Below are 72089 nucleotides of genomic sequence, written 5' to 3' on the forward strand. Positions count from 1 at the left end.
TGCCGTTCGGCACAACAAATGATAAATTGCGTATATATCCGTACCTACGCAAAATTGTTCCCATTGTCTCAGTAGCACACTTCATGCATTTTATAAACACAAAGTTGGTCTTTTCCTCACATGTTTTCACAAAGTGCTTATTGGCTAGATGTGGTAATTTTAAATGGAAATATGGATCATAAAAGTTACTCTGAGCAGCAGCAGTGTTATCTTCCTTTGGAAACACATCATGTGACTGTCGCAAGGCCACCTGAATGTCCTGCCCAGTGCCACCTAAATCCCTGCCAGACAGGTGGTAGTAAGACACCGCAGAAATGTAGAGTGACACCAGTACTAGTGCAGACACCAGCTGCAGCCGCATCCTGAACAGACAGTGTCTCAACCTCATGGTAAACTGCTGAAGGCCTATAGAAAAAGCTTCTTAAATACAATGGCTGGCAAACTACTGATGAATATTTTCTGTCATCCCATCTGAAGGCTTTATGCTGGCTTCCCTGATGGAAACGATCAGCAAAGTATGGCAGAAGTCAGTCAGTAATCAATATAGTGACCAGTGACACTATATATGATCCATTCTGGCTTTTCATTTTCAAGCTCCACGGGAGGATGGCGGGAGAAGTCCGCACAGCGGAAGTGCCCTGTTGTGATGTGTATGAGCTCAGTAACAGCAGGTAAAATCATGTCCGATCAAATCACATAGATGTTCACAAGCTTGTACAACTTCAGCAGAAAGAAAGCCAACCAAATTCACAGTTGCCATGGCTACTGGATCTCTGCATCCGCAGAAACTCAGCTGGAGCCTGGGTAATCTAAAAGCACCATCAGCTGAATGTCCCTAAATATTTATCAGGATGTTTGGTGGCACAGGAGAGGCTTGTATCACCATCAGCCTGGTGGTTTGCCCAGGGGTAAACAGAAGTGGCTAATTTCCTGACACTGATGATCTCATTCACAACCAGAAAGCTGAGGTTCCTTGTGGTGAGGGGGATAACTGTGTTGCTGATAGTCTGTCCAGCACCAGTGGAGCTGTGTGTCCCCTGCAAATCTCAATCCACACATACATTCTGAAGAGTTGCAAATCCAGTAATGCCACTCCTAATCAAGCTTGGCTGTCTCTGACTTACAAAGTCCTGCACTGTTCATTCTTGCCCTCACAAAAAACTGTTACTAAAAATGTAGCTTAACCTAAGTAGCCTGTGGCTATATGGACAATAGAGCTTTAGTCCAAGTCACATGGTCAGCCTGTTTCTCATCTCCTTTTTTTTCAAACACTGACTTGGATTTACATCTTTTACATGTACAAAACAATTACATATGTAGGCTCCTTGCCTAAGCCAGTCTCTATAGTTTCTGGTGATCATACATCTGCCCTGGAATTTGATATTAGGCCTACATGCACCACAGCTGAGCACTTCAACATGAAGATTTAATGAAAACAGCAGTGCGCAGTCATATGTATCTCACTACTTAAAATCATGAAGATCAGCATGTGTAGCAGCCTATATTCATTCATCCACACCATATAAGCCTACTGATTTGCATCACATGTTCGGATATATGCATTTGTCTATTCAGAGATATTAATGGTCTATACTTCACATTCACTCCATTAATAGACACAGGCTTTATGAGTGCATGAATTAAACATTAAAACCAGATGTCCCTGTAACCACATGCTGTCACCTTTACAATTTCTATAGCTGTATCTACCCCCGTGTGCTACATACTGTTGTAAACAAAGTCAGCTGCAGTACAGACAAATCTGACATAAGCTTCTTAGGCATACCTCCTACTGTTAGTTTGAGTAATATGAACAGGCTAATGACATAGGACACCAGGTATTTATGTGCCCAGTCACAGACAGCCACCCACAATCCTGGCCTCAACTCATTTACAATGTACACATGTATTCCACGACAGCACTCAAGCTTAACAGAGCATCTGTGCTAAAGGCCAGCTTGCAGCATCCTTAAACATGATGTATTTTGTGTCGTCCTGTCGACCTTAATTTGTGGGATGGGTGTACAGGTTGATCTTTGTCACTCACTGTCACACTGACACTAATCCTCAGCACAAAATGTAAAGAGACCAATCAGTCTAGTACTATGACAGAATTATGCAAATGGGTTCACGTAGCACGCTTACAGGTTCAGTCACATTTTAGTTGTTGTTGGGCACTGCAAAAGTCTCTGTATAAATAGTGACATAACTTGTCATTGGACTCCCACCATCTCATGTATCACCGCTCTGCTGATGCTGACTTCATGAGCCATATACACTGGCACTAGGTTGCAAATGTCTACAGTGAAACGCATATACCCTCCACATTTTACCACATGTAGGCTTTCAAATGTCCACATATCACCACATGCAGGCCTTCAAATGTCCACATTTTACCACATGAAGGCCTTCAAATGTCCAACTTGTCCCACATGTAGGTCTTCAAATGTCCACATTGTACCACATTTACATGTAAACCTTTCGAATGTCCATACATACAGAGCATGGTCATTTAAAACGTCCAGGATTTGTCCTCAGCAACACCTATACAACACCACATGCAGTGGTATGCACTTATTCCTTACTTAATACTGTCATTCCCGGATAAGCATGTACCCAACACACACAGCTGTCACATAGCATACATGCCTTATCCTAGCCTTCCTTCAAGCACTTCTAGCCTGATTTCCTCCCCTACCACAACAGTGATCTGCCTACACACAGACCCTGACTTCTAGGCCTGGGATCACATTCACTACGTGTGTATAGCTACCACATGTACCATGTCTGAACATGGTCTTGTACTCTGGGGGCTGTCAGCCACCCCAATACCAACTGTCAGCCTTGTGGCAGGGTTGACCTAAATAAGAGTCCTTCCTGCTGGGCTCCTTCAGCCTGTGGACTGGCCCAGCTACTCTACCCCTGCCACCTGCCTCACCCTGGGGAATTCACCCTCCCTCCAGCCTGAGTGTGATCAGTCATGGCTTACATCCAGATGATAAGGAAACAAAGGGGCTATCAAAGCCACTGACTGTCAAATAAGACTGATGTATCAGAGCACCTCCACTAATATCCACATGTCCAAACATGCTGCCCGCATAACAATGCTTTCAGTTTACACAGACCACACTTCACTGGGGCGCCTTATTAACCCATAACGCAGACACAATAAAGCACACAGCTCAAATCTTATTCACCAATGTCCTCATAAAAGGAAATCAATACATGTTTAGGCAGATACAGAACTGTTAGGCTGGTAATACAGCTGTTGTGGACAGCCAGTAAATATCAATACTACCTCTCTCTGAATTATTCATATAAAAGCACTCAATGCAAGAAAAAAAAAACTACCAAAAATCTGAAGAAATATCCAAATAAACAAGCAATGTGAACCAAAACAGTAAAATAAACAACAACAAAATCGATCGATAAAGCAAGGAAGTATAAAAATAAATGTTCCTCTTTTTTGTAAAACAAAAAAATTCACCACAAAAAGACTTATTTTTTTCAGTTTTTCTTCACAAGTATGCCTACAATTAAAGTGCGAGTCATTACATCCCATACAGCCAGTCCTGACTTCACCTCCACAATTACCAGAAGAAAATACTGGAAACCCTTCAGCTGTTGCAGAAAAACATGTACATGTATGTGGGATTCTAGGCTCAATCTGGACACAGAAGATATATATGCTGTAATGTTCATAGCAACCCGCACGGTGTGAACAGCTCATTTAATCATTAAAGAAGAAATATTCATTTGACTGTTGTATAAAGCCATAACCAAGAATTTCCCACTTTGTATACCATGGTGGTCAGTTTAATGGATTGAGGAAACCAAGAACACAGCACCCATGATAAACCACTGACCTTTGGCAATGTTACTATATATCACACTTTCCTGCCCATGACCTACTCATACAGTAAATGATCCAAAACTGATCCCAAAAATCCACTTTTTCAGTAGGAATATCACCGTACTTTCCAAATACTTCAAAACACCTATAATAAATATAGAACTCTCATAATCATGCAGAATGAGCAAGTCATAGTCTCAGAGAAAGTTTGAGCAAATGACTAACTAACGGTCTCTGAACGCTTATAGATGTTTTCATGTATTATTGTTACCAAGGCCCCAAAAACAGCTATTGAGAGAGCCAGAATCCCCAAATTCCATGTCCAAGGCCAGGACTGAACACCCACATCATTCGTCCCAGGAAGAAAAAAATAAATACAATTGAAACCAATTTGAGAAGATCTATTCAATAAACCATTTGCTCAATCTAATTTATTAGTTTGTGCATGTACTTTGAATGTATTGTGGGTAGAATTACAAAGTGTGAATTACAGAGACTATATTTTCTCACCACGGTCAGTCACTGCACTCATAACTGTTGAATTTATCTGGCCTGCTTAAAATGCAAATCACATCTGTTTCTCTTAGGCACACATATATTAAAAAGTAAAGTGTATCCAAACTTCAACAGAAACTGAATGTATACAGTATGAATTTCATACTAATCCTTATTTTTCAGGTCAAACTTAGATAAATTGACGTCATTCCAGCATAACTGCCTTACACAACGTCCTATCAACCTGATTCATTGTCACATAAGGAATATTACTACGTCACATCAGAAAAATTTTACGGAAACTGCCGAAGATTTTGTCTTTCAGGACTCTTCACCTGTAGAGTTAAATAGCGTTATTCAGCATAATTTTTTTTGGACAGTGGTGCTAGCTATAATCATTATCAGTTTAATATTTCATCCTGGCATCTCTTAGGAGTGAAGTACCACTTTAAATATTTTAACCATATATTTTTAATTGCATAAAATGAACGGGTTTTAAGAAAGCTATGAAACTCAAGTTTGTGCACAACATATATGTAGATTCAGATGAAATATTACATAATGTGCTGCTTCACTGAAATACCATTGTCAGAAAGACCAGTGGAGTGATGTAAAAATAAATGACCACTGACTAATGTTCTCCTACTTTGGCCTTCTCAGACAATAACTAGGCACTGGTTATTTTCATTATAAAATAAGTATAGCAATATACAGGCAATTTCAGCTTAATTAATGCTGAAAGATTTACTGTAATTGTGGACAGTTATGATCATTAGTTAATTACAATTCAGTTGTACACCTGACAGAAACACATTCCTCATTAAACATAGCTTGTATACAATAATGTACACAGCAATGCAGCTAGAGTGTAAAATGAGTGGCAAAAGTCACATATGTCAAGTAAATAGCAAACATATACTTTCTAAAAATGATACTGTGCAAGCAAAGACTGAACAAAAACAAAAACAACAAAAAAAAAAAAGCAAGAGAAAAAAAAATTTACTTTTGTCAACACAAACTGTGAAATACATGTTCATGTAACAACAGTTAACAAGAATGAATAACTCATACTGTATCTGACATACTTGTCTGTCAGTGCATTTAATATTCTGATTTATATACTTTTAGGCATACAATCATATATTAAGACAAACTACGAATATGTTTCTCTGGTTTACAAATCAAATAAGTCGCAATTAAAATGGGAAGATATGACAATTTCTCAGTGTTGACATCCACTTGTATTTTTCCTACAGTATTGTATATACAAATGATGATGGGTGTGATATTTCAGGTAATATTACACAGACTTCCCACAGTGTGTGTCTGCAATACTTCTGTGACACGTCAACCAATGAATAATCAAAGCAACCCATGCATGAGAGATTATAAACAAAAGGCAGATATATATATATATATATATATATATATAAAGAAGATGAGTGAAGCTAATAAGTGCTGTATACCTACCTCTGACTGCACTACAGGATAAGCTTGAGGTGATTGACAAGTGTATATATGTCAGCAGTTGTACCTGAACGTTCTGTACAGGGTACATGTACATAATGCGATGTATCCACCTGGAAAGAGTAAAATCACACGTATTGATCAGCAGATTCAATGCTTAATTTTGCCAGACTGCATCTTCAGTTGCACATGAAGCCAGGTATAGGATGCGTGCAATGGTGAGATTCTAGGTGTCTTCTGTTTATACTGATGATTACAAGTGTTTTGATGACAGTTCCGTTCTACTTGAATATCAGTAAAGCTGAATGTCATATTTGTTATTTATAAATGAATCTCTATGTATGTCATCAACATCTGGATACAGGTATAAATGATATGTATGTAATTACATATTCTCAATAAGCATTAAGTTCAGTTTGCACTGGTAATGACAATGCATGTTGAAAGACTGTTATAACCTTTTTTCACAAACAGACATAGGCCTACATGTAAATGTATACCAGTTAAGTAAGTCTGAAGCATTTGTTCACTATTATAAGCCTAGTGTGATTTAAAAATCAAAACAAATACCTGTATGGTCAACATTCTGAAGACACAAAGTTAAAAGAACTCTTGTTTTAATTAAGTATTAAATTAGATCAGTTAAATTAAAGTGTTGATTGTGGCCTTACTCGACGATCTGATACTTAATGAGCCACATGCGGCCCTTCAGCAATCAGATCACAGGTGTGAACTAGCTATCAGATGGTCAAATATTTAACTTAACTACACAGGACTAATTGAGCCTGAACTTCAAATATATTTCCTCTGAAATGCATCCAGGTATTCACCACAAAGTTAATAAACCAGGCAGACAGCACACTGACAAGTTAATCATGGTGGTACAGCAAGTCAACTGTTTAACAAAAAATCCTGCTATATCAGAGGCCACACCAATTTAAACTGTTGATTTATGGGCAGAGTAAATCTTTCTCCATTGTCTGAGGCAGAAATGAAAATAAAGACAAAATTTAAAACAAAAAAATCAAATGCCAAAATTGCCTACTTTGTTGGAAATGTGGAATGTCCCTGGCATCATTTTTTTCCAGTTGAAGACATATTTACATGATCTGAAAGCCTTGAAAAACAGGGAGAATCTTTAAAAATATCAACATTGGACAAAATAAAAGGTAGCTTTCCAAATTTCATTTTTGGATTTTTTAGCATTGGCTCACCTGTAAAATACAAAATAAATTTTGTTGCCTTACTTATGACTTGAAAATTGGCCAAAAAACTATGGATAATTTCTTTGAGGTCAGAGCTGACAATGTTTTCTGGGGTGACGAAAAAAATCAAACCCAGAATGCTGTCACCTAATCAAGATTATGGGTTGGGTTGTACCAGTTATACATATGTATTCTGTTCAGCAATTTTCAAATGACACAGGTTTGATTCTGATTCATTTGGCTGTATGTGGGAAGGTCTCCAGCAACATGCGGACGGTCATGGGTTTCCCCCATGGTTTCCTCCTGCTGAAATGCTGGCCACCATAATATATATGAAATATTCTTGAGTAGGGCGTAGAACACCAAACGGGCCTCCGTGGCCGAGGAGCTTAGCACGCCAGCAATGTGCAATGACCAAGGAGCTTCCCACCAATGCGGTCAATGTGATTGGCATGTTGGCTTCATCTCTGGCCGTACGTGGCAAGGTCTGTCAGCAACCTGCAAATGATCGTGAGTTTACATCGGGCTCTGCCTGGTTTCCTCCTTCAAATAAATAAGTAAATAAAACACCAATCAAATAAATAAATAAATAAAATTCATCCAACTTTTATGGCCATTTAAGGGTGTTTTGTGACGTTCTTTTCATAAAAGCCTTACGTGTTGGCATCTAAAGCATCATTTTAAGGCCTGTGTGTGCTTCTGAAGTTTAATTTTTACATACCAATCTTCAGGTGAAACAATAGTCTTACATAAACTCAACTTTGTTTCCGCTGTGTCTGTGGCGTAAACTACGACTAAGGGGAGACAATCTACAAGTAAATGTGATGATCTATTCAGTTCCATCTCAACAGTTGTAGCCCTTGGAACAGTTGTCATACATTTTCGTCACTAATTCGCGGTAATTACCGGTAGAATGAAACTTAATCACAATTGAACTGCTCACTGCGAATTCACCACGGCTCCATATCAATCAGTTTTTTCTTCTGGTTAAATTTACAATAAACAGACGCAATGGGGATCCATCTGGGATTAAGATAGACGGACTCTTCTCTTAATCCCAGCATCCATAGGTTAGCTTACCAAAATGTTTATTTACCCAAATAAAACCCTATAGAGAAGAAATGTAACCTCTATTACTTAAGCGCCGTCCAATTTGTTCTGTTGTGCACTCAAAGTCTGAACCACACCGATTGGTTAACGTGAAATGCATCTTACACCAACCCCTGCAGCAACGGTGTCGCACACCGGTTAGTCGTGCTCTTTAGGAATGGAGGCGAGGAAGGTATAAATCTGAAGACAGTTTTGGCGCCACACGCTGACATTCAGCTATTCAGAGTCACCAGGCAACACGTGTATCAACAAGCCATATGTTTGCGAAAAGCGAGGCGATTCTTTTATCTTTACCTCATGCTCTCACTTTCATGTTCTTAGTGACACAATCATTGGGTAAGCATATCCACACAGAATCGTTTTTCATTTTATCTGCTTTGTTATTTGACACTCGGTCAACAACGATATCAAAATACAAATGACTCATCACGACGACAGTGTCATTGACGCCACACCGAATTTCCGAAGATTGCAGTCATTATACATGTTGGCAGCCACCACATTCACTTTTGCATGAGGGATAATTAACTGCACTGGTTTGTCCAGACCTGGTGCTATTTTCTCACTTAAAGAGCCTGATCTGAATCCTACTGCAAAGTCAAATGAACCTCAATTCATGTAGGCCTATTCCCCCAAAACACCAATGAAATAAATAGGCCTAACCAGAAATAAAGGGTCCATGGTTTGGATGTGATTTGAATCTGTGCCTCAGTAGAGAATTTCAAATATAATGTAAATTTTGCAAACTATAATTTTGTTCTGACGTTCTTCTATAATTATTATAAACTGGATTACACCCAGTGTGTTCAAGCAACTGTAAAATGTGTAAAATGTGGTCAGATTACAATATTTCACGTAAAGTACTTTAGTATTTTTCAAGTAACAAATCTTACTCGAGTCTGATCAGGTCATCCACTGTTGTTCCTAGTTTTTTGTGAAATTTGATTAATTTTTTATCAGACAAATTTAAGTGATGGCATCAAAAGTAACACTTTAAGGCCTTTTGATGCCAACACTTAAATTATGTAAAGTATCACTTTAAGGCCTTATGTGCTTCTGAAGGTACATTTTTACGTATCAAACTTCAGGTACAGTTATAGAATTGACAAAGTGAAGATTTTGGATATCAGACTTCTGTCATGCTTTTTGTTTTCATATACATTCATAAAATACATGTTAATTATGTACTGCATAGGAAGAGGCTGATGTCTATATTCAGTTGTTGTGAATGGATTTGTGCACTGACACTAGAGAAGTTGAGGTCTTGAGCCATCCAGGAATGGAGGAAACGATTCAGCAATACACAGAAGATGATCCGTATGTCGCCCAACTCCAGGAAGTCTTCAACAGTTGTGATGTGAGTGGGAGTGGCTTCCTGGGGGAAGCAGAACTTCAGGGCCTGTGCTGCAAGCTGCATCTGGAGAATGATTCAGAGTCGCTAATTAGACACCTGCTTCACGGGGATTCACTGGCAAAGGTATGTCAAGGTGACATGCTGGAAGCCTGCCCCGCATGCCAAAAATTCTTTTGGATGATTTACTACAGTCACTGTTTCATGAACATTATTTCTTGGTTTAAAATTTCACATTTTACAACTTGTACCCAGGCTCCAGGATGGCAAAGGATTATTGACTTAAGTCAAAAATTTCAGTCATTAAACTTGATGTGTTCCTTGCCGTCATTTTAACTGAAATGTGTATTACAATAACTTACTCAGGATTTACCTTGCCGAGCAACATTTTGACATTGTTACGTAAGAAATAACAATGATTATGTTAAAGTGATTTGAAATTTTGACTTGTGTTCAATATCGCTTCGTGATCCTTGGGCCCGGTGATCATAGGCTATGTTGATTGTCACAATGGTGATTTATGTTAAAACATATGTTGCCGTGGTGATTAATCGACTAAGCCAATAACTGTTTTCAGTTTGTGCAAGAGGCCCCTGCACATTTCTTATTGGACCTTGTCTTAATACCACTATGTCAATAAACAATCTTTTGTAAGGTTTTTGGCCAAGTTAGTCAGAAATAGGGGCCATAGACATGTGTGGCGATTTTGTCTTATTTTCCAGGAAGATTTGGGTATTACTGTTCATATTAAAATGAAATAAGCCATTGATCAGAATGCTCAGACCATGTGATTTATTTTTTCAAACTTTACTTTATGTTTTAAAATCATTGTTGGGTATAGTTATAAGAAATACACATTGATTTATTTCTTTACAGGTTGACTTCAGAGCATTTAAGGAGAGGATTGTTCAATACTTGTGTGAGACAATGACAGACTGGTGTCCTGTGGTACAAAATGACTCCTTGCAGGAAACAGATTACACTAGTAAATTATTGCTGTTCTTTATTTATTTATTTTTTTGTTTCTTTTTTTTTAGAAGACTTTGTTTGACTTCTGGTTTTAAACTGGTCTACTTAACTTTTAGAAAACATAGTTTTGAAAGTGGATATATTTCAAACACACATATGTCTCATTACCAGTGTTTTCCTCTTTATATTTCAGTGATTATAGTACAAATTGTGATAGAAGATATCGTCAGGTGTGATTCATGTATCTGTATTAAAATCTGAGTTTTCAGGTTTCAGATGTGCAGAGATATGCCAAATTTTCTGTCCAGAGAATAAGTGCAGTCTTGTCAAATTCTACTTTACCTTTCATGCACATTTCCAGCATTTGATTTTTTCACCTTTCGCTGTCCAAAACTGATTTACTTTATGAAGTAGACAGGTTTTCCAACTTTTTGAAATTGCTTCACTGCATTTGTTTGTTACGTCCCAATAGCCATATTGTCGATCAAGGTGCTGCAAAATTGAACCCATAAAATGCCATTCCAACATGGTGATTAAAAAGATTAGTTTGAAATCTATTTGAAAATGTAGATAAAATCATCATCTAGAGCTGATTTGTTAAATCATGGCAAATAAACAGATCTAGTACTGAATCTTTTCACTGAACTTGACTTTTTGTGAAACAAGAGCTCTCTGCGTTATAATAATTCTTTAGATCATTCCCTTTCAGGTATAAATGGTAGAAAACAGTACAAATTAGCCTTACCTAGACACAGAACAACAACCCTTACTGTTGAAAACAGCTGGAAAATCCCTGCAGATAATACAGTAAGTAATTAGTGCATGTGTAGTAATTATCCTTCACCTCATTTTGTTTTAATTTTTTTTTTTTAAGTTGCAATCAGATTGAATATGTTAAATAAGAAAAGCTTAATCATCCCAGCCAAGTCATTGGACTTTTAAGGTTTCAGTTGACTTGTGTTTAGTTTGCTATTTGTCTTCCCTTGTCACATGTACAGCAGATGTTGTGATCAGCTGTGCCGTTCATCTGTCTACCTGTTTGTGTGGTGTGCTGTCCACCTGTGTGTCTGCATTTGTTGGTAGCACAATTCCCCAAGTTACTGCTATAGTGCTTGTGTTTGAAGATAATATAAATATATGGACTTCAAATAAGGCAGGGCTTGTCAACACAATTTTAAACAGATAATTTTCGTGTAACTTCGTAGAACTGGTTGGGATGATACGTGTGTTGTAGATGTGCTTGGATATTGCATGGGTAGCAGTTAATTAGTTGCTTCCATTTGAAGGTCGAATTTGAGAGCTTGTCAACACAACATCTTATAGAGCTTTAAACAACTTTGTGTAAATTATTATGGCAAATGTCTGAGGATGTGTATGGGTTTCATGTGTTTCAATGGATCAGTTGTTTTTAAAGCTACTTTTATGAAATTGCAAGAAGGGATATGTCATTTTCAAGTGACGAATGGTTTAGGTGTATCTGCATACTCAGAAGTTTGCATTTCGCAATTGCTATTATAGCAATGTCTGTTTTCATGATACATAATGAATGCCTGGTTTGCTCAAGTACTCACATAATGCTCATACATGTAGTAAGGTGTAAAGTGCCAATCAAATAAATAGGATACGTGGTGACGTAATAATCTCGATTTTTTAAACTGAATCATCTCAGGTACACACACGTGTACAAATGTTGATAGGTGTAAATGTTTGGATGTATGTATGTAAAACCATTCACTGTGAAATAGCACATGAAGAAATACTGTGTTTAGAATGAAGTTGTTAGCCATGTTTTTTTTCCTTTCACAAATGTCACTAGCCTCTTCCAGTCAGTTAAATAATTAGTCATTGCTAAAAGCTCTCTTACAGGTTCAAGCCAAATAATATTAGTTTGTGGGACTGTTTCGTAACCACACTCACCAGGCGACTGTATAAATAGCTCACATACATGAAGTATTGACTTGTCTTCCCATTTCATCTCATATGACAAGTACATATGCTCAAAGCAGAGTTGGATATCTGTAAAATAAACACTGTACCATTTTAGGGGTGTTCAGATTTTGCTTACGTATAAATTCATGTAACATGTAAGTTGTGAGACCTCCACAAAAAAATCATACAAAAAGTAATTGATTTAGTATTTATCTCGTGGACTCACATGACATACATTTGCAATTACTGGCAAGTACCTGGTTTCAAAAAGTAAATGTGTTTTCATCTGGCTTTCATAAACCTCTTTCTATAAAGGTGGAAATTCTCACTTCAAACACCAGTCGGAGAAGTAAATTAACATACTGGAACTGATCTGTTACAGTTGTCGCATGGCATGGTAGCCTTTTTCTGCAAAGAGATTATCATTAGAATGGATTTATTATATAATAACCTGTTCAGTACATATCACACTAGGTGCTACTGACAGTCGGACACTTTCTGATGTTATAAAAAGAAAACATCTGTGATTGTTTGACTGCTGTCAGTCAAAATAACTGTCAGTCAAAATAAGCAGATCAGTTGCAGCTGATATATCAAGATATGTCAAGATATATGGGGCAGTGATCAGCCCAGTTTTCTTGTGAAGTATACAACTTTGAATAAATTGATGTTTCGTTGCCATGGTTTTCATTGCTCTGACAATAAGTCAACCAAATCACATGTGAATAATTAAAACCGTATTCACAGGATATTTGCAGAATTTAACCAAATTAAATTGTGTGAAAATAGGTAAGTATCTTTAGATTTTTTTCCTATTTTAAATTTGGTGGCTTCAAAAGACTACATGTAGATCAAGCTGTAAATTAAACCACTTAATCATGTTAATGCCTTAATTTGGACTGAACAAGTCAGAAAATACAGTTTATGTGTCAGAAAAATGAATTAAATTTTGAACGCGAATAATCAGTAAGATGATCTTACAAGGGAATATTATTTATTCTTTTTGTTCTTACAGAATCATTTCTCCTTTGGCATAAAACTCCAGATTGTTGAAATAAAACCAACTAATTAGAAAACTGTCAAAATCCTGCATGAATAAGAATGGTATAGAGATAAATGAATATGTAAATGTAAGCCTGGGCATTCATCCTGCTGATATATCTGAGCTCCAATATTGACCCTAGAATTGTGCATGTGTGTCCCTGTATATCCGTGTAGCTATGGTAATAATGTTCTGCAGGGGGCTGTTGATATTGACCCTGTGTGTGAGCGAGCAGTGTGACAGGTGTTGTAGGCACAAGGCTGTGACTCAGTCACTCACATCTATCCTCACATACATACACACACACCACAGTTAGTGGTAGTGCATCTACGGCCCCTGGGTGTGAACAGTCATGCATCCTCCGTGTGTACACACATGTACAGAACTTCAGTCATTTCTGCAGTGGTCTTTTTGATGAGAGACTGATACTAGTTGCCCACCTTCATGTCATGTTCAAGTAAGATATTATTTTGTATTGGCACATAATATTCACACTGCCATGAATGTAGGCATCATAGGTTATCATTGTCTACAGGACTACAATTTTGAGACCTTCGTTTCAGGGAAATTAGTTATGCATTTAAATCCAGTGAAAGACATGATGTTGATACTACTACATAGTTCTTCTGTTAAAGCCATAGGTTTAGTGAAATCAGCTGTATGTGTTTAAATACAGTTAAAGGTAACCAACATATACTACATCTTAGTATCATGGTTTGACTCTCCTGGGTTTAATCCAGGATCCCGAGACCCTGGGATCAAACCTGGGTCGGGTCATACCAAAGACTTTGAAAATGGTTCTTGCTGCTGCCTCGCATGGGACTCAGTACTGAGAGGTTACAGCAAGGAAACATGACTGGTTGGCCTGGTGTCAGTATGTGACTGGGTGGGTGTCATGTTTGGTGTTTTCGACATGATACTTCAGTGGTGGCAGCACTTTGGCAGCATGGACTTGTCCTGCCACAAGAAGACATAGTATATGTACACATTCCTCAAGGTTTGCCAGCAATCCGTGAATTGTCTTGGTTACCCCCTCCCCCCCTCCCTCCCCAGGTTTCCTCCCACCATAATGCTGGCTGCCATTGTGTAAAATATTTTTGAGTACACCAGTCACATAAATAAATGTATTTAAATTCAGTGAAAGATTACCAACATATAATCCATCTTAGTATCATGTACATGCAGGTATACTGCCTTCACTGTACAATCCTTTGGTTAGGTTTTCCTGGAAGACTTTAATGACTCTGGACCATGGATGAGGTATATACATGTAGTGTAATAAAGTACCAAAGTTGCCAATTCTATTACCCTTGATTCCTTTTTATTACATACAACGCACTGCTTGGCTCTATGCCAAGTGCACATTATCTAGGTCGTTAGATACCCCCCATCACGAGACAGAAGTGTTTGACTTCTGGATGGGTCTATTGTACTTCTGTGGGTGGATATAGGTTGTTGTTTACATTGATTAAAGCAGACGACATATTTATTTTCTGTCGGAGCGAATGTTCATTTTAAAAAAGAAAAGTATCATGTTACAGATAATTTAAAGTCCATAATTTAAAGGGACGTTTGAATGCACAGGATGCAGTTTAATTTGTTGGTGACTTGCAGAATTTAACCAAATTAAATTGTGTGAAAATAGGTAAGTATCTTTTCTCACCGAAGCCTACCCTGATAACAGAGATAATAATGGTTTCAAGAAATTATTTTTTTTTTACATACAGACCTGATAATTCTTCCTAAGAGTCAGTCTTTCAGCGGCCTCTCCTAAACGTCCCAGTTGACCACACACCATGGTATGGGAATCAACCAATGGGTCTAAAAAAGATCGGATCCATGATGTCTGATATTTCCCGCGATGCAAAACTTAGCCGCCGGTACACGAATCACTGCGTCTGGGTTATGACAGCCACAGTTCTTGACAGCTGATGCCGGATTTTCTGTTATGGACATTAAGTCTCTGACAGGCCACCGCAATGAATCCAGTGTACGGAGTTATGTCACCAAACGGTCCATTTCAAGACGCCGTGAAATCAGCATTATCCTGCATGCTTCAAGTGTGTTATCAGAAAATGCCAAAAGTGAAAATAATCCCATGTCAGTCACGCCACTCCCCGATGCTGTCGACTATGTTAAACGTAACAGTAGCAATACCATCCAAATGGCAAAATCCCAGTTTTCAGTCACACCTCAAAGTTTTGGAGGGCTGTTCAACAATGCAACAATAAATAACAGCAGAGTTCACATCAACTTCACACCTCTAGACAGAGGTGTTAATAAGCATTAACACATATCTATGATGTTGTTATTGTTTTGTTATTTATCAACATATGTTGATAAATTAATATTGAATTGAAAATGTGAACTGAAGTGTTCCATTACTTCAGCATTCGTTACCCAGTGTTTATGAATTTGATACAGAATACAACACGACCGCAAAGCATTTACACAAGTAAACCAAATAAAATTCAGTATCAAACTATTGTTAACCTAATTTTGTGTGTTTCAGTTATTTTTTTTCATACGTAATTCAAACTTAAATTACGTTTAAACAATTGAGCTCCCCACTTTTGTTGTCGTTTTGCTGATGCCAGAGGTTTCCAGCTCCCTTAGCTTGTAAGACAGAGTTTGGGAAAACTTTTTATCTGCCCGAACTCTCGCTTCCAGCAACGAGCGACCTCCCCGGCTCGCTATCAGTGTGGTCACTGTTTGACATCGTGCCTTTCTCACGGAAGCCTACCCTGATAACAGCGTCTTAGCTGAAATATGAAAGCCACCTTTGCAGATGTATTATTTTATAGTGCTATATTTTATAGTCGGAATTGTTTTCGAGAAACAAACGTATTCTTTTCACTTTTCCATCCTAGTCATGAAGCACGTCCGTAATATTTAGCATCGCATTTTCACACCCCATGTAAAACACATTATGGTTTCGTCGAGAATTAGGTCGCCCCTTTATAACGTTCGGTTGGAAGAAAACAACGCGTCTGGGAAAGTGGAGGCGTTTTCTGCTGTTAATTTATACCCCAATGGCGTTTTTGTTATAATTAGGAAAACATTTTGCTGCTACCAAGGTAATAGAATAGAAATAATGTTCGCGTCAGGGTAGTCTAACGGTAGTTTTACATCAAATCGATGTGGAAGAGTTTATATTTTAGGTCGAAGGCGAAGCTCTTCCACTTCTGTGTCTTCTCTAAACTCTTTTACTTCTGTGTGTTGTACATAAAGTTGATTGCAGACGAGCAGGCCTATTTCTCACTGTGACTGGTGGTTCCTGACTTACAGGTTAGAAGTCAGCACAATGATGGAGATGATGACAGATACGGCCTGACTGACTGTATGAGGTCTAGATCCTGTTGACTATCACAGTGACTTGTGGTTGCTGACCTACGGGTTAGAAGTGAGCACAATGATGGAGATGATGACAGATACGGCCTGACTGACTGTATGAGGTCTAGATCCTGTTGACTCTCACAGTGACTTGTGGTTGCTGACCTACGGGTTAGAAGTGAGCACAATGATGGAGATGATGACAGATACGGCCTGACTGACTGTATGAGGTCTAGATCCTGTTGACTATCACAGTGACTTGTGGATCCTGACTTACAGGTTAGAAGTGAGCACAATGATGGAGATGATGACAGATACGGCCTGACCGACTGTATGAGGTCTAGATCCTGTTGACTCTCACAGTGACTTGTGGTTCCTGACCTACGGGTTAGAAGTGAGCACAATGATGGAGATGATGACAGATACGGCCTGACTGACTGTATGAGCTCTAGATCCTGTTGACTGTCACAGTGACTTGTGGATCCTGACTTACAGGTTAGAAGTGAGCACAATGATGGAGATGATGACAGATACGGCCTGACCGACTGCATGAGCTCTAGATCCTGTTGACTGTCACAGTGACTTGTGGATCCTGACTTACAGGTTAGAAGTGAACACAATGATGGAGATGATGACAGATACGGCCTGACTAACTGCATGAGCTCTAGATCCTGTTGACTGTCACAGTGACTTGCGGTTCCTGACCTACGGGTTAGAAGTGAGCACAATGATGGAGATGATGACAGATACGGCCTGACCGACTGCATGAGCTCTAGATCCTGTTGACTGTCACAGTGACTTGTGGATCCTGACTTACAGGTTAGAAGTGAACACAATGATGGAGATGATGACAGATACGGCCTGACTGACTGCATGAGCTCTAGATCCTGTTTACTGTCACAGTGACTTGTGGATCCTGACTTACAGGTTAGAAGTGAACACAATGATGGAGATGATGACAGATACGGCCTGACTGACTACATGAGCTCTAGATCCTGTTGACTCTCACAGTGACTTGTGGATCCTGACTTACAGGTTAGAAGTGAACACAATGATGGAGATGATGACAGATACGGCCTGACTGACTGCATGAGCTCTAGACCCTGTTGACTGTCACAGTGACTTGTGGATCCTGACTTACAGGTTAGAAGTGAGCACAATGATGGAGATGATGACAGATACGGCCTGACCGACTGCATGAGCTCTAGATCCTGTTGACTGTCACAGTGACTTGTGGTTCCTGACTTACAGGTTAGAAGTGAACACAATGATGGAGATGATGACAAATACGGCCTGACTGACTGTATGAGCTCTAGATCCTGTTGACTGTCACAGTGACTTGTGGTTCCTGACTTACAGGTTAGAAGTGAACACAATGATGGAGATGATGACAGATACGGCCTGACTGACTGTATGAGGTCTAGATCCTGTTGACTCTCACAGTGACTTGTGGTTGCTGACCTACGGGTTAGAAGTGAGCACAATGATGGAGATGATGACAGATACGGCCTGACTGACTGTATGAGCTCTAGGCCCTGTTGATTCTCACAGTGACTTGTGGATCCTGACTTATAGGTTAGAAGTGAACACATGGCTTGATCTGTTGATTTTAAAAGTGACGTGATTTCTGACTTACAGGTTAGAAGTGAACACAATGATGGAGATGATGACAGATACGGCCTGACTGACTGCATGAGCTCTAGATCCTGTTGACTGTCACAGTGACTTGTGGTTCCTGACCTACGGGTTAGAAGTGAACACAATGATGGAGATGATGACAGATACGGCCTGACTGACTGCATGAGCTCTAGACCCTGTTGACTGTCACAGTGACTTGTGGATCCTGACTTACAGGTTAGAAGTGAACACAATGATGGAGATGATGACAGATACGGCCTGACTGACTGCATGAGCTCTAGATCCTGTTGACTGTCACAGTGACTTGTGGATCCTGACTTACAGGTTAGAAGTGAACACAATGATGGAGATGATGACAGATACGGCCTGACTGACTGCATGAGCTCTAGATCCTGTTGACTGTCACAGTGACTTGTGGATCCTGACTTACAGGTTAGAAGTGAGCACAATGATGGAGATGATGACAGATACGGCCTGACTGACTGTATGAGCTCTAGATCCTGTTGACTGTGACAGTGACTTGCGGTTCCTGACCTACAGGTTAGAAGTGAGCACAATGATGGAGATGATGACAGATACGGCCTGACTGACTGTATGAGCTCTAGATCCTGTTGACTCTCACAGTGACTTGTGGTTCCTGACCTACGGGTTAGAAGTGAGCACAATGATGGAGATGATGACAAATACGGCCTGACTGACTGTATGAGCTCTAGACCCTGTTGACTGTCACAGTGGCTTGTGGTTCCTGACTTACAGGTTAGAAGTGAACGCAATGATGGAGTCATGGCTTGATCTGTTGATTTTAAAAGTGACACGTGATTTCTGACTTACAGGTTAGAAGTGAACACATGGCTTGATCTGTTGATTTTAAAAGTGACATGTGATTTCTGATTTACAGGTTAGAAGTGAGCACAGTGAAGACAATGAAGACAGACATGGCCTAACTGACTGTATAGTACAACTTAAGGACCAGGAAACATTTGAAGCTGATGGTAAGTACATGTAAACTAAGACATCCTAGGTTGCCATATGCTTATTAAGTGCATTATTTTCAACAGTTTTTCTGATGTGGGTGATTTATTGATTTGGTCAGAGCTGAGTATAGAGCGTGATCATCAGTACAGGTAAAGGCCATCACTGGGGTGTGATTTATGGCACTGTTATTGTAGGCCTCTTACTATCAAATCTCAAGTCTTCATTTAGACAGCCAGTAAAGAGGTACACCAGTGTCAAGACATCTTTGTTGTAAAAGAAGGTGAAATGATGAGAGATTGACATTCCTGCTTTGGTCTGTTGTGATGTCACATCATCGATTGCTGACGTATAGCTGCCAGTATCGCTGCACTTCCAAAAACTAATTGCGTCATTCCAGCATAATGAGAGCCTTGAGGACGAGCTACGCAGAAGGCCCAAATAACATTAGAAGGCATCGTTTTCTTCTGTGACATTGCAATGTGTATGTGCTTCACATATGTTTTATGACCACACATGCATCAATAATTGTGATGTAATAAAGGAAAGAACAAATGAGTTCACAGCTTTGGACCATCTTAATGCAGATGGGATGGAGTATGTTTAATGGTTCCCCATTGCCAAACTTGACGTCATATGTGCCGGTCACATGTAATAGTATCCATGTCAGGAAAATTTTATGGAAATTGCTAAAGATCTTGTTTTTGAGGACTCTTTAGTTTTTGAGGGCTCTTTAGTTATACGTGTTAAACAGTGTTATTCATCTTAAATCCTTTTGAAGCATTGTGTCACCACTGTTCCATAGGATTTTCATCATATCATTTTAATACTTCTACCCAGTTTAATTGGAGCTGGAGTAAATGGTTTAGTGATTGTTTTGTGTCCACAGGTGAGCTAGAGATCAGGATGGGGGACGTGCCGCACCTTGAACCTGAGGATGAACCTCTGAGGGAGATATGGCGACATCTCAATCTCCACATTGACCAGGATCTCACAATGGCTGATCTCAAATTGATCTGTGATCACATTGGGCTGGACATGCATCAAGAGGTCTGACAACTTCTACTCTAATGGATACAACTATTTCATTAATTGCATTTTAAAACCTAGTACAATACTTTGCCAGTGCTATTGACGTAATGTTCTTTTTTCACAATCCCCCCATAAGTTAAGGTAAATTTCTGCTTCCAGTAAGCCCAATATTCTGTTAAAATTGCAGGCTGTACCTAGTTGCAAATGGGTTGTTGTCTGTTGATTCACCCACACTTAGTATAAATGCCTATAAGCAGTGGATAGCACCGGTGATGTGGCTATTTGCCCAATCTATGAATGTTTGTTGACTACCACTGGTCATGCAGGTGGTTTTGCAGCTGGAACTCCTGTTTTTCTCCACCCATAGAACTGATCACCATTTTATGAATGAAAGACTCTTGAGTATGACACACAACAATCAAATAAATAAATATCTTTTTTAAAATTTTTTTTGTACAACAGAAGTTGTACATTCATAAGAAACTCGTTGCTGTCATGTCACTCCCAACTTTTAAATGCCACTGAAAAAGTTGAAGCGAAACCTTTCTTGTGAATTTCTTTTATGATGATGGTATTGTGTGTTTGCCTGCCTGAAGTTAAAAACCCCAAAAATTGAAATTGAGGTAAAACTAGGGAATAATTTCAGGGGGCTTCCTGTATGTGGTAAACCTGGAATACGTGTGTGCTCAGCACTTCCGCGGGTTAAGTGGAAAACGAAAGATACCATCATTATATTAGTCTTATGTGTTCATTGTTTTTTTCCTGACATTATATTTTCTTTTTCCTTTGTGAGCAGGAGTTGGAGGACTTATTTAGTCGCCTGGATACTGATGGAGATGGGAGAATTGCCTTTGCTGAGGTTCACGAGGGTCTTTTTCAGCACGGTTTATCCAGTGGTCAGACTGATGAAACCTTCTCTCAAGACCCCCCATCTTTACCTCAGTCTAGTTCCCCCAAACGTCTATCCAGCCTCCCAGGAAGACTGTCTGGGCTGGATGACAGCCTTAGGAGCCAGCCCTCCTCACTAAGAGGGACACCTTGTGGGATCTTCTCAGCACTTGACACAGAGAAAACAGGGTGAGTGAAGCAAGGACTAGAACAAAATCTAGGCTGGATTTTTGTGAAATCTACACATCATTATTTGCCAGTTGAATTAATGAACTAGAAAATTCCAAGCCTATTTATATAATGACTGCAGCTGATTTGTCCTGAAAATTTTAGCTTTGTGTACTTACATGCGTAAAAGTACTTCATATCTCGTCTCCACTTACTTTGTGGTGTCTAAGGGTCAGCAGTAGTCTAAAGGCCATTTATGTGGTCTTACATGAACTTGCATCAGCTGCCACAAACCAGTATAGCCTACACACTTACATGTAACTTGTTGTGTGTTTGTTTGGAAGTGTGTCAGTTGCTTGCCAAAGGTTGGCCACTTACTATTGGCATTCCGATTTTCTTCTCCCTTCAAACTGTGATAACAAATCCTCTTGAGTATGATGTTAAACACCAATCATTTTGTCATTTGTTGTTATATATATGCAAGTGTTTTATTGTTTATCTCCTGTCTCCTGTAACTTGCAGGCAGTGTTTTGCCAATGAATTACTTGAGTACTGGGAATCACTTGGGGTTTCACATGGAGAGGAGATCCTCATGGTGAGAATTATTGTCCTAATCAAAAGACGAAAGACAATATTTTGATACCTAGTATGTATTTACTGTTACACTTTTACAGTGTAGATTCAACTTGATGTGTATGTTGCTAGTTTTGTTGCAGACAGGTGTTTTTGATTTTCTGTTAGCCTTTCTAAACTGAATATGCTTTGGCGTTATTAATATTTGAGTGATAACTGAGAGACTTGTGTCACAGTATTTTATGTCCTGTCTATATGGTAATATGGTGTTGTTGGACTATTTCTTGTTTCAGGATCTAGGGTTTGATCCTCACAGTACCAGTAAAATCAGCCTGGGAGAGCTTTCCTTCCTCCTCACACAGGAGATGGCAGGGCTTTCTAATCAGAGTGGCAAGTTCCAGGCAGCATTTCTTTCTTACCAGCAAGAGTTCAGCCATTACAGGTTAGTGGTACTTCTGGGTACAGCTAGAATATAGACTATATGGCATTCCAGTGATGTTGATAGGTTTTCATTGAAATGAGTCGGTGAGACCCACAGGTGGCTGAATGAAGGGGCCCCTTGGAGAATGAGTGGGTCCAGAATAAAACAGTTTTCTTTGGGATTAAACTCGTGTTTGATTTCGTAATTTTAATAATTATTTGGATAGGTGATGATTGAAGCTATGAACATGAGATGTCTTCTGCGCCTGATAGATGCCCTATGAGGACCATAGTGTACACCTTAGTGTGAGGTATAGATGAGTTGTACACCCCATCTATATTATCTGTGGTGTACTGTACCTCAAGTACACCTCAGCCATATGTTTATATCCCAGATGTACCTCAGGAACTTTGAAAAAAATCAACACTTTGAAGATGTACTTGAAATACTTCAAGAGTGTTTGAGCGGTTTGTGAACAAGAGGTAATGTACCTCAGGTACACCTTAAAAGCTTTGAAATTTAAAAAAAGTAATTTAATTAATTTTGAAAATTGCTGGTCTGAAAAGAATCTGGTCATGAGGTTCTGCTTCACACTGTATAAAGTATCAGCTGGACAGGATTTTGGTTAAATTTTCACATGCTCACCCCCTCTGTACAGGATCTGAAAATGCAAACTGTTGACTAATTTAAGTCATCCTGTAGCCCTCACAAAATGTTTGACAAATGTTTACTTTTTATTTGTTTTATTATAAAGACCTAAGAATATGTATTTTAAGAATTGCCAAATATTGGGTGACATAATTTAGTACTGCAGTCTGATCAATGTTGAGGAAGGTTAATTGTGATCAGTCATTTAAGCAGTATTGTGCTCTCTTGTGCAAAAAAAAAGAACAACCTACCTAACCTTTTGTTATAAAGGGCTTGTAACATCAAACCAACAATATTGGTATTTTAGCCTTAGTTTACAAATTTTTATATAGAAGTTAAAGGTTTTTTTGTGATGATGTTTAAATGATGAGTTTTTGTTCACTCCTCAGTGTATTAATATGCAATAACACGCACTGCAGAGATGTATATACACTGTACTGGATTCCCTTGACACTTTCTTTTCTAGGATTTTGCTGGAACAGTTAACTGCAGAGCGAAAGAAACTAAAGAAAGACCTGGTTGATGCTAACAACAGAAATGACCTGCTGGTAAAAGAGGCGGATGAGCGTCATCTCAAAATTGACCAGACAACAAAAAGCCAAGTGTTGTGAGTACTTTTTTGCACGCTTAAATATTTCCGAAAACACTTTTGAAGAAATAGCTCAAAACCCACATTGTTTTCTGATTGTGACACCAACTATAGTACCAGGGATTCAAATTTTTATAACCTGAAACTCAAAATTGAGTTTTTACCTGGTCAAGATTGAGTTTATTTATATTTTAAACACTGACTAAAACCTGGTCTTGAGTTTAATTCCGCTTAAGTGACCGGTAATTTTTGTGAACATGAAAGTATATGTATGATTATTTCGGTGTGTGTGTGTGTATATATATATATATATATATATATATATATAAGAGGGGGAAAGTTGACTTTATTTGAGGTTCGCTTCTGATCATGATTTTATTGTTGGTACGTACATATAGTTTTACAGGTATATTATCCTGATGAGAAATATACTTTGTATAATAAAACAGTTGTAAATCATGGTGATGCATGTTCAGTTATGTTAACGGAAAGAAAGGAACTAACGAACATTATATCAAAGAAAATATGAAAAATATGAAGAATAGGCTTATCCTGCTCAGAGGTATATAATGAAACAGTTATAAACCATGCATGTTGAGTTGCTGTTATAAATATTAGAAGAAAGAAAGGAACTGACAAATAGTACATCAAAAATAAACATATACAGGCCTACAGACACATGAGACAAGGCTTATTCTGGTCAGAGGTATATACTGTCAAATGTTTATTAACACTGGAATTTATTTTCATGGATTTACTTCAAAGATGGATTCGCAAAAATCAATCATCGCATAATGAATCAAGGAAATACTGAAATCTCTTTAATTTTACGAGTTACAATATGGCCGAAATTACTCCAGCATGTCAAACAGGTATTGTCAAGAGTTGTCGTAATCATCTTTTGTTTCCTGCAGTGTCGCCAATGCTCGTGATCTGGATCAGAAATTAAAACAATGGAGGATTGATTATCACTATGTTAGAAGACATTCGCACCTACTGTGAGCAGTATTCAAAGAGCCTAAGAGCTGTGATTTGTTTTCGCACCGACCTTTGACTGGCTAGCGAGTACATGTAGGCCTACTTTTACTCAAGTGGCAAAGTGACCGGTCACCTTTCGAGCAATTCAACATGAAACATATAAATTCACGGAGCCAGTCATTTATGCAGTCAGGCATCAAAATTAGTTTTTGATTTAATCATCCTCTGTAGCTGGTCAGAAACTGCTAACATTGTGTAGCTGTCAAACGGGCATTGAGTTGTTGTATACAGTTCATAATTCGTTAAAAGCTCACTCATTAGTCCCCAGGAGACACACAGCCAATAGGATAGCGTGCATCAAAGCGACATTCATTGGAAGCCAGCATGTGTCATATCTACTTTTTTTCACGTTCGTGGCATACTAAAGATTGATGAAACTAAATACAAATGGACTCCAACTTAGTTTTATATCCATTAAACCTTATCACCATAGTTTGAATATATTTAAAGCCTAATTTTAATTTAATTACAGCCAATACACACAATTTGATCCCAATTTTCAGTTTTCACCTAAATTTTACCACCAAATACCGGGGTCTATAACTAACGTGTGCGAATCCCTGAGTACATGTCTAAATTTTGTGGACAGGTGTGTTTGTATATGTCTACATGTACCATAGTTATTGGTTAATACACATATACTTCCATTAAAAGTTAAAAGTGATTTTCTTATTTGCTATTCATAATTTTTGTGGTTATACAGCCGTGAGTCCATTCTCTTCATAATACGACATATACGTGAATCTGATGTTGACACAAATATGTTGACATAAATAAGTTAAAATAAAGACAGTTAAATACACAAATTTCCTCCAAGCAAGTGTGAATGTGTATCAAAGTGACTGACCAATGGAATGCTTGTATCTGTCAAATCTCAGACACATAGAGCAGAAGTACCAGGCTGAGGTGAAGGCTTTACAGTCTATAATTGATGAGGAGAGAGACGCTCACTCTCGTCAGCTAGAGAAGGTGCAAGACCAGATGGAGAAAAAAATAGAAACCTTGAAACAGAAAGAAGAGTCACTCAAGGAAGACCTTGGGGCTGCACAAAGGGTGGGTGAAAAATGCTAGGTTTTTAATCTTTCACCTTCAATTGTTACTGTCACTGTTTAGCTTCCATGAATTCCATGTATAAAGGGAAGCAACTCTATAGATAAGGATCTCAGCTAATAGTCCTCAAGCTTATTTGATATACGGTACATGTAGCTTACAAGATACAAACGGAAAAGAAAATGGGTGTTTTAACAAACATGGCACTATATTGTACATGTATGTGATATATCATGCTTGAATGGAATAGCCTATGTTATCATGGAAAAGCAACAATTTACAGCTGGCAAGTTTTCTGAAAACATTTTACCACACAAATCAATCTGTAACAGTGTTAAGATGTGCATTTAGAACATTGTAAACTCTTATTTAAAGGCGGTACATATACATGTATGTCGCAGTTATGTTTGTGATTTCTTTTTAGTGATATGAGTTATCATTTTTCAGACTACCCTAATTCTTCTAAAATTTTGGGACAAATATTAGTGGAGTTGAAAGTAGAATATTACATTTCATTACTGGCTGTTTGGAAGAGTAAAGATATGGGTATGTTGTTCATTAGATGGTCTAACCACGTGAGAAAAAACTCAATATACATGCTAGAATTACATATATATTGGCTGAAATGAGCAAACCATGTGTCCCAGGTTTGAATGAAATAAGCTAAAATGTACGACATTTTGTTGTAGGAAATAGAAAAACTGGAGAGGGATATAGGAGAGTTGATGGAGCAGCTGGATGAGTCCGAGACAGCTAACGAGAGACTTAGGAGAGATCTGCAGTCTGTAAGTGGAGGAACTTATCAGTCGAGATTGTATTGATATCTGTAAATCTTACCCAGTCATTTCCTTGTGTATGATTGACCTACATATATGTAATAATCCTCAGACTTCATTACTTTTTACTTTTCCATAAGTACAGATGTCAGTGTGAAATGCTGTATCTCAATCACAAACATTACCTGGCCAATAAGCATTGGTGCCTACCAGTCGGTCAGGAAGTATCCATGGAAACATTGACATATGTTGACTGTCAAAATCCGGATCTTCCTATGCCAGCAGCCTCATTACTTGTCACCAAGAATTTCAAAGTTTCTTCAATAAGACTCCTACCTGGCCAAAATTTGGACAAAATTTGCTCCTGTGCACGATAAATGGCCAGCTGGACTTTACACACTCATATACACAGAATTACATTCCAACAAAATGGAATGGAGCTGTGATTAAAGTTAGAACATCAATGCGCATTTGTCCATGCTAGTAAACAGTTTTTGAAAAAGTATATGAGAAAGACATCCTGTGACACATTCTTGCGTTATTCATTACCCACCCCATCCCTGGACGCTCCTCGAACTTCTGGTCTGAATCCCATATTCGTAAGAAAGTCAAGCTCCATTTTTCATTCTATTCTGAGGGGCCTCTATGGTTCAGTTGGGTAGCATGCTAGCGCAGCGTAATGACCCGGGAGCCTTTCACCAATGCGGTCGATGTGAGTTCAAGTAAAGCTCATGCTGGCTTCTTCTCCGGTCGTACGTGGGAAAGTGTACCAACAACCTGCAGATGGTCGTGGGTTTCCCCCGGGCTCTGCCCAGTTTCCTCCCACCATACTGCTGGCCGCTGTCATACAAGTGAAATATTCTTGAGTACGGCGTAAAACACCAATCAAATAAATAAATAAATCATTCTATGATGTTGATTTAGTTCAACAAGAGTTGATTCTGGTTTCAGTTATCAGAGGGGCAGTCTCCAGACGATGTACCTGGTTTTAGTCCGGCTACGCTCCAACAGCTACAGCAAGAAAACAAAGTGAGTATTGACTGAGATAATGCGGGATAAAGCTGTTATAAATTGTAAATGTTGGTAAAGACAGTCTATGATGACACAAGTAGGCTTATTTCCCAAAATGATGCTTTAAAGATGTATGTGATAAGGCCTGTATAGTCTTATGAGAAGGCAATCAGCGGATGTAATCAGTGTGGTTATATATTCTGATTTAGCTGCTGTCATTCTTTAAAAGGTATTGTTTCCTCGTAATATAATAGCTTTTACGTTACCATTTCCCTTTTTGTCTTCTCCTTGCAAAACCAAACACGGAAATCAATTCTACATTATTTAATGGTTGTTGATCTTCTTGTACCTGTTTTCATAACCTTAGGGGCTGAAGGACAAGTGTGATGAGCTGATGACAGAGGTAGAGAGGTTAAGACAGGAGTTAAAGACTGCCAGACGTGCCAGTGCGAGTCTAGTGGGGAGTGAGAGGGCCTCACCAAGCTCCAAGAGGAGGAGACAAGTGTCCATAGGTACACCAGTCAACTTCTGATGTTACATAGTTTTACATTTCTTAGATTTCGTATTTCGTTTTTTCAAATAACAGTTCTTGTTATGTACAACCATTCCATTGAATTTGGCTAGTGTAAAAACAGTGCATCAGTTCATTACAGTGATTTTTATCTAATTCCCATTCTCGGAATGACTATCAAATGAGTTTGTGGAAACGCACCATAAGTTTGAAACAGTTTTACACTCTCGGCCATTCATCATGCAAAGTTAGAGAAGGATAGGCACAAGAAAATGAAAACTCTATAGTGAACATTGTTCTGATGATTCTCTTTTGATCTGTACATTCTGGTTAAAGTTTCCTTTTTCCTGACTCTTTCCTCATTACCTGCATGTGCATGTAGTGAGAGATTTGCCTGTAAGTGGTTAGTAAGAGTTTGACTGACTGTTGTCAGAATACCTGACCAATGAGGAAGCAATGGATGAGGACGACGACTCATCATTCCTGCCATCAGCAACCAAAGGTAAAGCTTATTTTTGGGTGTGCTCACACTGTTCATCTGAAATACGGCTAAAATTGTCTCTTAATCGTTTAATTGCTTCATTCTTCATTTAGGCTTCATTCTTCATTTAGTCTTGAAACTTTAGCAATGGATGAAGTATACATTCCCGTTAATGTGTTGTCTTTATTGTTTGATTCAAGCATTATGCCCTATAAACTTGAAAAGGTTTGCCTGACTGACTTCACAAATCTCGCAGCTCTAAACCTCGGTGTACACACCTCTGTTTATTTTATTCAGTATGTAATTTTAAATTTTAACTTTGTGTCATATTTTAGATAATTTATTATATATATAAAGGTGAAATGTCAGGATTTCTGTCACGGATAAAAATGATATCTCACTGACTAAAGTTAGATATCACTTTTGTTTTTACACACCCCAACGCCATGGCGTCATGAAAAAATATTTTGCTTTATTACGTTCCGATTGAAGCTTGGCAGAATGACGCCATAATACAAGTTCAGTCAACGTAAACGTTTCTTATGTTGATCGCATGATTGTGAGAACCTGGCAGAACCAGGTTTTGTCAGAGATGGACTCTCCTGTAGCAAGAATCCCTCTGCATATATTTCCCTATTTCCCTGAAAGCTGACTGGATATCTGTGATAGAATCTGGTTGATGCAATTGTTTTCTCAGGACCAAACTTCTCGCTGTGGAAAACTGAGTTCATTTCCCAGAGGTCACACACCTTCTAGTAATTTTCCATCTGCATATTGGATCAGTCTTCCGTATCATTTCCTGTACACATATAATAGGCGATGCCACCCTCTCCACAGAACCTGACTCTCATCTGCTGGAGCTGGTGAAGGAGTTAGAGCAGCTGAAGAACAACTTTGAGCTGGAGAGGAGAGACATTGAGGAAGCCTTCAAAATGGAGATAGTGGAGATAGAGGAACGTCACGATAAGGACCGCAAGCAACTCCTCAGCTCATTCGCCCAGGAAAAGGTTAGGAAAGATACTGCATTACTGTTTCATTATAAGCTCATCGTCATGAAGTACACCGAGGTTCATGTATATTATTGAATGCGAGGGGAAACATGTCAGCTGTCCAGTCCTAACCCTTGTGATGTGTTTTATGGCTTCATTTGGGTAAATTACAGAAAACGACTGTTTTGGAAATAAACGTAATCTGCACCTTTTAGTTTGGTTTGACATGCAGAGGAATGTATGTGTTAATTTTTCTGTATATATCTTCATGTGTGTCTGACAGAAATGAAAACTTAAAATTAGCTTTACCTTATTTCCATTCACGCACATGGTAACTGATATTTCAAGAAACAGCATACATATATTTTCCAGTCCGTTTTGCCGAGGCTTGATTTTGTAATTCGTGTACGGTAAATGATCTAAAGTTTCCCACGTGAGTTTCTGTTGTTTATTTTCACACAGTATGAGTTGGAGGCATGATGACAGAGGAGAGTGATAGCCCCTCACCCTTTCATTACCCTGCGTGGCGCTTGGCAGTTCTGGCTGCTAATCCTCGCAATGTGGGGTCAAGTCACTGACAGTGAGGTGTACAGGCCTCTCGACTTGTAGACCTACATGTGCATCTCTAAACATTCCCATGAATGAAACTGAAGAAAGTATCAAGACAGGCATTGTCTGTTACAAACCTTTAAATTTCAAACAAGGAATGTACATGTACAATGAACTCTGCAGACGAACCGATTATTGGGGTTAGGCCTACATGGAAGTCACCTTGCACCATTATCTGGCACTCAGTTGTCTACTGAGAGCTGTCATTATGCAATGAATATGTGTACAAATGTATTTCATCTAAAAACGAATTTCACTGAGAACTATTTGTTATCAGCTTCCCGTGTCCATGTAATTCCAATATAGTACCGGTAGGTCCGTCTACATGCACATTTTGTTTTGTTACGATTGAAACTGCCCTCCTATTGCAGAAAAGTTACATTTTCTACGTTTTGAAATCGGGAACTCTCCAGAAACACAGAAAACATAGTTTCCAAAAACAACAACGATTGACTTTGATCCCTTTTCGGTAGCGCTATATCGAATCAGACAGGATTTGTCCATATAGCTGACAGCTTAGAAGTTGACACAAATCTGACTGGCTGTATATCATAATAAAGTACATGTTTTATGATTACCAGTATGCAAATGTTCCCATATACTTGTAATTGTAAGTTGACGCTCTAAATGCTGTTTGAGTCATCATCTGTTGGTAATTGGCAAGGAAATGATTTGCTGGGCGCTATGTTCTGTTATGGCTGTGTACATGAAAGGCTCTGTGTGCATATTAACAGATACTTGACATGCCACTCCACATGGGTAAAGGTACTGTGTGCTCATGCTCACGCTCCTCCATCTCCAGGAATTTTTTCCCTGAATTCCCTGTCATCATAAAATGGCGATCATAAAACAATCAAGATTCAGCTTCTATGAGGTAAACCTTTATGTACTAAATTCATTATGTATAAAACTAAGGAAAACATGAACTGTTCGTGGCAGGAACGTAGACTAACTGCAAAGTGAAGTGTGAGCTTATTACATTTGGGGACAGTCCACATAATTCCCTGACCACTCTCGATATTTTCCCGCGGTGTCCAGTTAGTAAAAACCACAATCAGCACCATGAATCCTGGGATACACTCTCTGAGTCCCAGGGCGACACTTAAGGTCATTTACTGTAAATTTGATAAAAAAAATATCGGGCAGGAGAGAGTAATCAGAGGAGCGGCATTTCTTCAAGGTGGCATCACCGATGCCTGCCCCTTGTTACGTGACTGTACTGTATCAACAACAACGTTCTTCAGGCCTAATATAGCTTAGTCATGTTGTGATTGGTTGAGTGCTTGTTATCCAGTCAGAATTTGCGTTACTAATTTGCGTGGCAGAACAAAATTGTGTTCAGCGTTATCTGCATGAAAAATCCGCGTAAAAAGGATCAAATTTCTGACCGTGGTGTGAAAAACAAATTCTCATGGTCGTGGCTGGAGAGATCTGTTATTGTTAGGGCAAAAGTAGGGGAAAACATCCAGGAAGTAGTAGAAAAGTTGGCAGATTTCATAGCCAAATGCGACGTGCCAGGGGGAAAAAAGCAGTGTAGTTACTGTAATGACGTAATCAGTTATGGATGGAGGTGATGTGCTGCACTGACAGAGCATGTCACTCAGAGCCAGAAACGTGAACACGGTGTCAATACGAACGACAAACTACTCCCAGGGTTCAGCCTTCAAACTTCAGCCTACAGCAACAACAACAACAACAACAACAACAACATGCAACATATAATTTAATTGTATAGACCATAAATTGGAATGGACAAAGATCAAACCTTTTGAACATAAATAGTAAGTAATCTGTTATCTTAGTATAAATGTAAATGCAATTTGGTTGCCTGTTAAATCTTGATTTCAGGTACATACATAACTTTATGTTGTCTAAATTGCAAAACTTGGGTCCTTAAAAGCTTAAATGCCTGGAACTTCTGGGGGCCGTCCCACTATCCCCGCCCAACTCCCCCCCCTCACACACACACACACATAGACACACACACCTGCACCCTCCAACAAGTTCCGTTCTGGATCCAGCTGGAGGCCGTTGTCCCCTTGACCCCAGCTGAATTTCCAACTCGTTCACATCCCTGTATGTTTAATTCAACTCTGTGGATTTGTAGGAAAAGATGAAAGAGGAGCTTACCTCTGCGCACCAGGAGAAGTTAGCTGAGCTGGAGCGAAGTCTACAGAATGAGTTTGCCACAGTAAAGCAGGACATGATTTTGAGACATGAGTCAGAGAAAAACTATATCCGTGTGAAGAATGAAGAGGAGAAAGAGGAGATGGCCAAGGGGTAAGAATATTAACATTTGACGCCCTGATCTGATTAGCACAGCTTGAGTTTTGCCATTCTAAGCGGAGCTTGATGTGATGGAATATTAAGACAAAACTTGTAGAGAGAGAACTAAGATTTGTAATTTTTGTCTGCATGGTGCCTTCTGCTTTGACTGAGGATCTCTGTTTGTATAATATTAGGAAGAGAGTCCCTCAGAAGGTGCCCCTGGTAGAATATTTGTACCTTTCTCTGCTCTCACATGGCTTGGCTGAGTCTTCAAGGTAAATTTTGACAAAACCTGCTTGGTGCACGATGGATAACTTCTTGCTGCATAACCTATACCATTTCATGTATAACCAGGTGTGTAGGGCAGCCAGCACATGGTGTACAGGTGTATAGGGCTGTCAGCACAAAGTGTACAGGTGAATAGGGCAGCCAGCACAAGGTGTACAGGGCAGTCAGCACAAGGTGTGCAGGGTTGTCAGCACAAGGTGTGCAGGGTTGTCAGCACAAGGTGTGCAGGGTTGTCAGCACCAAGTGCATAGGGTAGTCAGCTCCAAATGAACAGGGCAGGTAGTGTGCACCTTATGCACAGGTTAGTCAAGACCAAGTGAACAGGGCAGTCCCCAGCTCCAGGTGAAAAGGTTAGTCTGCACCAAGTGCTCAGGGTAGTCAAGACCAAATTAAGAGGGCAGTCAGCAGCACCAGGTGAACATGGTACTCTGCACCAGGTGTACAGGGTAGTGTGCACCAACTGTACAGGGTAGTCAAGACCAAACAAACAGGGCAGTCAGCAGCACCAGGTGAACAGGGTAGTCTGCACCAAGTGCTCAGGGTAGTCAAGACCAAATGAACAGGACAGTCAGCAGCAGCAGGTGGACAGGGTAGCCTGCACAAGGCAGTTAGCAGCAGCAGGTGAACAGGGTTGTCTGCAGCGGGAGCACAGGGTAGTCAGCAGCAGGAGCACAGGGTAGTCTGCACCAGTTGTACAGGATAGAACAATTTTTTGAAATGGCGATAAAATTCGAAAATATGCGAATGATTTTGGTGACGAATTTATTTACCAAAGAAAATGTAGAAACGCTATACACTAATTACCTGGTGAAGTTTTCCTAGTAGTTTTCAGGCATGAGAGTTTTCTGTGGTTTTATGTGTACATATATTTTCACTATTTTTCTGATGAAAACAATCCATTAACTTTTATTTCAAAGGGCTTCATTTCGGCAAAACAACAAGAACACAGTCACGGTGATTTTAATGGACTAAAATCTACAAAGAGGGTTCAGCATTCTTGGAAGTTACCCTAGATAATGCTTGAGAATCATTTTTGTTAACTAATGAATGAGAATCATGGCATTTTGGGGGATGCCTTTCATAGCCAAATCTAAAGAAAAACAATTAAATTAAACAAAAAGATTATTAAGGGAGATAAATATAGATAGTGTTAGATGTGTAAATGAAGTTACCTCCCTTGACATTTAACCCTTCCACCCTGGGACTACATTTACAAATTTATTTTGTAACAAATTTTTATGATTGAGGAAATTGCATTTTAATAGGACCCTACACAGGTAAATTGATAAAAGGTTTGATTTTTTTCAAAGAACGGAAACACTCTGCCATTATTTTAAGGGCAATAGCTCTAAATGTGGCATGGGATGTACTCCAGATATAGTTGGAAGAGATCAAACTGATTCTAGCAGCTTTACCAAGGCAGATAAAACGAATTACAGACGGAGACCACTAAGAGTCGTAGATACTGCTCCCATTCAGTCAGTTGAAGGTCACAAAGATTAAGTCAAGTATTTGAAAGTATTGACCTGACACAGATACGTGTACCTCCAATTGTTTTTTCTTGTTTTAAACATAACAAGCAAGGTGTTACAGATATTTGCTTAATTTGTTTTATTTAATCCAACAGTGAAATTTTAGGCTTTTTTGTGCATATACGTACAGGCCTACATGTACCCACCTGTGTGAAATTGTCAAACATTTTTATAGTATTGATCAAAGGAATGTTTGAAATCACTACCTGTTGTATGAGAATCATCACATTTGATTTGGTTTGTATGTATTATCACATTTGACTTCAGTTTCACACACACAAACATATAAATATATATATATATTTTTTTTATCATTTACCTATCATCATGTGATGTTGTCCTTCAGGATGCAGGCAGACAGAGAAATGAAAGAAACTCAAGTTGCAGTCATGGCTTCTGATAAGGTATGGTTGCTTATAAATTATTAAGCAATTAAAACATTACAATAGTTGCAGAATATTGTCTCATACACGTGTGCACAATGCAAGCTCAGTTTGGTAGTTTTTGAGAGGGCACACTCTTAAAACATGTCTAAGCCATTGTGCACTTTACATGGTATAAGTACAAATAGCATCTTCCAGCTTGTTTAGCTTCAACTTTGTCAGCTTGTCAACCACAACTTTGTCAGTTTGTCAGCTAATTTGACTGCCTTTGTACCTGTGAAACATTCCTGAGTATGTTCCAAAACAAGATTTAAACAAATAAAATACAAAACAGAATGGTACATGTAAGATATATATGGTGGTGTATAACTTCCATTGTGATTTCGTTTGACTTGTTCACCAAGTTTCTTTTTTGTAAAGATACATTTTTCTCCAAGCACGTGGCTAGTAATCAGTTAAATCTTATGTATAAAAATATATAACAACAGAATATAATATGATATATAATATTTGTGAGCTTTATAACTGGTTTGTTTGCAGTCTTCCTATGTAATAAAATGATGTACATGCACATCATTTTAACATTGTTGGCTGTCAGGTGAGTCTCAGTTATTAGCTCAGATTCTCATGGAGCTGAGTAAATTAAATAGTGAAGTCTGTGTAGTTCATCCCTACATGCAGTTTCTTACATTGTATGTTTTCAAGGGCAGGCGTAGGTCTTCAGTGAGTCAGTTTGCGGAGGATTTAGGGAGAGAGAAGGCTGTACTGCTGGACCGCTTTTTGAAGGAGAAGAGAGAGCTGGAAGAGGCCCATTCTCAGGAGAAAGCTGCTCTCTGTGAGTTCTTCTGGTCTTCTGGGCAGTGTATGGTGTGGAGTCGATGAAACTATTAAACCCTGTCCCACCATAATGCTGGCTGCCATCGTATAAGTGAAATATTCTTAAGGGGAAAACTTGAATCAAATGAATACATGCGATCAGATCTGGTTAACCTTTATTGTTGGATTGTGTCCACACCCTTTGTTCAGTCCAGTGTAATCACTTTCATTATTACTCAACCCAATGCCATGACTTCAAAAAGAAACATTTTGTTGTATGATGTTCTAATCCGAGCTTAGCAGAATGATGTCATCATACCAGTTTAGTCAACTTTAACATTTCTTACATCATGCAACAAGACACAACATCACGTCTAATGTCACACTATATACACAAGCAGAGATTCATACATGCGATTTGAGACTGGGTGTTCAGTGGTTAAATTGAGTTAAAAACTGAAACCTCTGGTTACAAAAACTCAGTTCTGTGTTTTTCTGGTACAAATACTCAAGTTTTTGGAGAAGCACTGAATTTCATGTGAAAATATAGGTGTAGCTTTGAGCAGTTTTTAACATCACATAAAGATGGCCCGACATGGGTTGAGTAAGTGGACTCAAATCTGTAGCTCCCCCAGCTGCAGTGTTCAAAGACAAACTGCCGTCACGGAAGTCTGTCACTGTCCTTATTTGAGACCAAGCATCCTTGTAGGACGAAATGCTAATCACATAATCATCTGTGTTCAGTAAACAGTATGGTCTGTCTGGCAGAATCAGGTTAATCTGGCTACCTCATTAAATCCATGTGTTGACCTTCATAACCCAGTAGAAGCACAGAGCCTTGTCTGCTAAGCAATTGCAGTGTGATGCTGTATGTAAGATTTAGGGATTCTTTGTGTCAAAAATTATTGACTACAGTGCAAAGAATAGAAAGCTGGGACATCAGTTGGTTATATATAGGGAGGAGGCAGCTGTTTGAATCAATTACTGCATGAATCTAGCCTACTGTGTGAATTTACTAGTTGTGATTTAAATTAGTTTAGTGATGGACTGGTGACAAATTGAAACTGATTTTTGTAGATCTTTAATTTTGTAATAACAGGCTTAAAAGGAAAGATTTTTGCTTAAAACCTACGTCATCAAATCTTCCCCAAAAGAGCCACCGTTTTATTATTATTTTTTTTTTTGATTGGTGCTTTATGCCGTACTCAAGAATATTTCACTTATACGACAGCAGCCAGCATTATGGTGGGTGGAAACCGGGGGAAACCCACGACCATCTGCAGGTTGCTGACAGACCTTCCCATGTACGGCCGGAGAGGAAGCCAGCATGAGCTGGACTTGAACTCACAGCGATCGCATTAGTGAGAGACTCCTGGGTCATTACGCTGCGCTAGCGCGCTAACCAACTGAGCCACGGAGGCCCCGCCACTGTTTTAAGTTGACATCAAGCTGTTCTCCCCAGCTTGAGGCTCCCACTTGAGCCCCTTGTTTAGGGGCCAGAAATGTACAGTTTGGGAAGTCCAATATTAAGCAAAAAGGTTTATCAGGTATAAGGATCACCAACCCAATAATTCCAAGGAAACTTTGGTACATAGAAAATGTATCCTTTTACTGATACATTGTTGCCATGTGAAAACCAGCAGTAGGGGCATTTTCAGATGCATTTTCCTAATCTATACAGAGAAGCTGATATTTCACCCTTGAACTTCGTGCAACACAGCGTGATCTTGGCCCCCCAGTTCCTGAAGTATGAGTGTTTTACCGGCAATGTAAAGGCCATTCAGTGATCTGAAGTGAGGATTTTGTAGTGCTGCTTTGAGGGTTCCTTTGATGATAATAAAAAAGTTATCCTTCTGATGAAGGGGGAATCTTTAACATCATAAACACTGCTTAATTAAGATGACAAAATTTGACAAGTAACAACTGAACATGCATGGTTTATAATTGTTTCATTATATATGTATACCTCTGGTCTGAGCAGGATAAGGCGTATCTTACGTCATGTTTGTTAGTTCCTTTCTCTTCTTTAATATAACAGCCAATAACTGAACATGCATCACCATGGTTTATAACATTTGTTATACAGTGTACATGTATATCTCTGATCAGGATAATATACTTGTAAAAGTAACTGTACCTATCAGCAATAAAACCATGATCAGAAATGAACCTCAAATGAAATTAAACTTTCTCTATCTCTCTCACTTTCACGTTCACAAAAGTACCACCGGTTAAAGTGGAATTAAACTTAATACCATGTTCTAGTGGATGTTTAAAATATAAATAAACTCAATCTGGACCAGAAAAAAAATTCTGTTTCGAGTCTCGGTTGTAAAAAATTGGAATTCTGTGAATCCCTGACAGGTCTCTGAAGGCTTTAGCTAAACACATTGCTTAAATTTGTTCAAATATACAAAATGCTGATATTGTCAAAAAATAAATAGTAGAATATTGCTCAGTGAAGGTTAAATATCATAAATATTTTACTTGTGAAAGATGGAAATTTTCACCTCACTCGAAAAGTATATGTGATAGTCAACCTTTATTGTGCAATATCCACTATTTATTTTACACTTGTAAGCTTGTCAACATTTTGTCTTAATTAAGGGCATGATGCTTCCCAGTTTGTTCTCTACAACAGACGGCAATCCTTGCTTCCCTACTCAGTTTGTCACGTCTATATCTACCTGGACGGTATTTTCATTTACCCTTGTTCTCCATGTGGCCTAACCTCAGTACTGTAAAGCAGGAGTGAACACGGGTCTGTTTAGTTTTATGCTATCTCCTTACTGAAGTGTTCATTTTTCATTTCAGTTCAAGAGGTAGAAGCTGAGAGGAAAGAGCTTGTACAGAAGTACGAGAAGCAGATAGCAGGTTTAGAGGCTGAGATAAAATCGGTACGGGAGCGACTGGAAGCAGCGAGGGATGCTCTTCTGGAGAGCAAAGCTCGTGGGCAAGAAGCTACACGGGATCTTACGCAGCAGGAGGGAGAGCTTCGGGAAAGATTGGGCAAGGAACTGCAAGAGCAACTGACACCAGAGATACGAAAACAACTGACACCAGAGATACGGAAACAACTGACACCAGAGATACGGAAACAACTGACACCAGAGATATGGAAACAACTGACACCAGAGATACGGAAACAACTGACACCAGAGATACAGAACCAACTGACCTCAGAACTGCGAGAAAAGATCAGACAGGAGGTCAAAGAAGAAAGTGAGGTAGCTATTAAAGTAAAAGAATGCTAAAATATGAAGTAAAGCTCATCGTACAGACAACTGCCAACTATGCGAAAAAATACTTTCAATATTTATTTAGATTTTTTTTGAAGAGTGTGGAAGGGCATTCAAATATTTGAATTCTATGGTGGACTTTATCAGCCATGCTCACAGTATCTCTGAACGTCACAACACCTTTTTTCTTGATGTTCACCAGACGGAAGAAATTTTTGGGAACATAATTTCAGTATAAGCTTTTAATCATAAGTGAAAAGAGTTATTTCAAGATTCAGTGTCGTGATTAGAGTTGGATAAACTTCCTGTGACGTCAGCGGTCCCAAACTGTGGTAGTATGGTCGATATAGCCCACCTTAGAATTCAAATGTTTCAATGCCTTTAACTCTTTTCACAAAAATCTAAAAAATAAATGAAAATATCACTGTGCATAGTTTTCAATGGTCTAGTTGGTGATGCCTACTTAGACTTTAGAGGTTTTTTCCTTTAAGATCATGAGGGTCGCCTTTATCTTTTCATTATCATAATTCTGTGAAAACAGTGAGCATCAGTGCACTAGCCATCTCTATTCTACTTGCTAGTAATACATGTTTTCAAATTCATCATCCCTGTAGTTCCCATGTCATAGATTCACTTTGACACCTTTATTGTTGGCCAGGAACTTTTCATGGCTTCATTAGTATATCATTTGTATCCATTACAGGAATTTAGGGTAATTTAAACACATACACTAAATTTGATTCAGGTGAATAATTTTTTTCAGCCTGAAAATTTAGTTTATTTACCTGTGAAGTGTTAAAATCAGTCTTTGACGTACTGAAGTCCTACTCATACATTAATCCATTGAACTCAGCTTTTAACTTTTGAATATGTCATTCATCTGTTAGAAATTCATGTACATGTATCAGTTGAACATATACATACCTGAGTTGTTGAATGATCATTGTCGTGTTGAAGCCTATTGGTGACTTGTTGAGATCCTTCATTGTTCTGTGGAAGCTTGTTACTGACCTACAGTGTACTTCTCCTTTCCTCAGGAGAATTTTGTGTCTCAGATTCTGAAGATGCAGACTGAATTTGACGAACAGAGGCATCTGATGGAAACCAAACAGAGGCAGACTGAGGAGGACCTGGCAAAGGTCAGACAGGTGGAGAGAGAGCTGAGAGAGATAAATGAGACCCTCAGGCAGTCCAATACACAGGTCAGTAACACGGTCCATGAAACCCTTAGGTAGACCAATACACATGTTAGTAACATTGTCTATGAAACCCTCTTGCAGACCCAATACAACAGCCAGTACCGCAGTTCATAAAACCCTCTTGCAGACCAATACAGGGGTTAGTAACACAGTCCATGAAACCCTCAGACAGGTCAGTAACACAGTCCCTGAAACCCTCAGAAAGTCCAATTAGACAGGTTAGTAACACAGTCCCTGAAACTCTCAGACAGTACAGTACACAGGTGAGTAACACAATCGATGAAACCTTCAGACAGTCCAGTACACAGGTCAGTAACACAGTCCATGAAACCCTCAGACAGTCCAATACACAGGTCACTAACACAGTCCATGAAACACTCATACAGGTCAGTAACACAGTCCCTGAAACCCTCAGTCCAATCAGACAGGTCATTAACACAGTTCATGAAACCCACAGACAGTCCAATCAGACAGGTCAGTAACACCGTCCATGAAATCCTCAGACAGACCAATCAGACAGGTCAGTAACACAGTCCCTGAAACCCTCAGACAGTCCAATCAGACAGGGCTGGACGTGTTAGAGATGTCAGACTCCTTAAGTCGGACTTGTTATAAGCATAATTGATGAATAAAAATGATGTTCGAACATGTTTAATCATGGAATTTATTTTCAACTTCAATTTGGCTTTAGGTCAGGAGGTTTTTCAGACATGATGATGAGGTCAGGTATTTTGCCAGGTTTTAGATTTGTAGATGTTAAGTACTGGCAGTGTACTGGGTGCCAGTGTGACGAGTGTGGTGGCAAATGTGGTATACTCCACCTTGAAATACTAATGTGGATTTTGACATTGATTATGTAGTTCAGCTACATCGACCTCTTCGTCTGTTATTGATACAGCTTATGACGGATTTGGCAAGGTTTAAAGACAATCTGGAAAATGAGAAGACGAAGTTGAGAAGAGAGCAAACTGAGTATAATCGGGAAAACATTGAGCTTGAGAGAGTGAGAAAAGAACTGGATCGTGTGAAAAGGACGCTGGAGCAGGAAAGAGCTGATGTAGCCAAAAGGGAGAGAACTCTGCATGAACAAAAGCGAGCTGAGCATACCTTGTATGAGGATAAAGTGGATGAGTACCAGAAAAACATGGAGCAGTTGATTGCTGACAGAGACCGAGCCTTACAGAGCAAGGCAAGAGGTGAAGAGCTACTAACAGCAGAAAAGGTGAGGAACGTGAAAACATTTTATTTGCTTCCAATGCTATATCTTGCCCATCCCTTTTAGCCTTGTGTCTTTTTTACACCTTCACAAGGTATTTACTTTAGCATTTCAAATATGGTTATCTGAACTTTAGGGTTTCATTATCACAGAAATAAGTATAGAATTGGTTTTGTTGGCCGTCTTGCATAGAAGAAGACTTCTCTGTTAATATTTACGTGAACATGCTGTACCATTGTTACCTGGTGAAGGGTGGTGGTATAGTGTAGGCACTCCGGTTTTTCACCACCAACTGACCTGGCCAACAGACTATTAAAGAGAACAGTCCTAGGAGAGGGTTCCACACTAGTTAAGTAAGAAATTAAACAAAAAACAAACAAAAAATACCTCACATCGAATTTCTTATTACAGATTTTAAGTGGAAGACCATTTGATCTTTTTATCAGTTTATCACAAGATTTTGTCTTCATTATACAGCATGGCTACCAGAAATTGCTGGAGGACAAGCAAAGTTTGGAGAGTCAGTTGAGGAGTTGTATGGAGGAGTTAAGCCGAGGCCAGACATAGCCATCAGCAGTTAGATGCCACACAAACCCAGGTATGTCACAATAAGAAATCACAGAACTTGTTTCGTAAGGAAAATTTACCTGTGCACTGTTCAGCTTAGGAGTTGTGCAGAAGAGGTAAGCCAGGCAGTTAGAGACGACTCAAACCCATGTACATGAATGTTACAACTAGAAATCACAGGTCATCTTTCAGAATGAAAATTTAAAAAATCATTGAAGGGGTTAAAAAAAAAAAAAAGCACACTCACTCTGAATTCCGAATTGGACAATTTTTTCTTATACATGTTTGTGCAGTAAGTTTCAAATATTTTGAGACCTCAACTTCAGACTAAATTATATATGTTTATCTCTAAAATTATTAGTCGTGTTTTTTTTTTTTTTGTTAATGTTAGGGTTTTTTTCAGTTTTCTTTTTTAATTTAAAAATTCATTGTATACAGTCACTAGTTAACACACATATATGTATGTATTTAGCTCTTCTATGTGGTGGTTTCCTGATACTGAGGAACTCCATGACAACATGGGCCTGGATTCTTCATCTGTCCAAAGATAATCATAACGACTATGTGAAACAAAGATCCTTATATTCACTGAGAAGTCATCACAAAATCATGAGTTTATATTGTCTTGTTCAAGTTATATGCCAATATGTTTACAGCATAGAAAATTTACTGTATTCTGAAAACCTTTTGTTCTGTCTGTAGCTTAGGGAAGCCATGGCAGCAGTGGAGAGAACCAAGGCTGAGCACGCCCAGGAGATTCAGTCCATCAGAGGAGGGAGTGAGGCACCTGCTACAGTGGAACAGCTTACCAGCCTTCAGTTAGCCTAACTGATTGCAGAGGAAAAAATGTGGAGCCTGGAAAATAAACTGCGAGAAGAGCAAAATCGAACCAAATTTTCGGTCCTCAGTAAGTAAAGGAAGTTGCAGCCATCTACATGTATGGCTCAGAATACATCAATGTATATTGAATTTCTAACACTGACCGGCCTGGATAGTAGAGCGTCTGCTTCGGGACCGGTAGATCCAGGATCAATCCTTAATCGAGTCACACCTAAGACTTTAAAAGAGGAAGTTGTAACTCCCTTGCTTGGCGTTCAGCATGAAGGGGATAGTGTAACGACTGGTTGACCCGTATCAGTATAATGGCTTCGGCGGGTCGTCTCAGTGAAGCAGCACTAGATAAAAGAGCGGTGGAAATCCGTCCTGCAACAAGGAGGCACATTACACGTACATGCACCCTAAGGATTCCTTCGTCGTCATATGACTGGAAAATTGTTGAGTACGACGTTAAACCCCAAGCACTCACTCACTCTAACACTGAAATATATATCTCACAACCAGTTCCGAAATACTGGCTCGCATGAAACTTAAACTCATGACCTCTGAACTTTCAACATATCCAAGCCAGATTGGAATAGCTCACTTGTTAGAGACCACCTACAATGTACATGAAGGTGAATGGTTAACCAATGGTTAGGTGACGGATGATGCGTGTTTAGCTCCATTCTTAGTCACAGACCCTGTTAAAAGAAGACTGTTAGAATCCTGGGCATTTCCTGTTTTTCACCACATGTTATACTTCACCACATGTTATACTTCACCACATGTTATACTTCACCACTGTTGTATACATAAACATGTAAGTGGATTAGTTTGGAGTTTGGCGCACAACGTGCGGATAAATAAACTCTTTCTTTCTTTCAGATGCTGAGATGATTCACAAACATCAAATGTCACAAGCTGAGATTGAAATTCAGCAGTTGTCACGACGATTGACCAATGCCCGGTCAGAGTTGGACGAGCAGGCAGAGAAACTCAGTAACCAGGTACATGCCGGCATGTTGTTATGTAATCAAATAATACGTCTTTAAGTAGAATAAGCCTTCTTTTGAATGTTGCGGAGGGTATAAAAATGAAACTTGAAAATCTGTTTTGTCGGAAATGTAAGCTATCCATTTAGATGACATTTAGATGATTGGAAAGCCTTAAAAAAACTGAAAAATCTTGAAAACATCAAAACACGACAAAAACACATGTGAAAGGTGCATTTTCATTTTTACGTGTACAGTAAAGTGGGTGTCTCCTGTAAAGGTGATGTTCTTGGAACAGCTGTTTGGCCCCTTTCTAGTCAGGTTGCAGGCTCAAAACCAGGTCTTGCTGTTTTTGCTGCAGGCTTTTGTAATTGTGAGGCCCATGTTTAATGTTACAAAGCAACATCAAGTGTATTTAACATGGTGATGTATCTGTTTACTGTATGTTGGCTTGGATGTAATGGCAGGCACAATGTTCTGACTTCTGGGCAATAACAGGACCCAGGAGGTTTGACAAGTAGTGGGGAAAGGCCTCTTCAGTCTCCGCCACTGGTAAACCTAACTGATGTCATGCATGTTAGTGAAGTATTCTTGAGTAAGGCATGAAACAAGAATCAGAGAGATAAATAAGAAGTAGCACTACGTCTTGTAGTCATGCTGTTTTCTCATTGCACACAGTCTTCAGTTCATGAGCACCAGTCCTAATCAGTTTCTGTTATCTTTTAGCTAAAGCCGGAAGGACATGGTGTTTTTGATTATGTTTCAGTATCAGAGGTCCATCAGAACGGATAAACTCCTGCGGGATCTGACAATGGAGAACGCCCAGCTAATGGAAGCCCTGCAGGTCACAGAGAAGAGACAGAAAGACGCAGAGGAGAAATACTACAAAATGGCTGAGAGATGCCAAGCCTGGCAAGATGTGACAACCCGCGTTGCCCGATCAGCCATAGTTAGGTGACATAGCATGCTCTGAAGTCAGTGTTAGATTTTCCTCTCGTGTAAGATAATGAATACGAGTGATTATCAGCATGTATTGATTATGTGTACCTGTATATCTCAAGTCAGTTTAGTTGAAGATAATGTTAATCTCTGTACAAGGTGCAGCAATCTGTCCAAATGTTAAGCTGTGGCATGTGCATTGACGGTGATATTGGAAAAAGTGTTACATTTAATTTGAAATTGAATATTGCATCAGCATTATGTGCCTTATATATGTGTTTGTAGTGAGAGATTGATCATAGGATATGACATCTTCCATGGAACATATACATGCAGAACAAGACATCTTCCATGGAACATATACATGCAGAGCAAGACATCTTCCATGGAACATATACATGCAGAACAAGACGTCTTCCATGGAACATATACATGCAGAACAAGACATCTTCCATGGAACATATACATGCAGAACAAAACATCTTCCATGGAACATATACATGCAGAACAAGACATCTTCCATGGAACATATACATGCAGAACAAGACGTCTTCCATGGAACATATACATGCAGAACAAGACATCTTCCATGGAACATATACATGTAGAACAAGACATCTTCCATGGAACACACAGAACAAGACCTCTTCCATGGAATACATAGTACAAGACATCTTCCATTGGACACTTACACTAGAACGAGACATCTTCCATCGGGCACATAGAACAAGGCCTTTCCCATGGGACACACAGAGCAGTACAGCCATGGGGTGATAAGTGTTTATCAGTGCATTATATCATTATATACTTGTCCTCATTCTGTGATATTAGGGCGTTAGGGGATTATGCATGTAGTTACATCATTATAAATACTGGAATGTTTGTCTATATTTATAGAGACCTGTGTCTAGTACATTATGGTCAATGTTCAATGATCATTACAATGCTCCAAAATGAGAAAAAAAAAGTATATTTTACGACTCAAAGTTAAAAAATAAATTTATCTTACATGTGTATGTTACTATCATAATTTGAAATGTGCAATATATTTATTTTTTTAATGTAAGAAGATTCCCCAGTGCATTCCTATCTCGGTTGTATTTTTTTTTTTCGAAATTTTTTGATGTAATGTTTATTTATTATATGTACAGTTACATTGTTATTTTTTAAGTGCAGTTATACATGATAACCAGATAGTGACTGATATTTGAAGTATTCCACTGTATGTTGTCAGAAAGACACTGTCATGTTTTGCAAATTCATATCCAGCCTAAATTTCATCTGAAATTGTTTTACGTAAACTATGTACAATGTTTGCAAAACTTCATACAAACATACATTTTGTGTAACGTTTGTCATAAATGCTGTCACATACATACATATGCAGACGTTTTTACGACAAAAGAAAAACGAAGTTGAATGTTTGTGACTGTAACTCCAGTGTCCTTCCTTTCTATGATACTTTTTTGCAGCTTCATTGTTTGGTGACTGTTCTTTTATCTGTCTCAGAAGTGGCGTGTTAAGTTTTATGATAGTCGCCTTACATTATTTTACTGTCGCAGTGTACCATGACCAATTTAGTGCTTATTTGTTCATTTTGGCCTCTCAGGAATAGACCATGATATTTGTCTGCAATCTTAAAGATTCGCTAGTTTTTATCTTATCATTTGCTGTAAGTCCAAGGTTATTGTCATATCTGACCCTATTAAGCCGTATGTCCGCATAAATGATAGGAGTACAGTGTAAATTAGCAAAACCATCATCTACGTGGTGATAATGAACTATCTCCACAATATACCCATTATATTGTTTTTACATTTCACATTTCACCGAATTATCTGTTTAGTTTATTGATAATATTTTTTCACCGTTTCATATTATTTTAAATATCTTTAAATGCAACAATGTGTTGAAACTGTTTCTTACAGCTGTGTGCCATTTTCCATCTTATAAGCTTACATTTACTGATAATCATTTTTTCACTGACAGTTTTCTTTATATGTATGATTATATAGTATTTACCTTGCGGATGAGTTTGTTTCTGGTGGTTTTAATACGTCCTTAAGTTTTATTTTGTTGCTTTATATTTATATGGAATAAACAGTTTAAGAATTTATTTCTCCTTTGAATTCGTTATCTTTGGTCCAGTGGGCGGTATTCCATGAATACCAGAATTATATATTTTATTTATTACATATACATGTATTTGTATTAAATGGGCCTCCGTGTTTGAGGTGCGGCGCAGTGACCAAGGAGTCTCTCACCCATGCAGTAGCGGTAAGTTCAAGTCCAGCTGTACATGGGAAGGTCTCCTGCATATGGTCGTAGGTATCCCCGGTTTCCTACCACCATAGTCCTGGCCGCCGTCGTATGAGTGAAGTATTCTTGAGTACGGCCTAAAACACCAATCAAATAAATAAGCAGATGTTTGTAGTAAACATTAACCTGGAAACATGTTGGCTAGCTGGTTGAAGGTGTTATATAAACTGTGTAATGAGAGTTACTGGAAATGCCATCGTGTGGTTCAGGGGCGGGTTTAATACACGCTATTAACGTGAGGTGATTCAATTGTCATACCCCCCGACATGAACATAAATGACGTCGAGTATCAAGTGAAGAAATCTTGAGTACGATGTAAAGCGACAGTTAAAAATAAATAAGATTCTCGGAAGCCATTAAATGCGGAAACTGATGGCGTGGTGAAAATCTGCTGATTGTCATAAACTAACTTCTCTCGGTCACATTGTGGGACCTCGGTCACAGTGTTGGCTGTCACTGGTGGAATCACGTGTTCAGATCAGGTGCCGCCTGACCTTTTGAGGTGACTTATGGTGGTTTTGTTTCCTATGGGCTTTACCTGTTGTCCTACATGTACTTCCACAACCAGGCTTGGGTAAATGTAATAAAATATTATTACGTATTGTGTGAAACACGAATTATATACAGTATTAAGCTTGAATGGTGTTGCGATTTCGCATGGAACGAATAGAAAGAGCAATAGGGCTTGGTAATAAACAGACTCCTGTTTGGGCAAATTGTATGACTTACGTGTGTACCACGAACTGTAATTCCCGTTATCCATTAACCTGGCCCTATATTGCTTAAGAAATTAATGCAGAACATTCAGTAACACACCCTGGTCAAATATATACTAAATTTCTCAGAGATGCACTGAATTCTACTGACTAAAGGCTATGCGTAAGGCCTAGAGAACCTTGAAAACTCATGCCTGCAGAACAAGGCGTATAGAAGATTTAACATAACTAGTGATTGCATATAGCCCCGAGGCTGATCGAAAGAGCCTTGGAGATTTATTAGCTCATTGACAATGCCTTCTGTCTCTTGAGTAGCACGACCTTACTATAATTTGTCACATTCAGCTAGAATGTATTTTGATGTGAGAGAAGAGGGAAGCTTCGATGGATCTGATTGATCTCAAATCTCTGTCTGCTTTAGGTCATAACGGTTCGCTTGAGAAGAGTCGCGGTTAATTCCTGATTTTTATCTGTCCTCTTTAGTTGATTGTTTGAAGAGCAGAAATCATTGAAGTGGTTATAAATCATTGATGTTTAATGGTCCCAGGTATCCCGCCATGTAAGTGCAAGCTGTACCTATCCCTTTGATCTTAGGCGACTGACATCCTGCTACCAGTAGTATAGTGTTTCCTTTGATATCACTGGACAGCTCAGCTGGAATCTCTTATTGTAAGCAACCCTATTCCATTTATCAAAAACTTTCTTCTCTCTACGATCATTCTAATACATATATGTTAGGCCAATGACATCTCTCTTGATGAGGTTAGTATACATTTATCCATTCCGGCATTTTTATCACTCCAGAAACACCAGAAACCCTAAATGCACAAAGTGGCGTTTTTTTACTTCACAAATATGCTCTCGATGTGTATTCCTTTAAAAGATAAACGGTAAATAAGCCTTTGGTCCGCTCTTCAAACGCTGATGATTTGGGTGTATTGACTTTTCGAGCCATTCTACTTCCTAAAACATTTTTAAACTCACTGGGTACATCTTTATGTCATTGACCTTTCGGGGATTTCAAGCCGCAAAGTTCGACAGCCTCTGGCGTGTCGCTGCTGATTTTCTGTGTGGTGCATCAGGTTGCACTTCCCTGGCCGAATGGTATGGAGTGCTATGCATTTGGGACCGTGCACTTATCTTTGATTCCATTAACTCTGAACCAGCACGGTACAACGCATATCCATAGCCACACCCTGTGGTTTCCTCCCACCTTAATGCTGACCGCCGTCGTACAAGTGAAATATTCTTGAAAACAGCGTAAGACACGAATCACTTAAATGAATAAAATCATAGGCACACATACACCTTGTGTTTCTTTGTGATGCAGTAGTCTGTCAAACTACCATAAATATTGTGATTATACGGCAGTTTGTGGTATATGGTTAATAACTGCAAATGAAAACAAACGGTAAGTTTAACCAGATTATATATTAGACGGCACGTGTATTGATTTATTTGAATGATTAATTTATTTGATTGGCGTTTTACGCGGTACTTAAGAATATTTCAATTATATGACGGCCGCCAACATTTTGGTGGGAAGAAACCGGGCGGAGCCCGGGAGAAACCCACGGCCATCCGCAGGTTGCTGACAGACCTTTTCCACGTGTACTGAATGGAATTATTCTGAATCCAGTAAGACAGAAACCCTCATTACACAAAGAGTCTTGGCCTCTTAAATTCATACAAGCATTTTACTTTTGGTTAAAGATGTAAAGAGCTGTTTTGGTAGAACGACGATGTCCTTGGTACGCACGTAAGATCAGTAATCATGTACGCGTAACATACATATAATCTGAACGTATATGACGTCACAATTAGTGACATTGACCTAATAAAAGAAACAAGTGAGATAATCAATATCAGCACAAAGTTAAAACAACAAAACCAGAAAACATGGAGTTTTCCGCATAGATCCTGCTTCTCAGTAAACTTTAATTACTTTTATGAATTATAATTATCACCATAGACATAATATTCATCGATTGTCACTGACATTTCCAAATAGCTTCAAAATATCGTTCTACTTTATTGTAACAATTTGTATAAATACATGTACTCAAGCTTAAGTCTATATCACAGATTTCAAACTGAACAAGTGTTTGGATCATACCATAACATCTCAATATACGATATAAAATATACATAATGAGTGATTGGATAAAACGATTTGATTTAGTTATTATCTCAGTCATATTAGTATAAAAATACGATGATCTATCTGCTCTTTGAATCCGTCTATTAATTGGGCTGTTCAATTATTTCCCAAATTTTTAATCATGGCAGCTACTTCTTCTGCTGTCATTTTCAACACGCTGTAACACATCAGTTAATTTTTTCATTGACAGATCATCACCAGTGAATTATAAATGACCGGTAGCTCCTGGTAAATTATTCTTTTCTTGAAGATCGTGTCCCGTCGACCATATGTCAGCTATTTTTTGCTTGAAGATTGTCGCCGATAGACGATAGGTCAGCTACTATTTGCTGACAGTTAGTCTCCGATAGGCTCCTCCCCGGCACATGTAGACATTAGATCAAATATTCTTTACTGGCAAGCCGTCTCTGATACAGACATGAGGTTATCTGTGTGCCGGCAGATCGTCACCGGTAAATATTATGTCAGCTATTATTTGCGGGAAGATCGTCTCCTGTAGATAAAAGGTACACCACTCGCGCTGGCAGACCGTCTCTGGTAGATATAACGTCAGGTATCCTTTGTTGGCAGACTGTCTCGGTAGGTATAAGGTCAGCTATTCTTTGCTGACAGGCCGTCTCCTGTAGACATAGCGACGGCTATTCTTTGCTGGCAGACCGTCCCCCAGTAGATATAATGTCAACAGTTCTTTGCCAGAAGATAGTCTCCAGTAGACAATAGATCAGCTTACATATCCTGCAGACCGTGTCCGGTAGATCTTACTTCCACTATTCTTGGCTGAAAGATCCTGACATGCAGATAAATACTGGGTCAAATTTGCTCAACTAGCAAATCGATCCTGACCGATGTAGACACTATATATAGGATTGCAAAAGCAACAAAAGTCCATTCATAAATGGACCTTGAACCTTTGATCAGACCACTCTGTTCCTCATTAAATGAGCTGATGAAGGATAGAGTCTCGCAAATAAGCCCTAAAAGTAGATCTTATCGTCGTACGCAATTATAACACAGACACTTGTCTTTGATTGAGAATAATCAGACATAGTTTAACAACCCTTCAAGACAACTTTGAAATCACAAAACTTCCACGAGGCTAACATCAGTCGATAAACCGAACAGATTCATTTGGGCTTGTTTTTAACGACCAAAGGCGATTAAACGATTCACGCGATTGCTTCTGTAACGAGAAAAATCGACCAAACGTCCCAAGGAAAAGAGATTCGCGTGACCTTCTCTGTTAGAATTGGCATCCTCACCAAGAGACATAGTTAAAATTGGCTGAACGGATTCACTGCACCATTCTAACGGGGTTATGTGATTTTAATCATACCAAGAGATTGCCGTTAATGACTGTGAAGTTCCATGTCATGCGGCATAGGTGCCACTCGGCCGAGGCCCAGAGGAACGAACGTTAACAGAACTCCGATTGCAACAACAACAATGGCGATGATGGAAATACCGATCAGCCCTCCGCATGACACACGCATCAGCCTGGTCACCTGAGGAAACAAACAATCCGACATACACGGCAACGATCAGATTTAAAACCCAAACGAAGGTTTCGCATGTTTGTTAGAAACCACACATCGGAAAACACTGAGCAGGCCTACATAATTGTTTCTTCACAAGTTGACAGTCATGTACATTTTTTGCCGTGTTGTTTTCTAACAAATATTGTGAAACCAATTTATACCCATGTCTAACAAGAGTTTATATTTCTATTGATATCTATTGCTTACGTTGGATATATAACAAATTCTTGGTCAGAATATCATAAGAATACACAGTAGGGCTACACATCCAGTGTCGTGTCATGTCATGTACCGTTACACTCATGTTTTATGTTACGCGTCTGTGTGTTGTTTTAAACAGTACGAATTAACTGGTGCAAATTAATGTGAGAGCACGTGGGCATCATGGGGTTATGTCAGTTATGGCAAGGTGCATCTTTGTGTAAGGCAAAAAGGCAGGAAAGCGACTCGGTGTGTATTGTGTGGTGTGTCAAGTTGAGTGGAAAAACACTCAGTCCGTAAGTGGAGCTGTAATTTATCTTGCCTTAAGTAAACTTCCATGTCTTTGCGACGCAGTGGGTTACGCAAGCATGGGTTCCTGCTCAGCCGAAGTCAGTGCACGAACATACCATTGGAAGTAAAGCGAGAGTGCTGCTTACTTTGAGAGAGCAAACTGAGATTTGGTTAAATTGGAAATGCTGTCCATCTGTAAAGAGGATCAATATTCCAACTTAAATATTCGCTTGAGACTTTCAAACAAATATCTTTGATAGTCTTCTATATACGACATGTCAGTCGTAACGTGGAAAATGACACGACCCATGCCTAGCTAACGTTCTTCTCTTACGACTGTAGATGTGACTTTTACGATCAATAGACCCGGAAAAAAATATCAATCGACTTCAAGTAAATGTTAAACTCTGCAAGGTTTGGTATCAAGCCAGGAAGCATGGAGAAATATAAAACCAGTCATGGAATAAAACATATGACCACTATTATGTATATTATGTTGTCTGTTATTGCCAGTGCTATATGTCTGCTGCTCATTCCATAGAAATGTACATTTGTTAACTACTGAAATAAAATCGACATTACTGCCTTCCTGTACACAGCGAACCTAAGCTTTTCTAAGACCACCTTGTTTCTTAAAGTGAACATAAAGTCGGCCACTATAGGCCTATATACATATATATTGTTATCTCAGAAAAATATGTAAAAAATTCTATACATATGGCACTGACGGACAATTCACTCCGAGTAGCCATGTTGTAGAAACCCTTATGAACTTGACTAATCACTAGTGCTGAAAGCATCACATGATAATTGGCTGTCACGTCAAAAAAAGTTCTCGATTGTCGGTGTTTTTTCTTAAAGTGGATAGGCAGATATTGACGCAATAAATTGGATTTTGCAGTTAGTTTAAATGTTAAACTGATACATTTTGGACCACTCATTTATATGAGCATGGAACCGAGAACGGCTGCCCGTGTCACAGTGGGTACATGTTGGACAGGATACCGCAGTAACTTATCAGGCTGAGCTGGCAAGAAAACCGCCTTGAGAGAGTTATTGCTTGTAGAAACTATTGTGACCTTGCATTTTTTCCTTAGCAAGGTCAGATTTCTTACGAAAATATCTTCTCAAAATCTGAATGAAAGAGTCTGTTGTCAATCAGAAGGTCCTGCTTTGTTCGGTAAATTCCCTGAAGTCGGTACAGCCAGCTCCGCCAAATGCTTACACTCATGTAGGACGAGGACGAGCATAACTTCTAAAACACGACGCTTGTCATACTTATGTCCACGAACATTGCCCTGACGGAGCGCCAAGCTAAAAGAAACATCGGTCCTTTGAACACGGAACAGAGCTGATACTCTTTGGTTGGTATCAGGCGCGTTTGTTTGTATTTTCTCGTTGTAACACACTCATTTAATACCGATGCTGCAGGAGAGCTCATAGGTTTTGTGACGTCACTGTAGATAGCTTAACATGGCAAAATGGCGTCACCAAATGAGTGGCTAGGTACTGACGATTGATTGCTATTTATTTTGTTGATAAGCGGAGAAGAATTTTAAAAATATTTTTAGAACCTTTTTGGATAACTACTTTATTAATTAATTTAGCTTTAGTGGCTAACTTTATGTTCCCTTTAATGTTCCCCATGAAAACTGACGCCAAGTACATGTAGTCCAACATTCAAATTCGAATCGCACGATCCTGCATTTTGTTAGTCGCACGTGGACGCATATCTCCAAGGAAATGTGAGTGCTTGAATGCTTGGGGTTTAACGTCGTACTTAACAATTTTTCAGTCTTATGACGACGAAGGAATCCTTAGTGTGTATGTGATGTGCCTCCCTGTTGCAGGACGAATTTCCCCTACTTCACCGAGACGCCTTACCGATGGCAAGTAAGCGGGTCAACAGGTAGTTGCAATATCTTCGTGATATTCAAGCTGAACGTCAACTTCCTCTTTTAAGGAAATAGGGGTGACACGAACCAGGACTGACCCTGGATCTACTGGGCTATATAAGAGCTGGGCTGCACGCTGTATTTTGTATTTTATTTTTATTTAGTTTCCTATGAAAAATGAAATCTGTTTATTAATAAGATGTCTCCTTGATTTAGGAAAATGCAATGCCCGCCTAAAACACGTCGGTCTAAAGCGATGTACTCTTTTATAGTTTCAGTACATCAGTGTTTCTCCGTGCCCATCAAGCAAGTGGTACATGATCATAAAGTTCACAAGAACTGAGCACGGCAGCTGAGGATATGTGTTTTAATAAGAAATTGAAATTGGCCTGTGTCGGTGATCATGCCCATTGTAATCCTTCTGCTTGATTTAAATTACAAGTTATTTATCTTATGGCGAGACCCTAGTCAAAACATGCAGTCATCAGTGAGAGATGCTAGTCTGTGGCTGCCATATTGGCTGTTTGATGACAAACGACCTTTGACTGGCCAGTTAAGTCGGGGCCCAGACTTGTAAACTTGGGGCCCCGACTTTAAAAGTCAAGGGTTAAAATTTTTTTTTGCTTTTCCCCCAAATTATTTTCACCATGTAATTTTTTTGTTTGTCTTCAAAATATTTTTTTCTTCCAAAAAAGTTTTTTTTGCCATTTCACTTTTACGGCTCGGTAATGACATGATGTCCGCTTGTAATACATGTTAAGCTGTGTTGTTCGAATTGCTTTGTACATCTAACAACTGATTTCGGAGAACCGAACAATATCCCACATATCATAACTCACTCTAAATGTATGGTAAGTAAAGTGTATATAGGGAGCTGGTGCAGATGTGCTCCGTACAGTTTAGTATCAGAGCACAAACTCTTTACCACTGCAGAATAATTTCGGCGATGAAAGGTTCTAAACTACCTTCAACTAGCAATAACAATGACATTAGAAACGACGATAAATATCTCAATATTTATACGTTCCTCGCTCAAAAATGCTTTAATTTAGTCCCCGCGGGTATTGTGACATACAACCCAGCGTGTTGAGATAACGTAAATGAGATATGTTTGTTTTCATGGTGCACGTGCAAACCACTGTATATTCCATTACCTCCAGGCTGGTGAAAGTTTGCTTTTTGCATAAACTGCAGCACCAGATTGATCAATAAGTAGGCCTACATGTTTACATATGTAATCACACATCAATTTTGGAAGCGTTGCGCAATACATTGCTTTTATACAGATGCAATATAGGAGAAATACGCTCACATACTGAGGAACATTTACGCCTTTAGTGTAAGCCATTAGGTTTTGCCCTACATGCTGGGAAATCTTACGTATGATTAATTGCAATAAAGTAATGATTCGAATCACGCTGTCTAACAACGGACCGAAAAGATACCATAATTGACGTAATTTCATAATAATGAAACACATAATATAAAGGTCGATGGCCACTAGTTGTTATTTATTTATTTATTTATTTGATTGGTGTTTTACGCCGTACTCAAGAATATTTCACTTATATGACGGCGGCCAGCATTGTGGTGGGAGGAAACCAGGCAGAGCTTGGACGAAACCCACGACCATCCGCAGGTTGCTGACAAACGCCACTCGTTGTAAAGTCTTGATAACTCGTTGGCAGGAGTAAATGAACAGATGAAAAAAGTCACAAGTGATACTGTAGCCGTACCTTATAGTGGTAGTATTCCACTTGTAACGGATTTATCTCTGCCAACTCCTCGAGCCAGTACACTGGGATCGGTAAGCCGAAGAAGTTGATATTAAGTGTGAGCGGTCTGACGGCCACCAGTCTGTTTTCTTCCAGACCCACGTTATACTGAAGGCGTATCACCTTCCTCCACACCCTCCCAGTTACATCCTCCACGTCAATCTACAAGGGTATTTATGCATAAAATGTATGGTTATTTGGAATACTTTGACCATGTCCGTGTGGACGACTATGTGACCAAGATGTGGAATATGACATACTGTACATAGCATTATACACCAGATCAACACAATCTGTGACACATGTAGTAAGGAATAGATTGTTAGATCTCTAAATTTAAAGTCTGAAAATCAAAGTTTTGGGGATATAACACCGATAACGGGTCTCACCAAAACATTCATAACTGCCTACAACTTTAATAACAAATTAATTCACTTATTAACTGTTTTATGCTGTACTCATGGATATTTCATAATTACGACAACTCGGGTAATAGGTGAGGGGAACTGTACATAAATCTCTGAGAAAGCGCCACCTACTATATATATACATATGGGTCTACTATATGCATGGTTCACAAAACACATGTTGTAACTTCACCCAGAGTCTATGACTCGGATACAGCTCTTGCAGTTTCGGACGCAGTTTTCAGTAAAAAGAGTTTTTCTGGTAGGGGCGAAGGGCAGTTGTTTACTCTTGCCACTCCGATTTCCGGCATCCATGAGCCTGGCCGCCACCATATTAATGAAATATTCATGTTTCGATATAGAATATTAACGATATAGAAGACTGCAGCCTAGCGTGCAAAACCAGAATAGCGCCGACAGCGTGATGTAGGCCTGCTTATAGTTATATGGCAAATGGACACACGTAACTGTTAAAATCAGGCATCATATTAATTTACCTCACTTAGTGTTACGTTATAACCGTTCATGTACATACTTAAATCATTGAATATTACACGCCTTCTAGCAGCATGGCTTGAGCAGCATCAGGTTACAAATGCAGCGATGTTACTTGCAATTATCGCAGTTGGTAAATAGTCACAGGTAACCGGTGAAATACGACCTCTCATCGGTTTACTTCACTTTTATTCTCATGGATCATGTAATGCCCATGTAATAGTAACAAATTACATGCCCTTCCCTAGAAGCCCTAGCAAACAGATTATGTAAAGCAAATGCAGAGACGTCAGTTGCAGCTGAATACATGTCACTCACCAGAGATGAATGGTCTTCACCCGAGTCCTGCAGCACCACTGATGATACGTTATCCTCAAAGCCAGAGAAATATGGCGTACTAAACCATGACAAGTGTGACGTATAGCGCGTGACATTCTGTAAACCGACGTCGTTGACGCCCGTTTGTCCGGGATAAAAATTTGCTGCAGGAAAAGAAAGAAAAAAGAAATTCAAGCTTAATCTGGTTGTATTTTTAACCTGAATTATTTTCTTCCTTGTGACAAAAAACATGTTCCAGTTATGAACTAAAATAAGACAACGGGAAGGTTTATATGTGGTAGAAATTGGGTTATCCTAGACAAGTCCATTCCACTTCATCGAGTACATGAAAGCTTGTTTATTGGCTTACACAGTGAGCGCTTCACACTGACGAAGTTAAAAGTGAAGTATAAATATTATTTGTTAGTTTTTATTTTTATTATTTGATTGGTATGTTATGCCGTACACCAGAATATTTGGTGGGGGTTTGGGGGGGGGGGGGCGGGTAGAGCCCGCGGGAAACCCATGACTATCAGCAGGTTGCTGTAAGACCTTCCCACGTCCATCTGGAGTGGAAGCCAGCAAAAGTTGTTGGAGAATATCAGCCAGAATGAAATTTCGCAAACAGACACCCTAATAATATAGGTTTGCGGTAGGTACGCCCGTGGCTTTATTGATACTAGAATGTGGAAGACTCTTTCTGTAGACTGGTCGCCATCCTTATAGACAAATAGTGACTTTACACCTTCAGGTTATATTCTTGGAGGAATGTAAGTTTGAAACATCTGGTGGACTGTACGTCTGTATCATTTTGAGCTCTACATCTTACCACGAGTCATTTGGTAGCGGGTAACATGGACATGCTGATGAGTTGACCCCGCGGCTTTGGTAAACCACACCGCTCGTCGGAGAACAGGTATGGTAAAACTCAACTGGAGATTGGAAGAAACACAAGGCACGCATGCTTTCAAAGATAGAGAGACGGGTGTGAAGTCATCAAAGCCCGTGATGGCGTCCGAATGGAAATTTAATCGGGAACTCGTGTAACCTGAAATACAAGACAATGGAACACAAAATTTAATTGTAATTACTGAGTGAAACTTGTTTTCACAAACTGTTCTAAGACAGCGTTTTGATAATGCTCTATACGTAACACAAAGGAGATAACTATGGTGGCTTTTAACGAAACCGCGACCTACGTGCCTTCGCGGAAGACGCGGAGTTCACCAGTTCGCCATCTGCAAAAGTGAACAGGTTGCAACCTCTTGCTGAGACTAGCCACAAGAGTACTACCAAAAACCATGTATGTGACACAGAGCTTACCCACAACCTGCATGTTTGTGGAAATGTCCCGTTTTCCAAGACAGGTTTCAACTTTCACTTTGTCAATGGAATCCAAGAACTCCTTCGTTCCATCATTATGGGGTAAAATTCCTGGCACAAAATCACCTCCGGCAATGTACGAGTCTTGGTAACCAAGGGCAAGGTCTCGCTGTGGTTTCGTGATTGTAACCTGATTGTGTATTTCTGACAAAAACTCGTCTCTTGTTAATACATATATAACATTACTTATAAAATAGTATAAGGCATCAATATACGCTCTCAGTAAGTTCTCTCCGCTTGATGATATCACTAAGCACTGTTCTGGACTCATACACAGTAAACTTTGTATCACTGAAGTATAATTTGTCTTGAAAGCCTCTTCAAAATTAGTCTGACATTTTCTTAAGAAGTATAATAAACCGCAGTATGTTGCATTTTTCTCCACACATACATTGTCTAGCTGTGGTCGCGTCAATTGCTCCACTGTTACACCGAGGCGAACCGTATCGGACAATACTGTATATAAGCCCCGCATGTCTTTCTCCGTAAAATCAGAAAAGTTCCTTGCCAATAAAATACTGTTCTTGTAGTTTGTATCGTTTTTCCCAATCCAGAAGCCAAAAGCGAAATTCTGCAGCTCGAACTCCACCCCAGTGGTATTTACGTTGTGTAAAGTCAAAGAACCCAGTGCTGAGTAAACTTCATCTGTCAGACCGTGAAATGCTTGTTGTAATCTGCGCGTAACTTCATCTATCCACTTTGGAATCAGAGAAAACATAAAATTTTCGTCGTTCTTGTACTCGGTGATCTTCTTAAGAAAACTACTGTTGATGACTGTTAGCTGCAATCATAAAAACACAGTGATTAGATTAAAAGATTAGTATTTTCATTTGAGTTTCCATTTAATCAAAGAACACCCAGGCTCTGCCCGGTTCCCTCCCGCCATAATGCTGGCCGCTGTCGTATAAGTGTCGTATAAGAGCACGACGTAAAACACCAATCGAATAAATAAATAAATAAATAAATAAATAAATCAAAGAACAGCAAGGATATATGAACTTTGACCATCCCACAACCAGAACGTTATGCCTTACACGGGTTTATAGAGTGTTTTCATTCTAACACATTTGGTCACCCTTTATCGCAATTCATCAGATTGTTTTCACTACTTTTTACAGTAAGTGTTAGGCCTACCAAGGTCTCACCAGTCTACATGACTGAACACTTATAATTATATTGCAAGTCCATTACGCATGCGCCTCTTTTGCATCTAAATTTCACCTCTGCTTAGCCTTGTATACCTTTTGCTGGTTAACCCAACAATTTACACACAATGACGCCACTCTTCCTTTCAGTGTTCAGGACGAGGGTGAGGGATACCTGGGTGGGGGTAGTGGGCAGGGGTAGGCAGTACTTACAGAATCACTCTCACTACAATGTCGTCCACACTCCCGATGAGTAATATCCCGCTGAAATTGCTGTGACGCCATAACGGTATAAGATAAGGTATGACCTTTGAAATGGACGTCAACCTTTCGCTGTGTGGTCTTATATACATATGGTCCTCTTTGAACAACCTGGCATGGAAAAAATATAATATTATTTAAAACATTACGCTGAAATTCGCTTTAACATTTTCGGTTTGTCCATTGCATGTTCCCTGTTATTGATTTTGTGAGGTCGAGTAGATACTGTAGATGTAATGGAATCAACACATAGATACACTGATATAGAACTCTACTCACATTCTACAGTTAACTACATATGTATTTATATATTTCCTATTGTTATACACACTCTGTTAATCTGTTACGTCCCAGATATTATGAGAATAGCAGTTGTTGTTTTTGACCTAAAAAAAATAAAATTAAGCATACCATTTTTGGAAAGCATGTCTGCGGTCAAGGATGATCGCAACTACTGGCACTGCACATATAATCCAGTCACAGCTAATGTGCACTCAGTGCAAGACAGTGGGTTTAACCCAGATCTGTTATCACCATGATCATCCAACCAGAGTCCATCACTATGAATTTCATAACAAAGATGAATCATGATGTCACTATCGATATTTTTGTTTGTTCTATGTAGTTATGTTTTAGAGCTAAGAATTCTTTTTTTTTTACGGAACATAGAAATATAGTTGATTTGGAAAGGAAGTGTGAGTATAATACCTTTGGAACTTCACCGTTGAACAGAAATCCGTTCCGATTGGTTATAACCCAGTAGTATATCCTGTGATAACGATTGTAGAACGCATCTTCCGTCTGTGGACACAAAGGTAAAACAATAAATATATATATACGTTGTGCGGGTGTTTGTTTTCCCATTTGTTGATTGGTGACAGGGTACGCCTTTCCTACCGTTCCAAATGTTCTTGTCATATAGATGTACTCTGACGGTTATGGCTACAATTTATTTAATTTGTTTACTTCTTTGGCGTTTTCTGCCATACGAAAGAAAGTTTCACAAATTCGACGATATGACTACAAGACAATAAAATAGAATGTATATAGGTATGCTTGGGCTTTATGTCGTGATCAATTACATAACATGACCACGAGAAGTCGTTAGGTGTACGTACAGATACTGTATCTTCTTGCGGCTGGTCGAGTCTAGGTCACGAATTTAGTGCTGCCGGCATTAAAAACACCAGACATTATGCCTAACCCTCACATTATACCAACCAGAGCTGTTTCCTTGCTCTAACCTTTCAGTTCTGGTTGCCAAGCGAGGCAGCAACATGTGCCATGTTTAAAGTCTTTCATATGACCCGACTTTCAAGGCGAGCGCTTTAACCACTAAGCCAAGCGGAAACAGGAAGACACACAGCGACATGAATCAAGTGACGGTTAAGTTATGCTCTTCACGTATGGATATATTCCGAATACGTCAGCAGTAAACATATGGGCTATATGATCTTAAGAGCATGGTCGGTAAATTATGAAATGAGAATTTTAATGTTTGTAATTTTACATGTGATTTGATTAATTTGTCCGTGAATGTTTTCATGTATCATATCTCTGAAGCAGGTTAAAACATATCATGGTTTAAAAAAAGATGGTGGATGCATAATGTTATGTTTACTCAAACAAAACAAGCCTTGAACATTGTAGCAAAATTATTTTGGGTACGTTTGAAAGGGTAAGAAAAAGTACATGTAACGTCACATGAACGCTTAATGAATGGAATGAGAGTTTTGAGATCAGCAACCCATTTGGCGTAGACTAATTCATAACTAAATATTTAGTGAAAGCTTGTGAAAGCCCATCAATGAAGAAAAAAATTAATGCATTCAACATTTTTCTCATGCAACAAAGCAAATAGAAGAAACACAGAACAGGACTGTGAACATTGTTATGATGTTGACAGTGATAAAAGCAGACTAATACCACAGTCTGATGGGTAATCTCACGGGATATTCAAATTTTAGGCCTTAGTAAATAGACTATATTTTTATACCACCATCAACCATTGCAAAGCAATGAATCATCCTAAACATTTTCCCGAATCTGCTTCCAGGATTACACCTTTGTCCTCCAACACGTAGAAATATTCAGCCGCCGTCTTCGAAAAGCGCAAACCGGTTTTTCAAAAATTGTATCCCCCTCAGGGGTTTTGGTCGTTCTTCTTTCAAGACTAGGATGACTTTAGGGTACTTTTACCTCAGAGCTGATTGGAGCACTTTCACGTTATCTAATATAGCGATGAAGCTGGCTTGCTTTTGGCTGCCACGTACATACAAAGAAGCAATCCATGAAGGCCATGTGAAATCTGCTGCATTGAAAGAATGCATCCTAATTTTTGTGTTTAAAAAAGTACTTCGCACCATCTGTTTACTTATCCCTTAAGATCCCTCAGGTAGTGAAGCTTATGTTGTCAATCTGGTGCCAAAGACATTGCTCTTGAACGCATATGTTTACTCAACTTTAGAAAATATGAAACCTGGCTATCGAAACACAATGGAATATTGAATTCCTTTTTCGTCTCGTGAGCTAACCAGGCCTATAATCTTTTCTTTACAAGAGTCAAGATGCGCTTGAAACGGTGTAGCGCGTGGAGCACTGTTCCATAGAACCCGTTTCAAATCTAAAACTTCACAAGAAGAATTGATCGTACGCTGACAAGAAATGGGACATCCTCATACATAAAAAAGAACTAATCGATACGCGGAATTGTGGTAAATTTATCTGGTACGTCTGAAGAGTCGCTTGATGCTAACTGTCTGTAAGTCAGCTTACCCGATGTTGTTCGTTAAATGTTTAAATCTATACACTGGCAAATACATAACGCACACGTAGCATCTAACGAGCATTCGAAAGCAGTGTCTTAAATTACAGTGTTAAAGGCCGGAGATTTATTCCTGATTCTTGAAATCATATCTGATACGTCTGAACTCCACAAAGGCTTCAAGCTGAGAATTTTCATTACACACCAACTGTACCATTAAAGTATTTGCTCACGACGCTGTTTTCTTCACAGCAAACGCCGCAAAAAAAAAAAAACCGCAAAGGTGAACACAGCATCTATAGGAAGCGAGTATAATTGTCAGACATAAAGTACGGACCAGGAACTTCAGCGAGACAGGTATCTAATTAGGTTAATGCTGTCAGATTTTATTTAATGAGGGATTGCAGGAAGTAAGCGGTAAAATGTTAAAGTCGGGTAGGGTGACACGGCGTCATTCGTCGCCCACGAAACACACAGGTGTTCGTGCTTATATGGAGGTCATGTGGTGTTCAGATCAGCCAAAGGGCAAACATTCGATTCTATTAGTGAGGGGACTTCTTGAGAACGTGGTCTTTTTTAAGCGTAACTGTAATGTGGCTGCAGCGTCATGGGTTTATTGCTGTCCTTGGGGCTGAGCAAAATCCAAAGCTGCGGTCACTCAGTCTCTCGAAACAATATCTGAATCGAATTGAAAAGTCAAATGGATCTTGTCCAAGTTTAGAACTACTAGTAGATGAGGTTCTGCTCATTTAACGTTGTCGGGTGGTGATGTTAAAGTGCATGTGCTAAATGATTCGAATGCTTGCAAGGCACAGTGGTCCATATACAGAAACATACATAATTTGAATTAGCTTTTGCTTGTCTTAAATGGATAAAAAGGCAGTTTTCTTTCCTTTAAACGCTTATAGAAAAGACTTATTTTACATTCGAATTATTTAAAGAGGATATATACCGGAGATTGTCTGTATTTACCAAATATATACCTCGAATTATTGCCTCTCAGTACATATATCGGACTCGTACCTGCAGGACTACATGTATTTTGTGTTAAAATTATTCCACACTTTGACAAAGTTATGATGCGAATTTATAAATGTTACGAACTTCATTACGTGCCAATTTTGAACGCGCAAACGATGATGACATTTTGTGAATGTAATTATTTGGGCTATTCTATATCAATAGCAAAACTCCGGTTGGATATGCGCTAATCACTTTTTTACCTCTTTAATACACACATGAAAAGTTTGGCAGGAAATCTGTCACAATTTTAATGTTCACATATATGGTTCCGGTGTGCTCCGGCCATTTAGCTGTTCCTTCAGTTGCTGATTTAGCTCGTTTGTTCTTGTTTTTAATCGCCAGATCGGCTCAATTTCCCAATTTTGGAAAAGTTCCAAAATGTACGGTACATATGATACGTCTCTAATTTCATGTATCCCTTGATATATATGAAGAAACATTTCCATTACGTTAATGTAAACGGACAGATCAAAGTTTTCAGTGTCTATTAGCATTCTTGTATGTAAATCTCCAATATATAACGCAGAATACATCCTCTTCAAAAGATTCTAGACCATATTCTTAGGGCTGATCGATCACCGTTTGGCCAGAAACAATAAGCTTACATTAACATAGTGGTTTTTGCGGTGGTTGATCAACATCGCTTGGACAATCATCCCATTGACAAACATTGTAAATCTGTCTATTGTACGTCCATTAATACCATTATTTTCCGAAGGAACTATATTGGTTTATCTTTGTTGAAGAAAGAAGACCCACTCCTGTGGAAACTTGAGAGGAACTTTATGGATTTCTCGTTTAACAAATTCAAGAGTAGGCCTAATTTTTCTCAGCTCTTTAAATTAACTCCTTTATTTTCTGTGATTAAATTCTGTGATATAATAATGAAGTGATACATTAAGAACTTATATCACATCTGAAACTGAGGTAAAATGTTTATTGTTGACGTTTGTAATTACGTATGGTATGGTGAATTTGAAAGTCATATCATGTGATACTGATTCGTTATTAATGTCCTCATTATCACCGTTTAACGCCTTGATGCAGGATCCTTCCCTTTGAAGACGCCAGTCAGGATTATGGACGTAGGAAACTTGCCATGTATCTGAGAAACTTCCTGTTTTAACCCATCATCCAGGAAGACTGAGAAGTCGAGCATTAGAAGAACTACGATAAAAACCATTAGTCAGTTTGGCCAGTTGGATCCGGTAATGTGTTCTGTCGACCTTCACAGTTGCCCATTACGAGCTGTGCCACGAAAAATACAGCTGCCATTCAAATCGTTGTTTCCCAATAGTTTTGCTTTGGTTAACTGAGTCAGCAAATTTAATTAACTATTTACTTTTCTGATTCGTATTTTACGCCGTACTCAAAAATGGCGGCAATCGGCAGGTTGCTGGAAGACCGTCCCATTTACGACCGGAGAGGAAGCCAGCCTGAGCTCGACTTGGACTCTGCATGTTAACATAATTATTAATTGATTCTTTTAATTAATAAATAAACGCTTCGACCCGATGTTCATAATCAACTTGCCAACAAATCATCAATTTTTCAAATCGTTGACTTCACGCATCGTTTAAGATTGTCATGACTTCTTTTGTCGGCTTCAAATTGCTGCATTTGGATCTCCCGTCCTATGACCATCTGCCTGAGGCAGGGCTTTTTCCCTCGACCGCGAGTTTTCTGGTGTTTTGTTGCTGGTACAGTTGATTATAGACTGGTCAGATGTAACCGTAGTTTATCAATAACCACTCAATCTAGCTGACCCCAGATTATAATTATTGATCGGAGTCTACGCGGTCATTTACTGGTACCCAAAGAACTGTGGCATAACGACCAAGAGTATAGCTGATTGTGGGTATATAAAATACAGCATGTAGACCTCTTCGTGAAGCCTGGGAACACGGCAGTCATAATGATGTCACATTCAACGGTTATATTAGGGTGACCACCGAGTGCCGAGATATTTATTGGGCGCAAGTATTATAATAATATAATTCTGACCACCGTTGTGTAAGTGAAATATGCATGAATACGGCCTAAAACACCAATCAAATAAATAAATAAATAAATATATACTATTGTAATTATTCTGTATCTCGGAATGTGGCGGGAGGTTTCAGTACTGATGTCAAGACATACAAGTAAAATGCAAATAGAGAAGTTTACGCCATATCGAGGTGATAAAACTGAAGGATTCACATTCACAAGGGAAGTTTAACATTTGGTCCATATTAGCCAACAAGACTACTTTTGTCCTCAGCTATGTCTAAAACATTCATCTAATACATTTAAACATAACAGCGTCTTGCACACGGAGAGCCGACGTGCGGTGGTTTTAATCGTGGAAATAGGCTTAAATGAAGCTTGTACCATGGTTAAGAGTATAAGCAAAAATTGTACTCGTGTTTATGATCATAGGGAAGAAGCGTCTCCGAAGATTATCACGTATCTTTTGTTTTCTGTGATATGGTTTGCCTTTATAATGGCCAGCTTGAAGGTAGGAAGCTGCCTCAAAATTCTTTTATGCTGGAACAATTAATGTTGATTTTTGCATGCAACAGATGGTCAACATTAACACTGGCTTGTATGCAGTAGCATTGGGCTGTTGACAGAATAGAATTCCTGTGTAACCAATAGGTATTTTGTGATATCATGAGAAACATACAGCGTATGCACAACCAGATCATCTCCACGTTCGACTTCGCTGGGTGAATTTTTGACATTGGGTGAATGTTTTCGGTAGTTTATAAAATACACACATCACCCAGCTGGCCATAAATATAGTTAACACCATATTTGATCTGTGTTTGGTAAAGATCCCAACTCGCTGAAATAAAATCAACAATAAAACTTTGGATAGCGAATCATAAGTTGGCCTGGGTCATTCAGGGTTAACCCTTTCGTTTGATTAGCTTTTCGAATAATCTAAATTTTTCATATCGTTGACTTCATGCGCAACATTTGGATATACCATTACTGATAAAACACAAAATATGGTGATGAAGTCAGGATCCAGACATGCCGGTAGTTTCTGAAAGCATTAGAATCGCAGCGACAACTATAAAGACTATGTGTCTATTAAATACGGCTTGTAGAGATTATTATAGAGAACATTCCAAACATATTATTATTCACCCTCTCATTATGTATTGTGTTTGATCGTTAGATAATAACAATGTATTGATTTGAAGCAATATGTCACTACTGCTTCGGCCATACCTATCAGCAAACTTTTGATAATGTCGTTTGATTGGATACAAATTACGTATAATCACACACATCAAAGAAGTCAAAAAGAGCAAATATAAACAGTTGTTCTATAGATTTTGCTATGCTGAAAGGATAAATTATTCTCTGTAAAGATTTCAAACTTACCCATTCTTCATACTTGAGATGGTGTTCTCCCATGATACACTGGTCGTCTTTAACCTTCTCCCGTACGTGCCGGGGAAATTCTAACCCAATAATCAGTGCAACTGCTAAGACGACACCCCCAGCGAGGATGACCCCGATCCCCAAAATCTTGTTTGAAACAGGCTTGAGTTTGGGGGGAATGTCTTTCTGCATCCATGTCGTCCTGTCGATCATTTTGATCCGTTGGTTAGTTCTTGGCTCGATCCAGCATTTTCACCTTTATCCAGTTCTGTCTTGGGAGCTAAATGTCTTAAGAATTACCATCTTTGCAAATGCCCAAATTACGATCAAAATACCATACACACCTTCAAAGTTTGAGCTTGAAAGTCGGCGAGGTTTGCAAACTTGTACTAACAACCACATGAGTTGTTTGTCATAGCCATCCTTGTCCCTTGACAGCGGAACGGTCACCAGACATCGAAGCTGTCATCGCGTCGAAACTGGCGGTAAGAGTGGTAAATCAGGTTACATAAGAACATTGCCAGCCTGCTAAAACTAAGCCATTTGCACGAGATAATTGAACCAAGGTTTCCACCACAACACATTATCTGTAGTAAGAGGTACGTAGTGATGCTGATGAAGTGTTGATAATGGTTGAGATCAGAGCGGGTGGACATTCAATACATCTCATTTGCTTCATGCCTGGACTGTCAGTATTGAATCACCAGGACTACCATTTGTCACAGAAAGCTGTCTGATCTACTTAAAGCAGTGTCTCTTTTGGTACACTCACAGTTAAACGACAAGACCCACTAGTAGAGCCTAATAACATAAGTTGAGAGCCCATCAGATCTGCATATGAAATATCCCTTAGATGCGATGACACTGACACGAACTCGTATCCCGTATTCTGTCAAGGCTATACCTGCCGTTCATGTTCTACGGTCAACTGCATGGAATACCTCGGGCGCTTAACAACGCCCGTCACGCGGTTTATAGCGAGATAATGCTACAGTCTCCAGACCCAAGCTCAATCACCTGCATGCCATTGTTAACTTATGAAATTCTGTTGTTCAGCAAATACTTAGAACGCAGTGAGTTGTAGCAGTGGAAGGAGACCTGCGAGTCTTATCGATCAATCTGCACTTCATTAGCGGACATACATTTGTAGCTCTGATAAACACTTCGACAGACAGACTTTAATCTCATCTGTACAATCACCAATCGCTCCAATTAGCTACTAGTTAATGCAAGCGAACTAAATGTGATCAACGTTTTATCTCCAAACACAGTCGGAGATTTCACATTGTTCGATGAAAATGTCAATCATTGCACCTTTCCATCTGCATCACAAGGAATACAGTTGTTACACAGTATATGACAAAATGTGACATTTTTTATCTGACACTTAACCTGTTTTTGAACACGTTCACCGGAGCAAAGGATTGTATCAGAGAGCCCTTCAAGTGTTTCTTTGGTACTGGACATGTCTGTAAATGAGAATAGCAAAGTGATGGATGAGCCCATGATTCCACACTCTAGTTAATTTACTACTCTCCCAGAACCCATAAGGGCGAGTGGAACATTTGGCTTTTTCCAAGGTAGGAGGTTACAAATCTAGCTATTCATTAGTGACCGGTTATGTAGAACAAATCCCTTTTGCCCGACTTGTTTTCTTACTTAAGGATAACTTAGTGATATTATACAGAGGACAATTTAATATTTCATTACTGTATAGTATTATTTTGAAATTCTGACATAGTTATGTTATGTTTGCTGTGTACGTTGTACGGTTTATAAGATATAAAATACGATTAAACCAGGGCAACGACGACAGTGCGATAACTGACAAATGGTCATATATAACCCGTGCATTACAACCTCTTGTTTAATTAAACATCACTCAGCCAGAAGTTCTCAGACAGGTGCTGATACAAGCCTTTGCAATTACACATATGCAATTAAAAGAAATACTTATTTATTTGTCGTTCTAATTGTTCTTAATTGAGTATGATAAGTTTGCTTAAGTTAAGAGACAATAGATTGAAATGGTGTAACACGCTATTCATTTTTAAATGTTTTACATTATACTGATGGCAACAATTCATGCTTTTCGACAGTTGGCAATTGTGTTTAATTTAGACATAATGGCGCATAATGTGCGTTTTATTTGTTACGCACAACAGCTTGGTTTCGTTTGGTAAATTTACAGGTTTACACACCAGGCCGGCTCGCGTGCTTTGAACACCGTTATACTGCGCCATAACAAGAAGCCTGATAACAATGTGTACATTCTCTTTCCTGTCGACTGAAGCGAATAAACACCTTGACTGTAAAATCAATTAGTTTTATTGGTTTGCCAGCTTTCGTCCGGACGAAGTTTCTGACTTCCAGTCTCTAATACATTCTCACGCCCCGAACATAAAACTTTACTTGTATAGAACAAAAAAGGCCAGTCTCATTTCCAAAACCTACTATCGTCTAAACAATGAACACATTTCACACATTGAAGCAAAAGAATTTTTCCGGGAACCGAATGAAAACAGCAATGTGATATGTCTTGGATATGATGGGAGTACTTTTCCCCAAATGAACTTCAACAAGTATGTAGCTAAATGATAAATATTTTGCGTTTATGTATTAATCCATGCATTCATTGGGATCGTGTTCTCGCCACTATCAGTGCCGAGAAAGGGCAACAGATCTAAAACCCAGAATTTGTTTACTTAATCTTAAGTAAATATCTAGTGTGAAGTAACCGGATTAGAACGTTCTCGCTGGCGAAGTCGCCGGTAAGCCAGGGCTTTCATGCTTATGTTTTTTATCTGGTATTTTTTATCTGGTATCTGGTATTGTTTTACAGAAACTAAGACCACTTGAAGTGTGGATTGTGTGTTTCCATTAGTCGTAGACTCGTGCTAACAGAACACAATCGCAGACAGTCCGAAGGACAAATCAATACTGTACTAACAAGTACATCAGAAACGTCAAAAGTTCATAGCATTAACACGTGGGAGTTCAGGCAAATCGACAAAAATCGATATGCTTCTCAGATCATTCTGTAATTACAAGTCTCTCCCAAGATGAAGAGTAGTTATTATTGTTGTTTGTAAAAGCTTTAATTAATAAATGTCTGGAGTTACTCCACCGTTGGTTAACATGACAGTGCATAGTTTTCCTGTACTTACCATGTGCCATGTAGCTGGGTCTTAAGAACAATACAGCCATACCATTATACCGTACGATATAACAGTCATCCGTTATGTCGTACGGCGATACAACCAAGAAACATTTTTTGTACTAATTTTTAAAAATACTTTTTTTAAAAAAGATCATAACTTTATTACTGAATGATTGTCTCGACTCATAATTCAGGTCATTTATGAATTATTGAAAGTGTTGATCTACAGTCCTACTAATATTTTTATTATCCTGGAAAGAAGGGATGATATGAAAAGAATTTTTTATGGTTTGCGGTGAAGTGGTTTAGGTAAAATGATTTCCATCACAACACAACATTATAACATGCTGCTACATACTATTTGATCGAATTATTGGGTAAATTATCTTCACCTGTCTACCCTGGCTGATTGTGCTGCCTCCTGTTTTCTTAATTTGCTGCTTTTGCTGCGATATTTTAAACACTTTTTTATTTTCACCTTTATATCAGGTTGTCTTCGCGGCGACCTCCCCCCCCCCCCCCCCCCACACACACACACAAAGACGAAAACAAAAAAAACAAGAAATGACAAAAATCAGCCGCCATCTCATACAGTCCTTTGACCGTTTCGGTGACCTAATAGTTTGACCGTTCGTCTCGAAGGCGAGAAAACCCGGGGCACGTCATGCCGAAGATTTTTAAAAATAGTACATGTACTTGCTGCTGCCTCACTTGATCAAGTTCACTGTTGGCCATCCAGACGTTCTACTGAGATGTCTCTACAAACATATGTAGAGAAGCCTATAGTCCAGCCTATAGTGATGCAACTTTAACGTTGTGACCAACAGATAGATAGAGACAATTTTAAAGCAGCCGGGCAACTAAAATCGCACGACAATTTCGTCGTCCCGGATAATGGCCAACACACCATTCCCACAGCAGGTCGACTCAAAATTTGATAGATTCCCTTGCCCTTGTATGTCGTTCAAACTGTGTAGACACAAAGCGCTTTGAAAAGGGTTACTATAATATCGGTGTGATTTTTAACGCCATTGTGTAGAACAACACAAGACCGATGCTTCTCAAATGATACTGATGCCGAGAAAGACCAGCTCTCCCAGCCTCAGAACCAATGGGCACCCAAGAAAACCTTCCAGACTTTGCCAACTGCCGGACATTCCCAACAGCGTCTCGGGTTGTAACGAGCTCACGGGTCACTCTGCAAATTTGTCTTAACGTCGGTTTGCTTTTCCACGCCGGTTATGATTTTACAAGCTGTATCTCCAAAATCCCTCCTCATTTTAATTTCATCTTACAAGTTGGCAATGTGCCGTACGTATGTGCGTTTGTCTTTACTCCCGTTTACTTTTAACCTTCCTGTGTTCTACTTCAGCTGGTATTTCTAAACCGGCTTTGTATTGAGATTAAAGCTAAAACCCTGCCATTCAAATAAACTGTTCCAATTATCAGGTAAAAAACACTTCAGACTAGACTATCACCACACTGTCGCTCTATTACTCTCCTACAGTGGAAGTGTTGCAATGCATAGGCCATCTGAAGAAACTTTATTTCCACAGAAAATTGCACTATGTCCCTTTGAATAAACTGCTTGTCCTTTAAAAATCTGCGAAAATCTCATTAAAACATCTCGTCATTAAAATGTCAAACCTTTTACCACATATGCAAACCAGCCGGCATACTTGGAGATTCATACTGTATACATTTCCTGGTAGCCCAAAATTCGACAAGTTATAACATTTGTGACCATTTACCGTCCTATGTGTGTGGGGGGAGTATCAAACAGTGAGTGTTTCTCACCTTTTGGCGTATTCGTTTAGGTAAACTCCTGGACAGACGAAATAAACCACTAACATCATACATCAGTATATGCTTACCGAATATTGATGCCTTATTATATCATGTAGTTCTTATATCAGAGACAATCCAACCTTGGATTCTAGTTTAAAGGTCAATGCACTGCGATTATTCTCTTGAAAAGGAAGCAAAATCAGTGTAGAAATGACCCGGCTTTGTAGAGGAATCTAAAATCTCAATGGCAAGATTGTGTTGAAAATGAAGGCCGTATGTAAATACATACGCATCACAACCTGTATAAGAAAAAAACAAGCTGAAGATATTTCTAACCTTTGTTTCTGCACAATAAATTTCAGCATTGAAATCAAATACGTCATATTTTATTATTTGGGCTTCACTATCTCTTTGGAAGTGCTGTACACGGACTTATTTTATCTTTTCCAGTGCATATACACTTCAGCGTTATTGGAACTAAGGCATGGGACCCATGTGTTGCAAAAGCTGCTGCGTAGGACTACCGTGGTGAACGCCTGTAAATACATTGTAATGACTTCAGATCAAGTGACGGCTTCTCTTCTTGTCAGCAACTCGTCAAGAAAACAAGTCCACCCCTTGCTTTTCTTCTGATGTCAGCGTGCACTTTGCTTAAACTACAAATATAA

General features: G+C 39.0%; 3 protein-coding genes across 3 annotated transcripts in view; 2 read left to right on the plus strand and 1 right to left on the minus strand.

The window, feature by feature from the left end:
• The window catches only part of LOC135468153 (galactosylceramide sulfotransferase-like), a 4066-nt gene extending 1252 nt beyond the window's left edge, over positions 1 to 2814 (minus strand). The window contains exon 1 of the mRNA XM_064746239.1: positions 1 to 2814. This exon is cut by the window's left edge and continues 1252 nt beyond it. Within this exon, the coding sequence (XP_064602309.1) occupies positions 1 to 388 (388 nt within the window). The 5' untranslated portion in view covers positions 389 to 2814.
• A 5525-nt stretch (positions 2815 to 8339) lies between these two features.
• Positions 8340 to 42481, plus strand: LOC135466908 (ninein-like protein). Its single transcript, XM_064744660.1, has 24 exons — positions 8340 to 8466; positions 9326 to 9607; positions 10358 to 10466; positions 11160 to 11257; positions 19291 to 19384; positions 20254 to 20414; positions 21193 to 21473; positions 21975 to 22047; positions 22319 to 22467; positions 23561 to 23701; positions 25600 to 25774; positions 26461 to 26556; positions 27499 to 27576; positions 27926 to 28070; positions 28503 to 28571; positions 29388 to 29557; positions 32256 to 32428; positions 34583 to 34640; positions 35325 to 35454; positions 38250 to 38662; positions 39712 to 39876; positions 40772 to 41095; positions 41567 to 41687; positions 42359 to 42481. Exons 2-23 carry the CDS (start codon positions 9359 to 9361, stop codon positions 41654 to 41656), a joined length of 3441 nt encoding a protein of 1146 aa, XP_064600730.1. The 5' UTR covers positions 8340 to 8466; positions 9326 to 9358; the 3' UTR covers positions 41657 to 41687; positions 42359 to 42481.
• Positions 42482 to 42501: 20 nt separating this feature from the next.
• LOC135468763 (ninein-like protein) lies at positions 42502 to 46450 on the plus strand. Its single transcript, XM_064747177.1, has 3 exons — positions 42502 to 42563; positions 43361 to 43482; positions 44234 to 46450. Exons 1-3 carry the CDS (start codon positions 42503 to 42505, stop codon positions 44423 to 44425), a joined length of 375 nt encoding a protein of 124 aa, XP_064603247.1. The 5' UTR covers position 42502; the 3' UTR covers positions 44426 to 46450.
• Positions 46451 to 72089: the final 25639 nt, after the last annotated feature.

Source organism: Liolophura sinensis, chromosome 6 (genome assembly GCF_032854445.1).
Source record: "Liolophura sinensis isolate JHLJ2023 chromosome 6, CUHK_Ljap_v2, whole genome shotgun sequence".
Taxonomy (NCBI): Eukaryota; Metazoa; Mollusca; class Polyplacophora; order Chitonida; family Chitonidae; genus Liolophura; species Liolophura sinensis.

What these genes read in the sequence shown, in the direction of transcription:
- LOC135466908 (XM_064744660.1), top strand. Translation starts at nt 9,359, where the DNA reads ATGGATTTGTGCACTGACACTAGAGAAGTTGAGGTCTTGAGCCATCCA. An exon ending in ACCTTGGGGCTGCACAAAGG is followed by an intron (nt 25,775 to 26,460) that starts GTGGGTGAAAAA and finishes ATTTTGTTGTAG; the next exon opens with GAAATAGAAAAACTGGAGAG. An exon ending in TCAGGCAGTCCAATACACAG is followed by an intron (nt 39,877 to 40,771) that starts GTCAGTAACACG and finishes TTATTGATACAG; the next exon opens with CTTATGACGGATTTGGCAAG.
- LOC135468763 (XM_064747177.1), top strand. Translation starts at nt 42,503, where the DNA reads ATGTGGAGCCTGGAAAATAAACTGCGAGAAGAGCAAAATCGAACCAAA. An exon ending in AACCAAATTTTCGGTCCTCA is followed by an intron (nt 42,564 to 43,360) that starts GTAAGTAAAGGA and finishes TCTTTCTTTCAG; the next exon opens with ATGCTGAGATGATTCACAAA. An exon ending in CAGAGAAACTCAGTAACCAG is followed by an intron (nt 43,483 to 44,233) that starts GTACATGCCGGC and finishes ATTATGTTTCAG; the next exon opens with TATCAGAGGTCCATCAGAAC.